At 51.4% G+C, this 66173-nt stretch overlaps 26 protein-coding genes and 1 non-coding gene across 27 annotated transcripts; 15 read left to right on the plus strand and 12 right to left on the minus strand.

The window, feature by feature from the left end:
* Nucleotides 1-421: 421 nt before the first annotated feature.
* tRNA-Met(CAT) lies at nucleotides 422-531 on the plus strand. The gene is made up of 2 exons: nucleotides 422-459; nucleotides 495-531. It is a non-coding gene; the product is annotated as a tRNA-Met (tRNA).
* A 1810-nt stretch (nucleotides 532-2341) lies between these two features.
* CPR3 (peptidylprolyl isomerase) lies at nucleotides 2342-2905 on the plus strand (the record flags this gene model as incomplete). Its single annotated transcript, XM_076684689.1, has 1 exon — nucleotides 2342-2905. The coding sequence occupies one exon, from the start codon at nucleotides 2342-2344 to the stop codon at nucleotides 2903-2905; it is 564 nt and encodes a 187-aa protein (XP_076540957.1).
* A 799-nt stretch (nucleotides 2906-3704) lies between these two features.
* TRVA0_018S00144 (uncharacterized protein) lies at nucleotides 3705-5078 on the plus strand (the record flags this gene model as incomplete). Its single annotated transcript, XM_076684690.1, has 1 exon — nucleotides 3705-5078. One exon carries the CDS (start codon nucleotides 3705-3707, stop codon nucleotides 5076-5078), a length of 1374 nt encoding a protein of 457 aa, XP_076540958.1.
* Nucleotides 5079-5236: 158 nt separating this feature from the next.
* MPO1 (2-hydroxy-palmitic acid dioxygenase MPO1) lies at nucleotides 5237-5764 on the plus strand (the record flags this gene model as incomplete). The annotated part of the gene is made up of 1 exon (XM_076684691.1): nucleotides 5237-5764. The coding sequence occupies one exon, from the start codon at nucleotides 5237-5239 to the stop codon at nucleotides 5762-5764; it is 528 nt and encodes a 175-aa protein (XP_076540959.1).
* Nucleotides 5765-7279: 1515 nt separating this feature from the next.
* ATP1 (F1F0 ATP synthase subunit alpha) lies at nucleotides 7280-9447 on the minus strand (the record flags this gene model as incomplete). The annotated part of the gene is made up of 3 exons (XM_076684692.1): nucleotides 7280-8705; nucleotides 9031-9167; nucleotides 9406-9447. 3 exons carry the CDS (start codon nucleotides 9445-9447, stop codon nucleotides 7280-7282), a joined length of 1605 nt encoding a protein of 534 aa, XP_076540960.1.
* Nucleotides 9448-9981: 534 nt separating this feature from the next.
* On the plus strand, nucleotides 9982-10482 carry COX13 (cytochrome c oxidase subunit VIa; the record flags this gene model as incomplete). Its single annotated transcript, XM_076684693.1, has 1 exon — nucleotides 9982-10482. One exon carries the CDS (start codon nucleotides 9982-9984, stop codon nucleotides 10480-10482), a length of 501 nt encoding a protein of 166 aa, XP_076540961.1.
* A 1496-nt stretch (nucleotides 10483-11978) lies between these two features.
* On the minus strand, nucleotides 11979-13343 carry CDC55 (protein phosphatase 2A regulatory subunit CDC55; the record flags this gene model as incomplete). The annotated part of the gene is made up of 1 exon (XM_076684694.1): nucleotides 11979-13343. The coding sequence occupies one exon, from the start codon at nucleotides 13341-13343 to the stop codon at nucleotides 11979-11981; it is 1365 nt and encodes a 454-aa protein (XP_076540962.1).
* Nucleotides 13344-15717: 2374 nt separating this feature from the next.
* RPC53 (DNA-directed RNA polymerase III subunit C53) lies at nucleotides 15718-16575 on the plus strand (the record flags this gene model as incomplete). Its single annotated transcript, XM_076684695.1, has 1 exon — nucleotides 15718-16575. The coding sequence occupies one exon, from the start codon at nucleotides 15718-15720 to the stop codon at nucleotides 16573-16575; it is 858 nt and encodes a 285-aa protein (XP_076540963.1).
* A 278-nt stretch (nucleotides 16576-16853) lies between these two features.
* Nucleotides 16854-18041, minus strand: TRVA0_018S00276 (leucine-rich repeat domain-containing protein; the record flags this gene model as incomplete). The annotated part of the gene is made up of 1 exon (XM_076684696.1): nucleotides 16854-18041. One exon carries the CDS (start codon nucleotides 18039-18041, stop codon nucleotides 16854-16856), a length of 1188 nt encoding a protein of 395 aa, XP_076540964.1.
* Nucleotides 18042-19522: 1481 nt separating this feature from the next.
* Nucleotides 19523-20530, plus strand: MRS3 (Fe(2+) transporter; the record flags this gene model as incomplete). Its single annotated transcript, XM_076684697.1, has 1 exon — nucleotides 19523-20530. One exon carries the CDS (start codon nucleotides 19523-19525, stop codon nucleotides 20528-20530), a length of 1008 nt encoding a protein of 335 aa, XP_076540965.1.
* An 883-nt stretch (nucleotides 20531-21413) lies between these two features.
* On the plus strand, nucleotides 21414-24509 carry TRVA0_018S00320 (uncharacterized protein; the record flags this gene model as incomplete). The annotated part of the gene is made up of 2 exons (XM_076684698.1): nucleotides 21414-22494; nucleotides 22540-24509. 2 exons carry the CDS (start codon nucleotides 21414-21416, stop codon nucleotides 24507-24509), a joined length of 3051 nt encoding a protein of 1016 aa, XP_076540966.1.
* A 2668-nt stretch (nucleotides 24510-27177) lies between these two features.
* Nucleotides 27178-28557, minus strand: TRVA0_018S00342 (uncharacterized protein; the record flags this gene model as incomplete). The annotated part of the gene is made up of 1 exon (XM_076684699.1): nucleotides 27178-28557. One exon carries the CDS (start codon nucleotides 28555-28557, stop codon nucleotides 27178-27180), a length of 1380 nt encoding a protein of 459 aa, XP_076540967.1.
* Nucleotides 28558-31647: 3090 nt separating this feature from the next.
* TRVA0_018S00364 (Zn(II)2Cys6 transcription factor) lies at nucleotides 31648-33072 on the plus strand (the record flags this gene model as incomplete). Its single annotated transcript, XM_076684700.1, has 1 exon — nucleotides 31648-33072. The coding sequence occupies one exon, from the start codon at nucleotides 31648-31650 to the stop codon at nucleotides 33070-33072; it is 1425 nt and encodes a 474-aa protein (XP_076540968.1).
* Nucleotides 33073-33288: 216 nt separating this feature from the next.
* Nucleotides 33289-34380, minus strand: ADH2 (alcohol dehydrogenase 2; the record flags this gene model as incomplete). The annotated part of the gene is made up of 1 exon (XM_076684701.1): nucleotides 33289-34380. One exon carries the CDS (start codon nucleotides 34378-34380, stop codon nucleotides 33289-33291), a length of 1092 nt encoding a protein of 363 aa, XP_076540969.1.
* A 663-nt stretch (nucleotides 34381-35043) lies between these two features.
* HXT13 (sugar porter family MFS transporter) lies at nucleotides 35044-36528 on the plus strand (the record flags this gene model as incomplete). Its single annotated transcript, XM_076684702.1, has 1 exon — nucleotides 35044-36528. One exon carries the CDS (start codon nucleotides 35044-35046, stop codon nucleotides 36526-36528), a length of 1485 nt encoding a protein of 494 aa, XP_076540970.1.
* Nucleotides 36529-36884: 356 nt separating this feature from the next.
* Nucleotides 36885-38963, minus strand: TRVA0_018S00430 (Zn(II)2Cys6 transcription factor; the record flags this gene model as incomplete). Its single annotated transcript, XM_076684703.1, has 1 exon — nucleotides 36885-38963. One exon carries the CDS (start codon nucleotides 38961-38963, stop codon nucleotides 36885-36887), a length of 2079 nt encoding a protein of 692 aa, XP_076540971.1.
* Nucleotides 38964-42343: 3380 nt separating this feature from the next.
* On the plus strand, nucleotides 42344-46219 carry SSD1 (mRNA-binding translational repressor SSD1; the record flags this gene model as incomplete). The annotated part of the gene is made up of 2 exons (XM_076684704.1): nucleotides 42344-42467; nucleotides 42534-46219. 2 exons carry the CDS (start codon nucleotides 42344-42346, stop codon nucleotides 46217-46219), a joined length of 3810 nt encoding a protein of 1269 aa, XP_076540972.1.
* Nucleotides 46220-48226: 2007 nt separating this feature from the next.
* Nucleotides 48227-49519, plus strand: TRVA0_018S00474 (uncharacterized protein; the record flags this gene model as incomplete). Its single annotated transcript, XM_076684705.1, has 2 exons — nucleotides 48227-48274; nucleotides 48356-49519. The coding sequence occupies 2 exons, from the start codon at nucleotides 48227-48229 to the stop codon at nucleotides 49517-49519; spliced, it is 1212 nt and encodes a 403-aa protein (XP_076540973.1).
* Nucleotides 49520-50048: 529 nt separating this feature from the next.
* Nucleotides 50049-51140, plus strand: TRVA0_018S00496 (uncharacterized protein; the record flags this gene model as incomplete). The annotated part of the gene is made up of 1 exon (XM_076684706.1): nucleotides 50049-51140. One exon carries the CDS (start codon nucleotides 50049-50051, stop codon nucleotides 51138-51140), a length of 1092 nt encoding a protein of 363 aa, XP_076540974.1.
* A 439-nt stretch (nucleotides 51141-51579) lies between these two features.
* Nucleotides 51580-53739, minus strand: HSP78 (chaperone ATPase HSP78; the record flags this gene model as incomplete). Its single annotated transcript, XM_076684707.1, has 1 exon — nucleotides 51580-53739. The coding sequence occupies one exon, from the start codon at nucleotides 53737-53739 to the stop codon at nucleotides 51580-51582; it is 2160 nt and encodes a 719-aa protein (XP_076540975.1).
* An 894-nt stretch (nucleotides 53740-54633) lies between these two features.
* VBA1 (vacuolar basic amino acid transporter 1) lies at nucleotides 54634-56241 on the minus strand (the record flags this gene model as incomplete). The annotated part of the gene is made up of 1 exon (XM_076684708.1): nucleotides 54634-56241. The coding sequence occupies one exon, from the start codon at nucleotides 56239-56241 to the stop codon at nucleotides 54634-54636; it is 1608 nt and encodes a 535-aa protein (XP_076540976.1).
* A 682-nt stretch (nucleotides 56242-56923) lies between these two features.
* TRVA0_018S00562 (PalH/RIM21 family protein) lies at nucleotides 56924-58624 on the minus strand (the record flags this gene model as incomplete). Its single annotated transcript, XM_076684709.1, has 1 exon — nucleotides 56924-58624. The coding sequence occupies one exon, from the start codon at nucleotides 58622-58624 to the stop codon at nucleotides 56924-56926; it is 1701 nt and encodes a 566-aa protein (XP_076540977.1).
* Nucleotides 58625-59199: 575 nt separating this feature from the next.
* CIA2 (iron-sulfur cluster assembly protein CIA2) lies at nucleotides 59200-59805 on the minus strand (the record flags this gene model as incomplete). The annotated part of the gene is made up of 1 exon (XM_076684710.1): nucleotides 59200-59805. One exon carries the CDS (start codon nucleotides 59803-59805, stop codon nucleotides 59200-59202), a length of 606 nt encoding a protein of 201 aa, XP_076540978.1.
* A 409-nt stretch (nucleotides 59806-60214) lies between these two features.
* NRK1 (ribosylnicotinamide kinase) lies at nucleotides 60215-60983 on the plus strand (the record flags this gene model as incomplete). Its single annotated transcript, XM_076684711.1, has 2 exons — nucleotides 60215-60274; nucleotides 60321-60983. The coding sequence occupies 2 exons, from the start codon at nucleotides 60215-60217 to the stop codon at nucleotides 60981-60983; spliced, it is 723 nt and encodes a 240-aa protein (XP_076540979.1).
* A 269-nt stretch (nucleotides 60984-61252) lies between these two features.
* Nucleotides 61253-62086, minus strand: SLC1 (1-acylglycerol-3-phosphate O-acyltransferase SLC1; the record flags this gene model as incomplete). Its single annotated transcript, XM_076684712.1, has 1 exon — nucleotides 61253-62086. One exon carries the CDS (start codon nucleotides 62084-62086, stop codon nucleotides 61253-61255), a length of 834 nt encoding a protein of 277 aa, XP_076540980.1.
* A 230-nt stretch (nucleotides 62087-62316) lies between these two features.
* KRE33 (ribosome biosynthesis protein KRE33) lies at nucleotides 62317-65409 on the minus strand (the record flags this gene model as incomplete). Its single annotated transcript, XM_076684713.1, has 1 exon — nucleotides 62317-65409. The coding sequence occupies one exon, from the start codon at nucleotides 65407-65409 to the stop codon at nucleotides 62317-62319; it is 3093 nt and encodes a 1030-aa protein (XP_076540981.1).
* Nucleotides 65410-65587: 178 nt separating this feature from the next.
* Nucleotides 65588-65973, plus strand: LSM6 (U4/U6-U5 snRNP complex subunit LSM6; the record flags this gene model as incomplete). The annotated part of the gene is made up of 3 exons (XM_076684714.1): nucleotides 65588-65738; nucleotides 65792-65905; nucleotides 65951-65973. 3 exons carry the CDS (start codon nucleotides 65588-65590, stop codon nucleotides 65971-65973), a joined length of 288 nt encoding a protein of 95 aa, XP_076540982.1.
* Between the last annotated feature and the right edge of the window lie 200 nt (nucleotides 65974-66173).

Consider the following 66173-nt stretch of genomic DNA (forward strand, 5'->3'; position numbering starts at 1 on the left):
GGGCAGACTTCAAAGTTGGCCACAGCGGGTTAGCACTTGGGCGGAGGTACGGCGTGTTGCCGTTAATCTCGCGGTAGTGCCGGCCTCTGTCATCGGAGGTAAAGGCTCTTTTCCATGCCTTACATGCAGAACGCTTGATGCGTCGACGTAGCTTGTTCGTTCTCCGCCAGAACCGGAGGTCAGTGTCTAAACATTCCGGCCTGTTACGGTCCTTTTTTCCATCCACTAAAATGGGTAAAAAAATCAATGAATGAATAAATGAAAATCAATTAGCGTCCTATAGGCGGCCTAGGGCCAGAGGACCCCGTTACACAATACATAATAGTAAAAAAATCAATGGCGCAGAGCCGCATTTGGTGCGGCTCAGATTGCAAATTTCAAGGGTTTTAAGAAACAGTGGAAACCGAGGTCAACAAGAAATGTTCCGTTGGCTCAGTCGGTAGAGCGTCAGTCTCATATGTAAAGTCGGTTTCGATTCAAGCATTATAGGACGATATCTGAAGGTCGGGAGTTCGAGCCTCCCACGGAGCAACTTTTTGCGCCGCGCGCGCCGGGCCCATATGCGTTATATATATATATATATATATATCGTACGTATACATATACCCGTGGCACGTGCACGCGGTTAACATGTGCAATATTGGAAAAATTAGCTAGTATGGCGAAAATCGATTTTTTGATTTTTGCACGGCGCCGGCGCGGTTGGAAAAATTAATTATAGTATGGCGAAAATCGATTTTTTGATTTTTGTCCTAATTTTTTATGGGGAATCCGTTAACAATTGGGAACTCTGCCCCCGCCCAAAATTTTTTCGAAGCCCATGCATCAAAGATTTGACCGTAACTCGCTCAGTTTATGGAATTTTGAAGAGATTTTTAGTGAGCCAGGCCCGCCAAAATCTGCTCTATCATTTAGTGCAATTCATTTTGAAATAGAAGATTTTTCAATTTTTGGCACGCTAGAAGTATACGGCTGTGAAGTAAAATTCGACTCTTATGTGCCAAAAGTTCGTCAACTGCGCGCGCGCGAGCTCGTATACGTGCAGCTCATGCGGCTCGCTCGAGCATTAATTAACTAATTAATTAATTAACTATGAATTCAATATATTATATGCATGCATATATGTATATAATAATAATTACTTAAGTTACTATGATATCACAGCCAATTGGCTAACCAATTAGAACTCGTAATCTCACTTCAACAGCAATGGAACCTACAGAACTGTGAGAACTGGCACCATTTTTTGTGATATTAGTTTATTATTATATATTGTACGGCGTATTTCAGTGTACCGGTATTAACATACCCGGTAAATGAAAATACTCAAAAAAAAATCTCACTTGATGAACTCATAGGTATATCAGCCCGAAAATCGGAACTTGTATTTATAAGCCATAATTGCAATTACTGTTGGAAGTCAAATATCAATTATAAAGTATATCTGACCCTAATTTATACGAAAGTACAAGGTTAGACACCGAAGTGTCTACATTAAAGACGGTGAGGAAAGGAAAAGAGCAAATAGAGGGAATCGTGGCTTTTATAATAGCGATTGACTTCGGGACGGAGTTAATGTGTTCCGAGGAGATAGCGCATTCCTAGGAGTCTACTTTTCTGACACCCAACAATTACCCTCTGTAGACCTATCCAAAGGTCAAGAGAGAGCCAAATTAAGGGCATTTGTCAAATGCACTCCAATACTGTACTACGTATCAATTCAAGCAGTATTGGACCCCAGTAAGAAGCTGATTACAATAAGGATTGCTGTAAACCTCTCATTGAATTTTTGGTACCACGTACGTTATAACTACGTACCCGTACGTAAATTTTACATCCAGTGCCCCCACATTTGTAGTCGAGCTTATTTTGATAGGCACAATTGACCTCATCAGTGCATTGATGGACATTGAACTTATTATAACATCATTCTATGCCATTAAATGATCAGTTGATGCAGTCGAAACTAATTTCGAGGTAAAAAACTAGTTCGTCACCACCTGATTATTGTTACCGGTACTGTATTGGTATGTACAATGCCTTTAGTGCTGCAACGGAGTGATGAGGACACAATTGTACTTATACCGGTACTTAAGTGAATGATTATGGGCTGACGGAAACACAGCCAGAACAACAGAACAATTTGTGATTTACATTTAGAGTTATAGCAAAAAGTGCAATACCAAGCCTTTTTTTAATTGTCCGTACGTACGCTGAGGTAAACCGATAAGTGATTGGACCGCAACCCTTGCGCGCGCCATCCGATGGCCGTTGTATGAATTCCCCAGAAAACTGAAAAATTCACTCATTGTTTAGCTCCACCAGCACTGTGTTACCAAAGATGATTCGATCCATTGCGCGACCAATTTTGACCAAGAGCTTTGTGCGAAACTTCTCCGGCTCCTCCGTTGCCTTTGGCAACAAGGTCTTCTTCGACATTGAATCTGACGGCAAGCCGCTCGGCAAGATCTCGTTCAAACTGTACGACGACGTTGTTCCAATGACCGCCGAGAACTTCCGAGCTCTTTGCACTGGTGAGAAGGGCTTCGGCTACAAGGGCTGCAGCTTCCACCGAGTTATTCCGCAGTTTATGCTGCAGGGCGGTGACTTCACTCGACACAATGGCACTGGCGGCAAGTCTATCTACGGCGAGCGATTCGCTGATGAGAACTTTAAGAAGCAGCACGACCGGCCAGGTCTTCTGTCTATGGCCAATGCCGGTCCACACACCAACGGTTCTCAGTTCTTCATCACCACTGTGCCGTGCCCATGGCTTGACGGCGCTCACGTCGTATTTGGCGAGGTTACTGAGGGCATGGATGTTGTCAAGAAGGTCGAGGCCTTGGGCACCAGCACCGGCGCCCCTAAGCAGAAGATCATCATCAAGGACTGCGGTGAGAACTAAAAACTCTTATTTTAAATGTATATATGGAATTTCAATGTACTTGTATGTCAATTGAGTTGGAACTCTCCCTACCGGTAGGAAATTTGCCGTATTAGAAAGCTCATTCTGCTTCATAGGTCACCTTAGGCTGGATGTGTGGCTATTGGATATCAATAGAATAGCTATTTTCGATTAGCAATAACAGGCATTTCATGGCACCTAACTCTTGATAATCTGTAAGGATACGTAACGGTATTCAATTAGCCAAGTTATAGGGGATAAGAAGACAATTTTTTACCTATTATTGGAGTACTCCGCGTAGCGGAGACCCAGGAGGGGTTTGGGGGGACTAATCCCCCCTCCTTAGTGATACCTTGCCAATTTACTACTACTACTACCCCTACCACTACTTCATTTGCTTTACTGTCCGTTTAATATGGTTGTTCATATTGGAGTCCCAGTCATGCACCTTATCTGAAGCATTGAAACAATTCTACCGCTCACTGTCAACCATGTTTAGCGGGAACTAAACTGAGAAATGCGTGTGAACTAGTAATAATATGGTACGGCTGCTGTCGTTTACTGTTTACCGACTAGCCATGCTAACTGAGGCCAAAATACATAGCGCACGGCTGTGCAGAAGTTGGTGATTTGTCGCCCGCGACAGATGAATATTATCGAACCCCATCAAACTGCCAAAGAAATATCTGCTACTCCCGTGGGTGGATAAAAAGGCCCTCAGCGATACCGAAGAGCCTGTAGATTTGATTCGGCTATTATCTGGAGTCATTATAAATATCTGAGGAAGTAATATTCGGAGATGCACTTCACGGGGATACAGAGCCTGGTCGGTCTGATCCTGTCGCGGCGCCCCGAGGAGCTGTTCCCTGCGCTTCACCAAGACGGGGCCATCGACGTGCGGCACTTTGTACGGGCCGTGTGCTACCTCTACGCCTTTGTCCCTAGCGGCCCGAGCCACGATGCGCTGATTGCGCTGCTGCCGAGCATCGTCGAGGAGGCAGCGCGGACTCCAGACGAGTCCCCGAGGGTCCTTATGCAATGGCATCTGGCGCTGTTTGCGGTCGTGCGGCAGAATCCCATTGACCGGCGCCTTTTCCGGACGGAGAAGTTTGTGTCCAATGGCGGGTTCGAGAACGCCGCCGTCGAGAGGAACTCGCTTAGCCGCCTGTGCACGCAGGACCAGACAGGACGCCTCCAACAGATTGCGCGGTCAATGGCCGACGAGGTATACCGTACCGATCCTGCTACGTACGCTACTTCGGCGAAGCTGCTCTACATAGTGACCAACAGCATCTTCCTCGACGTCAGCTACCGCGATGACCGAGACAGCCTGCTCAAGCTGTTACGGTCGATCTGGCACACGTATCGGTCGATGTGGGCGCACTTCAAGGCTCATCCAACCATCACGGAGCCCGTGCTCCTCGGCGCGCTTATTTACTCAGCCGTGACCAAAAAGACCTTCCCTGGGGGGCCAGTCAGGGACTCAGCCGACTTCAAGAAGCGGTTCCCGGCGCTACACGACGTCTACTACCTGGTAATGAGATGCGCCAGAGTCGACGCCGGGTCTGCCCCTCAATTGGACGTATTTCGGGACGTAGAAGACCTCACGCGAAATCGTGTTCCGAGGGAGGGGTCGCCGTCGCCGGACCTGGTCATTGCAGACTTCCGGCGCATCAATCCACAGCTGGCATTGAACAATGGCGAGATATCGCCGCGCAACCTGACGTGGAGCGTCAGCGACATCCAATGCCATGTGTGTTGCCACCGCAACTTCTTTGACAAGTTTACGACCGCTACGAAGCAGCTTTCGGTGAGCCTGTGGGGCCGGCGCCGCACTGTAACAGCCTTGGGCGTCGGCACAGTAAGGGCCGCTCTCTGGGACAAGGGATCGTCGACGACGGTGACTCTCATCCTGACAGACGTCTACTACGTGCCGCTGCCTGGAGTGAATGTCATATCGCTGCCACGCCTGGGGGCCTCGGTCTATTTCGATGCGGGGAGCATCAACCTCATGCTCGACGCTAAGACGGGTGTAGACCCTCCCATCCGCAACCTGACGCTGCCCGTGGCCCGCCAAGGACAGTACTGCCTGCTCGACCGCAGCCGCAAGGAAAAAAGCTACACCCTGCCGAGCAATGCCATGGTTCGGTTCATTTCGACCGTCACGGCGTGATCGATCGATCTTCGTTTGAGCCGCACAGACCCCACCTCCCATATCGGGACTCCTCCAAACAAACGGCTCCCAACCCGATCACTAACCCGACATTAAAAAGGGCGCCATTACCCGTCGCTTGCCGTAACCCAACCTATCAAACGGAAGCAATTAGCAATATGGGCGTATTCAACTTGAAGGAGCAGCTGGCGTTCTACCGGGCCCACCATAAGAATCCCGTAAACGTAGCCATCCACCTGGTGTTTGTGCCGACCATCCAGGCGACGTCGACCCTGCTGGGCGCGAACCTGGCGCTCGGCCCGCAGTATTCGCCATACCTCAATCTCGGCGTGGTCACGGCGGCCGGGTACGGAGTATTCTACTCGCTGCTGGACTGGAAGTTCGGCCTGCCGACCATCCCGTTTCTGGTCTGGGGGTCCATGAAGCTCACGGACCTGCTGCTCGAGCACGGAGCAGACGCCAACAAGGCGGCCGCCGCGCTGTGGTTCGCGGCCTGGCTCGCCCAGTTCGCCGGACACAAGTGGTTTGAGAAGAAGGCCCCCTCGCTGCTGGATAACCCGGCCCAGGCGCTCGTCCTGGCACCCTTCTTCGTCCTGTTTGAGATCGCTGGCTTCCTGGGCTTGCGAAAGGGCGTCATGAAGGAGGTTGACGCATACATCGCTGAGAAGAACGCCAAACAGGAGTAACTTGTGCCACCGAAATTGGAGGCTCTCAATTGCTTGTTATCTCAATTGACTCTTTAACTACGACTCGTAACATTGACTATTGGGGGCCAGCCCCCAAACCCCCGTGGCTCCGCTTCGCGGAGGGATTTGGACGCATTGGAGCTTCAATTGGCTGATAATACTAGTTCCATGGGGAGGTTCAGGTATAGCTTTTAGTCTTCAAGGTGATATTCTGTTACGATACTGGTCTTATAATCTATCAATGGCTACCTGGGACCGGCATTATGCACCATTATTGCCGGCAGAAGCAGATATATGTATATCCAACACGGGCGATAGGACTGGCGGCGATCAGCTCAATCCCATTGTTTGACTTAACAACTAACTTCCAATGGTACTGAGTACTACTACAGTGTGGTACAAATAAGGATTGGTTGAATATCAACGAACTACCAATGGTACTGTATAGTACAACCGTGTCGCATCTTCAAATACCGATGGGGAGACTGTCTTATACGTATGCAGTACGTACTACTGTGAGTTACTCTGGCGATTAAGGAAGGTGTTCGACCCTGGCATGTCGTGACTATCAATAGAATCGACCACAAAGAATATCTCTCGCCCTGATCTCTCCTATATGAACCCTTCACGCCAGTGAACTGTCTAACTACAGCAGTACGTATAATGCGTTGTGGAAATCCGCCTGTAGTCGGTGAATACATGCAGGTTCGTAAAAGAGGACACTATAGTTACAGCCGTGTGCGGCTTTTACCCCTGAATAGGTCAGTCAAGAAGACGACTACATGTACCTACCGCCTTAATGTGCTGAAAGATAGCAAGCGGGTCTAATTTTCTTCTGACCTTGCTTAAATTGGTCATTATTTATTGATACCAATACAGTAGCTAGAGTTCAATTGCTTTGAAAATATATATCATGCGCTATCCAATCCCTCTTCTAGTGTCTAGGGCTAGCGGCCCACTCAACGGAGCTGTTAGGATCTGGGGGCTGCTGAAGACTACAAAAATCTAAACAATCGAACATAATGTTTCTGAGTTCCATGGAGTATGTACCTAACTCTTAATCGACTGATATCAGTTCAGCTTTCAAAATGAAGCTTGTGGGCATTGTATATATCGTAGTCGTTGCAATTGATCACAAACATTGCCAAGCTGATTTCCAGAACCTGGGGCTGAGAAACCCCCGCATCTCCGGACCGATCGAGTGAGACTCAGCCTAGGGTCAATTCTAATTGTATAACTAAGTGTAGCAAGTGTAGCATCTGTCATAATGAAAGTGAAAAGGAAGCGCAAATTTTTTTTAGCTTATGGTAGAGCTACAAATAACGGAGAGATTAGATTATCTACAGCAGAGCCCGAGACCCCCGGTAGCTCCACTCCGCGGAGAAGACAGAGAAAGTTATGCCTACAATTTTTCTTACTAAAATATTTTAGCTCAATTTACATATGGAATGGTAATGTTAATCTCTATGTCTTCCTTCCGGGCTCAACTATTTTTTTTTGCTAGAGAGTATGAGTTTAGTTGAAAGCCTTGGAGAAAGCCTCGGTAACATTCTTCAATCGCTCGAGCAACTCCTTGGAGAGCTGGCCCTCGACTCGGATGACCTCCAAAAGGTCAGCCTCGTTGGACTTGAGGTGGGAGAGGAACTCAGCCTCGAATCGTGGGACCTCAGAGACTGGGATGTGGTCGAGGAAACCGTTGACACCGGCGAAGATGACTGGAACCTGCTCCTCGGCTGGCATTGGAGCGTACTGCTTCTGGCACAAGAGCTTGGTCAATCGCTCACCTCGGGCAAGGGTCTGCTTGGTGGAAGCATCCAAGTCAGAACCGAACTGGGCAAAGGCAGCAACCTCTCGGTACTGGGCCAAGAAGAGCTTGAGGGAACCGGCGACCTGCTTCATGGCCTTGACCTGGGCAGCGGAACCGACTCGGGAGACAGAAAGACCGACGTTGATGGCTGGTCGGATACCCTTGTAGAAGAGCTCGGCCTCCAAGAAGATCTGACCGTCAGTAATGGAAATGACGTTGGTTGGGATATAGGCAGAGACATCACCACCCTGGGTCTCAATGACTGGCAAGGCAGTCAGGGAACCACCGCCGTGCTTGTCGGACATCTTGGCGGCTCGCTCCAAGAGTCGAGAGTGGAGGTAGAAAACGTCACCTGGGTAGGCCTCTCGTCCTGGTGGTCGTCGCAGAAGCAAGGACATCTGTCGGTAGGCAACGGCCTGCTTGGACAAGTCGTCGTAGGTGATGAGGGCGTGCTTGCCGTTGTCTCGGAACCACTCACCCATGGCGCAGGCGGTGAATGGAGCAAGGTACTGCAATGGAGCGGCCTCAGAGGCGGTGGCAGCAACAATGATGGAGTACTTGAGGGCACCGGCCTTCTCCAAGGTCTGGGCGAGCTGGGCAACGGTGGATCGCTTCTGACCAACGGCGACGTAGACGGTGTAGAGCTTCTTCTTCTCGTCAGAGCCCTCGTTCCACTGCTTCTGGTTGAGCATGGCGTCAATGGCAAGGGCGGTCTTACCGGTCTGTCGGTCACCAATGATAAGCTCTCGCTGGCCTCGGCCAATTGGCACAAGGGCGTCGACTGGCTTCATACCAGTCTGCATTGGCTCGTAGACGGATCGTCGTGGCAGAATACCTGGGGCCTTAAGCTGGGCCTGGGCTCGGGCCTTGGCGTTGATTGGACCCTTGCCGTCAATTGGGTTACCCAAAGCGTCAACGACTCGGCCAAGAAGCTCTGGGCCGACTGGGACGTCGACGACGGTCTTGGTTCGCTTGACAAGGTCACCAGCCTTGACGGTCTGGTCGGAACCGAACAGCACAATACCGACAGAGTTGTCCTCCAAGTTCAGGGCCATACCCTTGACACCACTCTGGAGTTCCACCATCTCTTCGGACATGCAGTTGTTGAGGCCAGAGGCCTTGACGACACCGTCACTACACAGTTGTTAGTTTATCATCCATCACTCGAAGAATTGCCCGACATGGCTCAACATCTCCACATAACCCCCGCAAGCCTGACCTAGCAACACATCCGAAAGCTCCAGTGGATTCCACGTATTAATTGAGTCTCCGTTGGTTTCCGGGTATATATAATGCTGGAGGTTATGATAGCCCATAGAAGGTTGGAGGGGGTGGTGGAGGGTTATGATGGGTGGTGGGTGCGCGCGCCTCCGGACACCCCCGGACCATCCCAACAGCCAATCAGATGCCGGCATGGGGACCCGACGTAGCAAAGCGTAAAAAGCGTCAAAATACGTACCCGACAGACAGGACTCGGCCGGTCTCGTTGAGGTCAATCTCGGAAGAAACACCTCGGATTCGCTCCTCAAGGAGGGAGGAAACCTCAGTGGCGGAGGCCTTGGCAGCGTAGCCTCGCTGAGCAATTCGAGCGGAAACCTACCACGTTAGACCCAGTTCCTACAGCAAAAAAAGGGCAATCGAGAGAGATTGATTAGGGGTGGATAGCGCAGTTTGAATTAGACTCTCCTTCTATAGCTGAAGCACACAGTGAACAACAACTATAGTATGAAATTCTTGTAGTCAAAGTAGTCTGGAACAAATACTTGCTCCACTGAATGGTTCCCCGTCAACCAATCCTCCTCAATCATTCCCTATTTTAGCATATGGTACTTACGCTTGGAATGGCTCGCGTCTGACGAAGAGCGGTTCGGAACATTTCTAGTGTTTTGTAACCTTTACCTAGAAAGAAAGATGAAGAAGGAAAAAGGAGAAAGTTGGTGAAAAGGTCGCCTGAAAAATTGTGCTGCTGGGATCTCCCAACGAGGAACCAGTTTTTCACGCCAACCGACCAATAGGAGGCAATCCGGGGGTTGGGCCCGGTGAAAGTCGGCTCTAAGGCACGGCATGCGCTGTAACGGGAAGCTCCCGGGGACACTTCCGGGTAACTACACCCACCACCACAGCCATATTCATGAAATTGCGGCAAAGGTGTCAACAAATGGCAATTGGCCAATTGTATATATTCAATTGAGGGCCTACGTACTATTTTTAAGTTTTTTTGCCAAAATCTGCCCTGTCTCCCCCCCTTCAGCTGGCAGGGCTAATTGACAAAGAAATAACGAGGTTAAATTGTGGTGTGGTGGGAGTTGGGAGAAACACCGACCAGTCAGAGCGCATGGTTTTCGACCCGACGAGGTTTGGCAGAAAAAATCGTATCATCTCACAACCCACCGCACTAACCTAACAAATCATGATTTCCCGAGCTTTGATGCGGCCATCAATGGCCATGGCTGCGCGACGAGCCTACTCTGTGGCTGCCGCTCCAGCCAACGCTACCGCGCGATTGCAGGAACTGTCCCAGCAGGTCGCCAAGGAGATGCCTGTCGAGTCCGAGGCTGGCCAGGCCAAGCTGCGATTCCTGCTTGCTCAAGAGGGCATGACCCTCTACAAGACCAACGTCGAGGCCGGTAAGGCTCTGTTCGAGCGATACGAGCAGACCCGGGAGCACGGCGTGCACACCGCCGACCTCTGGCGAAAGATCTCCATCTACGTCTTCATCCCAGCCCTGCTGCTCGCTGGTCTCTCCACCTACTACGTCGAGGCTGAGCACGCCGAGCACCGAAAGCACCTCAACCTCGACGAGCAGAAGATCTACGACTTCCAGGCCCTCAAGATCAAGGACTACTTCTGGGGCGACGGTGCCACCACCATGTTCTTCAACCCAACCGTCAACAAGAAGCGAGAAGACTAAATATCTATACATACTTTAATCATTCATTCCGTACATTGGGGGGCCAGCCCCCCAACCCCCCCCCGTAGCTCCGCTTCGCGGAGTAATTGTGGAGCCAATTGAGCCAATTGAGCGTTCCTATGCGACAGCACTAAATCACATTGAAACACGATTACAGTACAGCAAGCATTGATAGCCACCAAAACTCCCCGCAGCTCCTGCGCCGTGTGGAGGAACCCTCAATTGGGCTCAATTGACTCCACAATTACTCCGCGAAGCGGAGCTATGGGGGGCGTGGGTCAAAAAACTACAATGAACTATTCAATTGCACATCATCTCTCTGACTTCTTAATTCGTAATTCTGAATGCAAATTGGGTCTTCCTGTTTCGTTGTCGCAAATATAGCTAACGTAATTGAATCTATACACATTAATACATTACTCCATATATTAGGAACTCTTGCATCTTCGGAGTGATTGACTTTCTTGTATGTAATGAGTGAGCCAAGGTTCCCTCCTCTCTGTCGATTCAATCCTTGAAGCGCCCTGCAGAATTGCCGTCACACTACAAGAATGCCAAGATCCGGATTCCGTGATAACGACATATCTAGGTCACAGATCAGATCCCGGGGTGCGATCCTCTGTGGGACTACCGAAGTAGTCGATCTGTGACTTTATCATTTCCTGCCGAGCTTGGGGACCTGTTACGTACATAGATGACCCTGGTATATACTCAATCAGAATGAGCTACTAGTCGAAATATAGTTTACTAGCTGCATGAGATCTTGGAGTGCGAGGTCCTACCGTATAGCACGTTTCCGATAATTCACTAAGCTACACACGACTAAACATGATGCTGGAAATTCACTATTTTGTTGTATTAGTCAATTTTCTTTCGACTTGGCTGCCTTCAACAATCCTATGCTGTGTATTGTCTGTTAATTATAAAGCCGTCTTTCAGCAGACGCTGCAACATCAAGCTGCAGAGATAGATCTGGCCGCAATTGATGACCACAGAACGAAGTAGAGGGGCCAGATAATGAGAAACTGGTGCTCAATTGAGCAAGAATTACTCTGCCCTCCCCCCCCCCCCAAGCAGTATATATCCCGAGATTTGCTGCTATGGGGTATTTGTGAGGCGTTGTTACGGGAATTTTGTTACAGACTGTAGCAGTGTAACGGAAGCTCTGTCTCGTTGTACCCCAGTTACGGGGGCCTGGGGGCTGGCCCCCAGCTAGGGGAGCTCGAGGGCTGGCCCTCGAATATCCTCTATACAGTACTAGGTTGAGAAGGGAGCGACGGTGGGGCGGGAAAGTTCAGGGGTCCCCCGCCCGCCCAAAAGCAGCCAATTGCGACGAGGATGGGCGGTGGGGCGGATTAGAATATATATTATTAAATAAAATAGACTAAAGAGATCTGCTCTAGCGGTCAATTCTCATTTTTGGTGGAGAGAGTCGAATAGGCAAAAATGGAGGAGGGGGAATGCTATATATATATAAGAGGAGGGGGAAGGGTAAGCTATAAGGTGGAGAACACAAAGAGGTTATTTGTGGCGGCGATGGCGATGGAGTTTTCTCTCGGGTGCCAGCTGAGGTGAAGAATGTTCTTCTTAAAGTCAATTGTATCAAAGTCGTCGCGCCGCATCATGGACCGGGCCGGGGAGCGGTTGCGGGCCTGCTGCTTCATGGAGGAGGGCACGCCGACCTTCTTGGCCTTGAACGCGCTCTTGTCTGCCTGCAGCAGGATCTCCGTCTCCTCGGCGTTGGGGTCGACGGCGTTGGGGTAGATCATGAAGTTGTTGTTGTAGCTGCCGGTCATGACGGACTTGCCGTCGCCGGAGAAGACCACCTCGAACTTGTCGAAGATGGCGTCGTTCTCGTACGTGTCGCACAGCTTGTCTCTAATATGCTCGTGGATGGAGATGGTCTTGACGGGCTCGCGCTCCATGTTGACGTCCCAGATCTTGACGCTCATGTAGTCGCGCGACACAATGTACCGCCCATCTTGCGAGAACCGCACGTCCGAGATGGAGGACGTGATCTCGGTGAAGAACGAGTGCTGCGCCGGGTCCATCCACTCCTCGTAGAGCTTGGCGTACCGGTCGCACAGCGCGTTCTCCCTCATGTCGGCGAGCTTGATGGTGCCCTTGCTCGACGAGTACATAAACAAGTTGCAGCTCGTGGGGTGGAACTCTGCCGCCGTGATGACCTCGGTCAGCTCCTCCATGTTGGCCGGCTTGATGTCGACGATGTTGAAGCTCTGGTCGGCAATCCCCAGGTTCCACAGGTTGATCCGCAGGTCGTCGGCCGAGATGAACGTCTCGTTGTCCGAGTTGATCGAGATCGAGTTGATGTGGTACGTGTGCGCGTTGGCATAGACACGCCGCGGGCTCGCCGCGATGATGTTGTCGTGCAGCGTCATCCGCGGCATTCGCAGCGCCGACACGTCCGACAGCATGCGCAGCCGCCCGTTGGTATCGCTCAGGTTGTTCTCGGCAACCACCTTGATCGCCTTGCCATACACCTTCCACAGCTTGATCGTCTTGTCGTTCGTAGACAGCAGGAAGTGTGCCTGGTTCTGCCGTCGGCACCACTTGATCTTGTTGATCTTCTCCTCGATCTCCAGCGACTTGAGGTAGTCAAACTCCGCGTCGTGGCTCTGGAACTCCGTGTGGAACCGGTACTCGCATCCCTTCTTCGTCTCGTTGCGCTCAAACAGCACGACGCGCCCGCCCTTGTCGCCCGTAGCCAGGTAGTCCCCCGTGTGGTCAAACTCCACCGTAGAGATCACGTCCGCCTCCGTGATGTTCTCAATGTCGCCCTTGTCCCCGAAGCACTGGGAGAACTTCCACGACTGGTTCGGGTCCGTGCTGTCGTTGTCCATGGCTCAATTCTTCGCTGCTCGTCTGCCCCGCCAAGTGGTTGGCCCGTGTCTTGTGTCGCCAGGGTGGTGCTCGCTGGCCTCGCTCTCGCTGAATTGCGTCTCGCTCTCTCTCGTGCTTCGTCTCGTTCAGGCAGTCCGCACTCGTCGCTTCGCTCCGCTGTGTCTGCCCTGTAGTCGTCCGCCCGATGGCCTTGTCAATGCGCTGATGGATAGAGGGGGCAGCTTCGCAAATTTGTGGGAAGTTTCGCTCCCAGGCGGTGTTGGGACGACAAAAGAACCACCACGCAACAAACGACACACCCTCCCAGCCCGGGTCCCAACCCACCCCCCCTGCCTCTCCGCGCAGCTACGGGAGTGAGAGAATTGGCCTACGAGTAATATCTAACTAGAGGGTAAGAATTGGGGGGACCAGTCCCCCCAAACCACCCCTGGGGCTCCGCTCCGCGGAGGTTGATTGACGAAGTGACGAGGGGGGGTGTTCTGGGGGCAGAGCCCCCAACTACGGGAGCTCGAGGGCTGGCCCTCGAATAAACTCCACTGCAACTGGGGGGCCCAGTCACCCCAAACCCCCACCCCGCCCTAAGGCTCCGCTTCGCGGAGGGGTTGACTGGGGCCAAAAAAACATTTGACAAGTGTGGAAGAGCCAATTAGACTGTCAATTTAGTTCTATCGGTTTAGTGTTTGTTGGATTGTAATTACGTGGTCGTTTTGCTGGCTATGCCCCCTTTCACGGGCCGTCTTGTTGATGTCGCATTGTCGTCACTAATTTACCGCGAGTACTGTGCTCGATCGATCGAGATCTTCATCACCAATCTTGAACCGCAATGCTACGTAGTACTCTATTATTTCGTAGGCTCTGATATGCAATTGCACCATATTTGATCGACATATACCGGTAGTCTGGATATTAAACTTATTCATTTAGCTAGTGGTGGAAACTGGGGCTTTTGGAGATTGTCTCGACAATTCCATTCAGGCATGCTTCACCAGTAATCCAGTTTCATACCATATTTGACACTAGCGGATTATTAATGCCAATGATATAATATGAAAGATTGATACAAGATTTAAAGACGAAAGCAGCCGCCGATTCTGGTGGTGACTCGGGTAGACGCTGCTTAACCCGGCAATCTCTTTGGCATCTAGGTCCGTGGCGAGAATTCAAAATAAAAGGCAGGGTAGATTGATAAATCAATAAGCATTCCTTAGGAATATACCAGGTAGTGCGAAAGTTGGTTTTGCACTCAGCCCAGTGAGGGCTAGCGGTTCCCCGTACGGTTTGAAGACATCCGCGTCTTCTACTGGTCGTTGCTGGATAATTATGGTATGGCCGTTACTTGTACTCCGCGGTAGTCTCCCTTAGTGTCTGCTCTATTCAAGTTGATGGTATGGAGCCACTTCACTACTGAACGTAAGAGATATAACCACTTATGACTTGCAATAGGATCGTGCCGCTTGGTGAGATGTAGGCAAATCACTCTGTACTACAAATAATGGAAGCTACAATGTAAATGAAACCTACAATAAATCTACAACCGCAGAAAAACAATGAACTAACTTGAGTGGCGAGTCTAATAGCTCGTTCAAATGAAGCTGCATTACAGCGTGGATGAATTTGACACGTACTTTTTTTGAGGTGAACTCTCACTGGAACTAATGGCTTGAACACTTTGCCGTTGAGCTAATGTAGATAGGTTCAATTTTGGACATTATACCCGTGAGGAGTAGATAAGATTTATCTCCTGGATGGTAGAGATCAATGGCATGGTTCCATTAATGAAAGGAGAAAATTCACGCGATGATGCACATACAAATACCGTACTAACAGATTCAGGGAGGCTACAGACAAGTTTACACTCGAAAATATTATCCGTAACAAATCAGAGTTATGGTCTTGTAAATTGATGAATTACCGATACACCTTATGGTTTCGCTTCTTCAACACTGCGAAGAATGGCATAAAACCTCCACACTGTACCTGGCTTGCAACATCCATGAATAGAGTGGGACTTGGAGCTTCTCTCTTGGTTTACATTTTGGAAATAATTGGCCCTGAAGGTGCACTCTATTGAATGCGTATATTGGACGAGTAAAACGCGGAGCCCCAGGGGGAAGGGGAGTTAGCCCCCCTCCCCCAATTGCATTTCTTGCGCCAAGCAAAGCTGCGTCTGATTTAATTCTTCCATACGATGATGAATCTACCATAACTCGCCCAGTTGATGCCTCATTGCCGGCTATAGAATTCGGATGATAACGTACGTACGTTCTGCTAATATTCGGCGAAATAAACGACGCACGGCTGTGGCGATCGACATCATAATTTTTCAAAACCTCCGATAACAAACCCAGCCTGTGAACGATATTCAACTAACCAATGTCGGACGCGAATAAACGATTAGACTCCTTGACGAGACCGGCGTCGTCTTCGCGGGCGCGGTTCATGCCCAAGTCCGTGGCGCGGCGAACCAAAGAGGAGCGGGACAAGTCTGCGCCCGTAAACAAGCCCGAGATCAAGGAGGAGAAACCAGCGCACCTGCAAGCCAGCGGGAGCGGCACCAGAGGCGGTCGTGGAGGGCGCGGCGGGGCCCGTGGAGGCAGAGGTCGTGGAGGCAAGTTCCAGATGGTAACGACTGCGGCGGCTGCCGGTCCACTGGCCGCCCCGACTACCGCAGGCGGTGACCGGCGGGCGTTCGCTCCAGCGATGGAGATCCGGAGCCAGTCGCCAGGGTACGATATGGCAGCGTTCCGAATCAAGTCAGAGACCCCCGAGGGTACACCAGAGAACGAGAACCGATACGACATGAACGAGAGCGCCGCGATGGAGGGCGAGCTGGGCCAGTATTTCCCCATCCGGCTCCAGAAGCTCGACCTGAATGCCGAGCAACCAGAAGAGGAGGAGAGGATAAGGCAAGACAAGCAGGAGCTCGTGGAGGAACTGTCGGGCAAGCTGGGCCACCGACTGTACTTTTTCCAGTTTCCTGTCATCATGCCGCAGTTTGAGCTCCCCGAGGGAGAGCTTGATCCCGAGGGCCTGGCAGGCAAATTGAGGGTGCACAAATCTGGGCGAGTGACCATGAAGATTGGAGACATCGTCATGGACGTGTCGCAAGGCGCGGATTGCAACTTTTTGCAAGACGTCGTCATCATGGACAAGGAGGAGAAGAAGGCATACCAGATTGGCCAGATCGCCAAGCGGCTCGTGGTTTCTCCAGACGTTAACAGCATTCTGTAAACACCGCAAACCCCAAAACCCCCAGTGTTCATAGGGGGACCAGTCCCCCCAAACCCCCCTCCGGGCTCCGCTACACGGAGATCCTCTAGCATTTCTAATCGCATCTAACATTTAATCAACTAATCATTGCAAAAGATACAAGTACAAAGTGATAATAATATATCGTGCCTAATCAATTGAAGCTACCTAGTGGGGCCCCCCAAGTCAATTGAAGCTACTTCATGGGGCTCCGCCTGTGAGAGTCATCTAATCAAATACATTCATTTATCATAAGCAAGTCATTCGTATCTCTGGAGACAATTGGGTGAGCAAAAGGGCCGCTTGAACACGACGCCCGACTGGCCGTGCACGTTGTCCCACCATTCGAGCGCGTACCCGGCGCCATTAATCATTCTACGTGAACACATGCCGCACCGCACGTCGTTCAATGCATACTCCTCGGCGGCTTCGACCAACTGCTTCACCCGCTCAGACCACAGCCGCCGGTCGCGGTTTGGAACGCTGCCTTCGGCAGCGAGGGCCCCTACCTTGACCTGGCACGCTTCTAAAAGGGTCTGGACAGATTTCCTGCTTGTACCCTCCTCATGCAATTCGTACACCACCCTGTGCGGCGTGTGCCTATCGTTCTCACAGTTCTCCTTCTTGCGCTCAGTGTACGCATCAGACTCGTAGAACTCATTGGGGAAGACCGAGAACACCTGTAGGCACGGCAGGTCAAGAATCTCGCACGGCAGGTACCGCAGGTTGTTCCGCGACAGCGACAGCTCCGCGAGCCGCGTTAATTTACGGATTGCGGGCGGAACACTCTCCAGTTGATTGTTGCGAAGAGTCAGCACCGAGATGTTAGTCACCTCGAACAGCTTGGGCTGGACCGTCGTCAGCCGATTCGTGTCAAGGTAGAGTTGGATGCGCGGTTCCAGGAATCCTTCGTCAGCGCACACGAGGTGCTTCAGGTCGGCGATGAGGTCCGGCACTGCCGTCAGCTCGAGCCCGCTGAGTCGCACCGTCGAGGTCCCCTCGCTGATGGCAGAGTCGATAATCCGCTTCGCCTGGGCCTCGCTCTCCGTCTCCGACACCGTAAAGCTCGCGCGGAGCGAGGTCTCAAAGTACCCCGAGTCATCGTGCCCCGGCGACGAAGGCGGGTCGCACCTCACCGGGGGCGACGACGGAATCAGCGCGGTGGGCCGCTGTTGGCTCGCGTAGTCAAAGTCGGACGTGCACTGCGACAGTACAAAGTCCGAGTCGATCTGGGTGCTCTCCGAGTCGCAGAACACGTGCGTCCTCTTGGAGTTGCTACCTTCATCCCAGTCGAATGCATCTGAGGACTCGAAGTCTCGCTTGAGGTCCTTGCGGTCGTAGTATTCCTTGTCCCGCTCGACCCTAGGCACCGTCGCGTACGGCAGCTCCTTGCCGGCCCGCGATGCATGGAAGAAAAAGGGGTCCACCTCTCTAAACGGGCCGGACATTTTCCTTCAAGTAGGAAATAAGAAAGAAGGAAAGAAGTGAACCCCTCCATCTTTTTTTCCGGGGTGGCCGGGCCCGACGCGTGTTAATTGCCGCAACGCGTCGCCGCACCCTCCGCGCGCAGTCCTACCGCGTAAATTACGCGTCGGTCACGTGCCGCCAACCCACAGGGCCTCTATCTCGTCAACTTCGTTGTTTCTCAGCCTTCACTTTTATGTGTGTTTCGAGGGCCAGCCCTCGTTTTTAGCTCCCATAGTTAAGGGCTCTGTCCCCAAACCCCCTTCGTCTCCGCGTAGTGGAGCCCAAGGAGTTGGGGGCCCCCCCCCCCCCCCCTTAACCCCCCCCGCCGCCCCCCCCCGCCCAACCCACCCCCCCTTCGTCTCGCCGTGGGGGACCCCAGGGGGTGGGGAGCCCCCCCCCCCCCCATTATCACCCCGCGGCAGCCTCAGCGTACGCAACGACAACGCTATACAGTACTGCAAATGATACTCGATAGGATATACTGTGTGGGTCATGACAGATCGCCCAGAGCCTTACAAATCATCCAGCAGGGCAAAAGCCATGTGATCCGGGTAATGAGAGTAGCTCGGACCGGGTACCCGAATTGTGCCGTGCGGCGGGCACCCGAGTCGTGCGGCTTGTCAATCAAACAGTTCCATGCACAGGTCATGGCACCGATAACTGATGCGGCTCTATCTTTTTTTACGCTGTGTTGCACGACTCATGTAATATGGTACGGATAACGATAACGGATAGAAAAGTCATTTTTTACTTAGTTCTATCATCAATTATCGCAAGTGTCTTGGGAGGCGGCTAGACCCGACGGGAGCTATTGCTACTCGACATAGAGCCGCGTGAAGAAGCACAGTGATAATACAGCAGCCAATACGATAGACCACCTACAGCCCGACTACGCTACAGCTGCAATGGACGCTCTGCTACTAAACCATGCGGTACGGTTGTACGCAGTTGTATGCACCTACGGGTAGGCGGGGCCGGTGGTGGGCCCGATGACGGCGCCGAGGGAGATCTCGTATCCCAATCGGGAAGGGTCGGGTAGGGGGTCTAGGCCCAAGCCGAGGGCGCCGATGCCTAATTTGAAATTTTTGGAATTTTTATCTGATGGAGATACAGCAACCAACCATTTTCCTTCCTCCCCAGAACTTTATTCTGACTGATACCGGTTGCCAGATATAAAAAGCGCGAAAGAGCACTGTTTTTTCGAGGAAATCGCCAGATCAGTAGACCTACGAGAGACCATTGACCTCTGCCAGCTACCTAGAAACTCCTTTTTGTTTTTGCTTGCCGATTTGTTGGTGAAAAATTTTCCTTTTGGTAACCTCGATTACCCTTGTTGGCGATAAAAAAAGACCACCACCCTTTAAATTTTGGCAAGATCGCTATATCGTCGTCTTGCTGATTTACTGAACTTGTATTTTTGCATTTTAATTGACACGACCCCCGAAGATTAGTACGGAGAAAGATGTCGAATTCCATTTCCTTGTCCGAGAAGCCCGATTTGTTTAAGATGACTCCGCCGAAGAACGAAGCTGTAGTAACTAGCAATGCTGTGGAAGAAGAAGACGACTACGAATACGAGGCTCTGCCAGAGAACACCTCGCTCACAGCTAATCTAATGGCTGGCGCCTTTGCCGGCATCATGGAGCACTCTGTCATGTTCCCAGTAGACGCCATCAAGACGCGGATGCAGGCCCAGTCCTCGATCAGCTACTCAGGCATTGCCAACGCTATGAGCAAGATCTCGGCCACCGAGGGTGCCCGAACGCTGTGGCGAGGTGTCACCTCTGTCATTGTCGGCGCGGGCCCGGCCCACGCCGTTTACTTTGCTGTCTACGAGTACGTCAAGAAGAGCTTAGGCGGCTCTGACGAGAGGCACCACCCGTTCGTCGCCTCGCTGGCGGGGGCCGCAGCCACGACCAGCAGCGACGCGCTCATGAACCCGTTCGATGTCATTAAGCAGCGAATGCAGGTCGCCGGGTCGCCGTACCGCAGCGTGCTCCAGTGCGCTCGGACCATCTATGCCAAGGAAGGGCTGTCTGCGTTCTATGTGTCATACCCTACTACACTGATCATGAATGTGCCCTTCACGGCGGTCAACTTCACGGTTTATGAGTCTGCGTCGCGGGTGCTCAACCCGAACCGCAAGCACGACCCAATCAGCCATATCATTTCCGGCGGTCTCGCCGGTGGCTGTGCTGCTGCCATCACGACCCCCCTGGACGTAGTCAAGACGCTTTTGCAGACTAAGGGGCACACGGGCCTGCAGTCGTCAACCGCGCTGACCGCTGTCAATTCCTTCATGTCGGGTGCTCGATATATCTACGCGACCTACGGAATGGCTGGGTTCATGCGGGGTTTGACTCCGCGAATCGTCGCCAACATGCCGTCCACGGCCATCTGCTGGACTTCTTACGAGATGGCCAAGTTCTACATTCACAAGCAACAGGAGCGATCCACCCCACGATTGTAACGAGCGAGCGACCATTTTCCTTATTTTTATTATTTTTATTTCCTTATCATCGATTGACCACACTAAAACCTAACGCTACTTGTATATAGAGAGATACCAGCCCGTCTTGCCTAATCTTTTCTACGCGATAGACGGAGACGATGATATAGTCTGCATTGGATATAACTGTTGTATACTAATACTATTAATCTTCCACACCGGGCCTATAATCGTGGTATATTACCTGGTTACATTACACCTACGCTATCATGTCAGTCCATCGGTATTAGTACCGCTATATTGCCTTTATTATTAGTCTACTCTGCCGTTGTGTTTACCTTGTAATATATGTATTATTGACCAACTATATACCGTTAGTGCTGTGTAGCCGTTAGTTTATTATTGGTGTGCGTGTAATGCCATTATCTGTTAACCTAGTGCTATTAGTCTCCCATGCTATCAGTATTGTATAACCGTTAGTATTGCATAACCGTTAGTACTGTAGAACCATTAGTACTGTAGAACCGTTAGTACTAATGCATAACCGTTAGTACTGTAATCGTTACTGCTGTACAACCTTAGACAAAAGTAACATTATTATGAGAGTTATTCACGTCGTGCTACAAGCATTGGACGCAAAAATCTAGATAAATAGAACTAGGCGGTGGGGCTGCATGATCCCCCCCTTCCTCCTGCCCTGTAATCTCTGGATGCAGCACTTCACACTTCCAAGCAAAAAATTGACAGCTTCAGGGGGCAACCCCCCAGAAGAAAAATCTAATCAAATAATACATACCAGTGCAATTTAGTGTGTAACTATTGATTAGAGCATTTATTTCAGGCAACTTGGTACATGTACTCTTGGATATACCCCTGAAAGTGTAATACTAACCCATGTGCTTCGATGTCGACCGATCACCGCCGCCATCGAAGGGTACTTTCATTCTCGCGGCGAAAGAGCCAGCTGCGGATCGAGGAGGTCCTCTCCAAGTTTTTGGCCCTTGAGCAGTCTGAAGCGTCCTTCACCACGGCCTATCTGGTGACGAAACAGGCGCTCGAGTCTGAGTCAATTGGCGATAAATTGAAATATTGCAAGACAGCTCAATATCTGTATGAATCCGGGATCAACAACTGCTTCGCATTGAAGCAATCCTCGTACTACAACTCAGCGCTGTTTAGTATCGGTGATAATGTGCCCCTGTCCCCTGGCCACGATTATTTCCCCGATGCCAGCCACGCAGGAGCCTCCTCACCGACCACCGTGGGGACCAGCATCTTGCTCGAGAAGCACCTGCCTGCGCTGCCGGTGGAAGTTGTTGTTGTTGCTTCGCCAGATTCGGCGGGCGGGTTCAAACCTTATTCCTCTCCAGAACCGCAGCCGTCAGGCCAATCAAACTTAAATCCTCAGCCAACACCGCCGGTCCGTATAAAGAGCTCCAATGGGCCCATGTCGTTGGACCTAACAGATTCAACAATGGTTGATCCAGACGGTCCTATCATCGGCACCAGTCTGCCTAATCTAGACGACAATGGCTCAAAGACCTTGCTGCCGAAACGGAACAGCTCCATCGACAGCATAGACATACGCAAAGTAAATCAGCACATTGAGTCCACTCGCAGGGAGACCGAGTACCTGAGAAGATTGTCAAATGAAGCTGGTGTCACTGGATTGGCCATCACATATGAAGGTCTGTCCCACCCTCCCCAGATACTTCCACCACCGCCTCCGCCTCCCCCTCATCACCATAATTATCATTATCCTCCTCCCCCCTCGCAGCAAATGTCTGCTGACCCATTAAATGACTCCCGTCCGTTTTACGGAGACGAAGATCGAGGACGGGGTGGTCAAGCTCCAGAAGAATTCCACAGTGCGTCCTCAAGAACCCTCTCGTCGTCCACCTTTAGCAGCGTGTTTAGCGACAGACCCCCTATCATTTCGCCGCGGGTCGACTCGAAGCCACCATACGTCAGCCGGCTTCGAAGTGGTGAGTATGGCGAGGCTGCAGTACCCGCCATTGCTGACCGGGTAGACCTTTCTAGCCCCTACCTCACCTCACCGGAGATGGCACCAGGACAACAGCACTCTTCGCCAAATCGCCACAGCGATCCACTAAGCATGGAAGGGGAGAGCAAGTCCTATTGCTCGGAGAACGCGGAGCTCGTACGCATGCGCCTCAGCAAGAAGCTCAACACCATTGCGGAGCTTGTAAATACAGAGGAATTGTTTGCGCGAGATATGACCGTTGTGCTCTACGTGTTCCTCAAGAAGCTGCTGCACGAGCCATTCTTTGGATACGTGTGCAAGCAGGACATTACTATTTTGGCGTCTAACATTGAAGAGATTGTCCAGCTCTCGAGCAAGTTTATCGATGACCTCAAGGCGGCAATCCCAGAGGTTGTGCTCGACCCTCACCGTGATTTGGCTTCAATGTCTCTAGACGAACAGGAAGCCTTGCTGGCACTGAAGACAAACATCGGTGAGGCCATCCTCAATTACCTGCCTAAGATGGAAAACGCTTTTACCATTTACTGCAACAACAATAGTCAGCAAATGGCCACCTATAATCGTATTGATAAGCTCGCCTGTCCCGCAATTGCCCGCTGGAAAGCCGAGAGCAAGGAGGAGTCATTTCACATGACAAAGGCGAGTACTATGGATATGCTTATTGTCAAGCCCGTCCAGCGTCTGCTCAAGTACCCTCTCTTCCTCGGTCGGCTTCTCAGCAACATGAGCGAGGATAATCCGGAGCATGAAAGCCTGAGGCTGGCTGCAGAACAGGTGCAGCTGTGCACGGACCGCATTAACAGCGCCAGCCATGAAGATTTCACCACGGCGACAATGGACACATTCCCCAACGTAGCCCTCGCCCGGCTGAACACCCAAATGGAAGGACTCATAACCGATTTGCATGCCGACTTTGTGCTGGAAGAGCTGCTTAGCGTATTTGACGACAAGAAAAGTCACGTCAAAGACCTTATCCGGTCAATCCAAGCGAACACTGTGCAGATTGAACGGCATTTTGACAACAATGGACGACTCGCCAAGTCATGGCTGAGCTGGGTCATGGCTACTGGTGACATGCCGCCGCCTCTACGGCCAGAGAGCGAAGGGTCGCTCCAGGACTTGCAGAAGAAAACGTCACGGATGAAACGATATAAGCACTACACGTTGTTTGCTTCACCTTTCACGTCGTCCTCGTCAAACCAGGTGTCTACTAGTCACCTGACGCAGACAATTGAGCGCGACGTGCTCGAACCTCTCGAAAGCGTGTGGGACACGTACCGTCGCACAGAAACGGTTATTCGAGACCGCCAAAAGTGCCATTCCTCGTTTGTTCGTTACGTAAAGTCCACTACGAGGGGCTCGTCTGGGACACATGTCAGCGGTAGCCCCGACTCGCAGACTAAGAATGAAGCGGACCTGTTTATTAAGTACCACAACTCGCTCAAGGACGGGCTCCCCGAACTGTTTAATCTCAGCGGCGAAGTAGTTGAACTCTGCATGCGTCGGTTCGTATCAATTCAGCAAGAATGGTTCCGAATGGCAGCCGACTCCCTTGCCAATGTCTTTCAGATTAAGGTCGACGACATTAAGGACCTGTCTGGAGACGATAAGGACCCAGTGCTTAATCGATTTCGCAAGACTTATGGCGCCCGCTACTATAACCTTGATGCTCTGTCGATAATCCAGGGAACTGAGATTGAGGAGGATCGAAAGCCATTGTTATTTGAAGATCCCCGATCGGGCCTTGAGGGTGACTATGACCGTAGTAGTAGCCCATCAAAGCGGTCATCGCATTCAAAACTCCCTTCCTCAGCATCTACCCCTGCACTAGCCTACGACGCCCTTCATGATAATTCTCCGGCGCCCCAGAGCTCTAAAAAGAGTGCAAAATCTTCATTAAGCGCTGCCTCTGACAGGGAGAAGGGGATCAAGTCCAAACCCAGCCTACTGAGCCTATCTGCATGGCAACGTTCTGCTAGCCCCAAAAAGAAGTAAACTAACCGCCTATTATAATTCTAATGATATTGCCTAATTACTAATCTAATAACATTGTCAATCAAAATGTTCAAATACTAACCACGGTCGGTTCTTATTGGTAGAATTCAGGTACCGCTGACGTATCTCTCGGGCTGCTTAGTGTTCCGGGATTGCCGAAGTTTCGTCTCTTCAAATCTCATATTGACGAATTCCTCACGCTCCGCAATGAACATTTTCAACCTTCCGTTGTGCTCCCTGTGCATTGCCTCCTGATCTGTGGTCAAGTCCGGTTGAGCATAGGCCAAATCAAAGTTGTTGTAGCCTACCTTTCTTGATATTCTCTTCAGGGCTGGCAAAATCGCCAACCCTGGGGAAGTGAGTTTCTGATACCAGCAAGCCGTGGATGGCGAGCCGTCGGCGAGACGGTTGGTATGTCCCTGTTTTTAAGAGATACTGGGATTTTTTGGTTGACGAGCACAGAGTCAGTCAAACGCCCCCGATAGCTCCCCTGATTGTTGGGCACATTTCGTGGATAATGGACCAGCAGAACGGATACGCATCATTAAGCATTTGGCATCCCTGGCCGAAGCAATCATCGCCTCCAGTGCCATGAATACTCGGAGGGCATTGGCCATCAAAGTCGTCGCCCTCACTCCACCAGGCGCTCTGAAAATGTGTGCTGCTGAGATTGCACCGAATCTAACTGCCTTGTCTCTCCGTTTCTAGCACCACATAGTTACTCTTGGCATCGAAATTGGCAATCCGAATGTTTTTGCTGTTAGTTTGCAAATATTATGACGAACTCGAAAAGGGGAGCATCTCTGATGCCAAAAAGAGTTCAACTACGGACTCTGCAGTGAAACAGATGGCAGCAGAGCACGAGATAACTCTGCTACAAGGGATACGCGGATATCTTTGGGCGGTGGTTTGGTCAATAGCTGTATCTCTGACTGTCGTCATGGATGGGTACGACAGCACTCTGGTTAATTCCTTTTTTGGGTTCCCTCCATTTATGGAAAAATATGGAACGCTTGTTGCCGGGAAAAAGGTCATCACTGCGTCCTGGCAAACGGGTTTGTCCTCTATCATTTGCGTCGGAAATATTACCAGGTATTGGCTTACTAGCTAGCGGTCAGCTTACCGACAAATGGGGCCATTTCCGGGTCATGCTCGGGGCAATGGTATTTCTTGTCGCCACAATCTTCATGTTCTTCTTTGCTCTACTTTGCTCCAGACTCTCCCTGGTGGCATGTGCGTCACAACAGACTGGACAGGGCTCGTGTAATGGTTAAGCGCCTGGGTAATCAGCTTATGGATGAGAATCATGTGGACCGTATGGTAGTTATGATGGTTCATACAAACGATCTACTTTTATATGCCAGTCAGCTTCTAAGGGCAATGTCATGGCATACAGTTCCTATTTCTTCCAAACGGCAGGACTGTCACCTGATTAGTCGTTCAACCTCAGTATTGCCCAGTACTGCATTGGCCTCGTTGGAGCAGTTACATCTTGGATTCTTATTTCACACCTAGGTCGCCGAATTATCTATATTTTTGGCCTTGCAGCGGTGGAACCCTCATTACGGGGTTCACTGGTCTTGCCATGGATTCAAACAAGGCTGCTCCATGGGCAGTCGCTGGAATGCTGCTATTTATTATTTTCGTGTATGACCTCACGGTTGGTCCTGTGTGCTTTTCTTTGGTTTCGGAGCTGAGTACAATCAGATTGCGGTCCAAGACTCTTTCTCTCTCTCTCTCTCGAGCCATGTTCCAAGTTTGGGCCATTGTCAATGGTGTCATTTATCCGCAAATGATGGATGAAGCTGCTGGTAACTTCCGTTAATTGGAAAGCTAAGATCGGATTTAATCAATTTGGCCTCTGTATTGCATGTACCGTCTGGGCTTATTTGCGACATTCGATAAAGTTGAAAAAAAATCCAGCCCAACTTACGATGAATAAGTTGAGGCGAGGGAGCGGTTGGCTAGCTATACAGAGTCTTCGACGGCTGTCGCGTCTTCCATGGAGGGGCTCGCATTTCGGAACTGCAGTTCCGAACTACGTACAAATTTCCTCCACGACACATACTCTCAGAGCATCGTCTCCTCCTGGCTGGTTATTGGAGGTAATGCTGAAGTTAAAAAAAAAGCTCAGCCCGTTGTACGCCGCGTAGAAAATGGTGGTACCCCAGATCTATTTCCCGAACCCGACAGCAGGGGTCCTCTCTACGATGTGTCCTGCGACGGCACATACGATCTGCAGGATTAACCTACATATGTCTCACATCATTTTCCGATTCTGGCATTTAATCTGCGCGGCAATTGATTTCCGCAGTTCAACTTTTGATTGTAAATACCGGTACATGTAATTATAAATACACTTTTTTGCTAGTATTTTTGTCAGTGCAGGAAGAATATAAACGAGTACCCGATTTGTGACAGTAAAAAAAAGTACATACATGAGGGGAGAAGGGACATGCTTCGACAACTTGACAGCTACACAGACCACTGGGGAGACAGGAAGCGGTCATGTAAGTGGTCATGTCGAGGCCGACTATTTCCCCGAACGGGGGTTAAGGGGTTTGGTTCGTAGTGATTGGCGCTTGGTGTGTAAAGACCATGACAATTGGTATGGTTAACTCGGCCCGGTTCCTGCAAGGATGGAGCACGGAGCACGAACTGAAGGGTATTACAGTAGTAAACCAAAAAAAACTGGCACGATTGCCAGCAAGTTTGGCAGAACCAAGTCAGCACCACCATTTACCTGAGCAATGGGGGTTCCGCTAGGCACAACTTCAGATAAAACACAGTCCACACCAGTAGAGGTACCAGCTGCAGTAGTAGTAGTGGCAGAAATGATGGTACTCGTCAAGGCGACAAGAGGAGTTCCTTCGCTTTTAGTTGTAGCAGGAGGAGCAACAGTGTCTGTGAACTCGGTTGGAGCAGGAGCAGCAGCGGTAATATCGGGCTCGGTTGGAGCAGAAGGGATAACAGTGTCCTCGAACTCTGTTGGAACAGGAACAGTTATAGCTTCGGACTCAGTTGGGGAAGGAGAAGCAACTTCAGACTCAGATAAAGCAGGAGGAGTAACAGTAGCCTCAGACTCGGTTGAAGCAGGCGAGATAACAATGTCCGTAAACTCAGTTGAAGTAGGAGAAGTAACGGTAGCTTTGGACTCAGTTGGAGTAGGAGCAGACATAGCTTCAGACTCAGTTAGAGCAGGAGGGGCAATAGTAGTCTCGGACTCTGTCGGACGAAAAGCAGAAGTAGCGCTAGAGTCGGGAGAGTATGTGGTATGAGTATTTGCCGTGCCAACAGCGCTATAAACAGTGGTAGAGACAGGCCGCGTCTCTTCACAAGTTGTGATAGTTTCTCGGACGGTACTAATCTTAGTTGTGATGGCTTCCTCAAAAGTGATAGAGGTGGGGTAGGCAGTTTCTGGACACTTGATGGTAGTGCTGACACTGGGTACGCGGACTGCTGAACAGGTAGTGGTCCGTCCCACAACGCTATACGAAGTGGCAGCAGCGGACTCAGTCGTGATCACATTCTTGCTCTTAGTTGGAATTGGGATAGAGGAGTTAGCACCAGGAGTTCTGGTCACAGGAGCGATACTAGAACCAGATGTACTACTAACATTCTTGCTGCGCACAAGAGATGAAGATCTAGTCATTGAAGGAGTTGACGGAGTGCTGGCTACTGGAGCACAACTATTGGATGACACAGCAGTCAAAGAAGTAATTGGGGTATTAACCTTACTGGTTAATGGAGCACTGCTAGAGGCGGGCGAAGAGCTGGTGGCCGGAACAGTTCTGTTGGTGCTATGGGCACTCGACGTGATGACCGGATCCGTGTCACTGGTGCTCGAGAAATTCGAAGTGATAGCTGGGTCAGTGTTGCTGGTACTAGGGGTACTTGAAGTGGTGGTCGGATTAGCGCTGCTGGTGCTAGAGGCACTCGAGTCGTTACAAGGGTTGAAACAATATCGAGGACTGCTGCTATCACTATTGCATCCCGTATCATAGTCATCGGAGTTGTACCCGCCAGCATTGTAATCGAATTGAACCATAGCATCGAGCAAACAGAAGTTGCTGCAACCGCCATCAGATGGACCATCAAATGCTAAATTGAAGGTAAAGTCAAACCAATTTGTAGACTCGTCGTAATCTCCTGGAATGTTCTCCGAGTAGAAGATTAACTGAGATGGCTTAACGAGTTTCACCTCCCTCACTACCTCATGTGGATCCAGGTTGTCAATGTTGTCAACCGCCACACGGTAGGCAGCCTGCCAGCCATCGCCGTCCTGGTATACATTGATTGCATCCAAGTGGCCTGGAGCAGAGCCAGATCTCTTGAAGAGCGATTTCTTAACATTTGTAGGACAATCTGAATATGGAGTGACTGCCGAAGCGAGAGCAGAAAGTCCCAGGAAGGACACTGTTGCAACTGCAAATTATCTTCATAATAGGATAGTGAGCTTGACTTTCTAGGAATACCTGAGAAGGAACATTCCTACGCGTTTATATATGCCATTATCACAATTGTTTTGTCAGAGAAAGAATCAACAGTACTGTCATTAAGAACATCACACCGCGATAATTGCTATTTTGAGGCCATTTTGAAGTTTTTTTTCGCTTCTTCATAGTGTTTTTGCCAAAGGCCAAAACCTCACTATCCCATTTAAGTGCCTGTCTTGGGCTAAGGTGCCAGCTCTTCCCTCAATGACATTGCTTCTACTGATGGAACAGCTAAAAGAAGAGTTTTCACAAACCATTGTCACCATTTCCGAAAGATCGCACACTATAGGCAATAGCATACACAGCCACAGGTCGAACTCCCAGCAATTTCGAAATCGAAGCTCCACCTCATACCTCGGAATCACCACTTTTGAACATTAGGTCTCACGCTGAATCGTTACGGGTAATACAACACCAGCCCTTGTCAATGTAGCAGAAAGTGCTGAATTTTTAAAGAACAAAATGCCATGAGGACCATTACGAATATAGGTGAATGCTACGCTATTAGGCTGAACCTCACAAGTAGAGGTACCGGTAATACCTGGTAAGGAACGCCATAACCCTACGCTGTCATAGATTAGTGACTAAAATATGAACCATACGCTGGATTCCTATGCCTGCCCTTGGCCTGGCCCTGACGACTTGATTATATCGGTGATGTGAAGTCGTTACGCTTTGATATGAGATTCACAATGAGTTGATGCCGGGATCGGCATGCATAACAGGAACGTGGTTCATTTCCGGTGGTATGTGGTACCGCCATTTGGCTCTTGAGGCTGTTCCGAGCTCGTTCACTATTATGCGATTAACTCTACGCCGACAGCAATTGCGTAGTAGTACGTTGTTGTATCTTCGTACACAATGTAAATGAAACCTTCTTGCTTTTCCGTGGTTTTGGATCTGAGTACAGACTAAGTCGCAATCCAAAACATGCTCGCTCTTTAAGTTGCATAATCCAAATAGGCTGTATACGGCAATTGGGCTCATGGTCCCCAGCCAAGACTGAAGGAGCTGGAAAATGAGGGAAACGTTACTACGCGTGGCTATTCACTACCCAGCTTTGAAAGTTCAGGCGAGAGTATGTAATTGATCAGAGATATGGATGATACGAAAAGGGCGTGATTCACGTACATGTGGTGACAAAGCGGAAAACTCTAAATCACCCCTGATGTGCCATAGCTAGACAACCGAGGGGCCCTCCATATCAAGGGCGGGAACGAGCCAAGACCGGTCGTTAAGTTTACTCCAAGTTAAAATTATGTGAAGTATTAAATGCCTGAAACAAGTTACCGTAATTGGAACGAAAAGATCGTGATTTGGACTGGCTAACGATGCTTGGATACAATAATATGTAGAGGGATCCAAAAAAAACTACTGAATTGCGGCATATAAAAACGCGTTAAAGAAAATTGACAAGATGTGACAGTGCCTTCTCTCTCCACGCGATCAGTGTGTATTCTGATCAATGGCAACTGTATGTTATTTTCGAAGTGTTAGATGAATGGATCCTTATCCATTCTTTCTGTCGCAGCTACTGGTTGTGGGTCAGAGACTTGGTCCCCGGTGAGTTCCTGCATTACTGTCTATTTGCTTGCTTCTCCAACCATGGGAACTTCCCTCAATTTATCTTTCATGCCACCGGTGTGGTTCTCCTTCGCTTCATCGCCGATGTTCCGATTCCGCAGCTCGGCTATTCTCCGAATCGTTTCACTTCGGTCACTCACCGAGCCTGTATACATCGGTCACTCGCCGAGCCTGTCCACACCGGTCACTCACCGAACCGCTATACCTCGACACGAAGCAACCCGGTTGAGCTTCCCGATCGGCTTACGGAAAAACCAGTCCAGTGAAGTGGGACACAGCCTGAAATAAGCCGCCCGAGATTGAGCAGGCATTATCACTCCCTTCAAACTGGTGGTAACAGAGAATACGAATCATTTGAGGGGTCAACCAGGCAGGTCTTTCTTCGAAATACTCATCAAGATGCGCAGTTCATTTCAATTTGAACAGACAAAAACTCCATGCATATAAGATTTACCTTGGCAATGACAATTGAGAGCACGAGCGGCAGTCGATAACGTCTACCTGCTGATAGCTATGGTAGCATGAGCATGAGCCTCCCTGCCAAAGTTGGGCCTATCAACTCATAAGGAGACGGCCACTAGTTTCATTGAGAATATCCGTAGGAATGCCCATAGCTCCGCTCGCCTATTAGAGTTACATACTGCCTTTAGCATAATTGTATACAGCGTATGCTCGTGATGGCACTGGGACATGTAAATTGACACCCGAAACCAATGCTATTCATATTCATTACGCTTATCTAAAGTGGCATTTCATCAAGGCGTTTTATGCACCCAGCTGCATAACCGTTATGAAACAATGAAACTTTGATGATCGCTATCTCCTACCCGGCTACAACTGAAGGATCGTCAGAATGCTGTTAGTTCAGTCATTTTTTTAACAGAAGTAAAATAGTTAGCGTACTCCTCTATATATAAACTGCTTTAATCTACACATATAGTTATTTCGTAGCTAGGCTGGATGGCGCATGCATTTAGATTTCACTTTATGTTATTCATGCGGACAGCTAAGACAAGGTAAGTGCACTGTACGTATGGAAAATCAGGGTAGGCCTATGCATGTCGCAGATCCCTTTCACTCCACCTGGGGAGGGGTCTCCTTCGAGAACCTTTCCTCATACACCTATGACTGAGCTTGCACCTCGGGCCTGCGACGCGTGTAGACGACGAAAAGTGAAATGTAGCAGAGCACGCCCGGAATGCCAACAATGCAAAAATCTGAATTTGCGCTGTGAGTACCGACAAATCGGTAGAATCTCTCGCCTGGGCATTGAAAGAGGGAAGGTCATAAGAGAATATGTAAAGAGCTCTGCGGACCAGTCTGCTGATGCCTCGCCATCGAATGAGTCCTTAGAAGTGGAGTTCTATAAGGGCTTTATGGATGAATATGCGGAGAGCATATATCCAGTGTTCCCAGTCATATCAAAGGAAGAGCTTTTGTCGCACATTTCAAAAATGGACAGCGGTACAGCTAGTGGTGCGGAGAGCTCCCTGGTATGTGCTGCCTGTGCCATGACCTTCTCGCGTATTCGAGCACCGTTTCAACCCGGAGAACAGGACTATGAAGAGATTGTTCGACAGCTTTTAGAGAAGGCGCTGGCCCTCCGTGGAACTCTTGGTTCCCGCGACTCACTTAACTTGGAAAACATTATGACTAGTGTCTTCCTCTCGAGTTGCTTTGTTTCTATACACGAAGTTGACCTGGCATGGTTTTATCTACGCGAGGCAATTACTATGGTAACGATACTCAAGTTGGAGTCCGACCGGGTTCCAAGATATGAGCGTTTATATTGGATGTTGTTTATTCATGAGAGATCGATGGCTATCAAGTACCACCAGGCGGCCCAATTGAATGTTTTGGAGCGTTATCCTGGTGAAGACTCATCGATCCCTGTTAATGCGCATGATGGATTTATACAGCTGATAAAACTATTTGCATTAATAGAAAAGTCTCTTATTGATGCATTCCAGAACCGCCGCAACACGTCTATCGATTGGGAAGCGATTGAAATGAAGCAGGGCGAGATTTCACTTCTCGAGGCCGAAGTTGAACGGCTACAACTAAGCCCAATGCAAAAGGCGGATTTACTAATCACCCAGCAGTGGCTGACGCTAGTTTTCTGGAAAGTGGCAATGGCACGATACCGCCTTAGTCTTGACGAGCGGGCAGGTTGTATGTCTTTATTTTATCCAATGAAGATAGCCCGAAAGCTGTACCGTGTAATTTGCACGGTGTCTCTGAGAGATATCGCTGTTCATGGCTGCGGTATCGTACGCAAGCTTTTGGAATTGACGATTTCTATCTCAGATGTTATAATGGCAATCCCTAGATATCAACTCAGCGAATCCCAGGATTGGATCGAATCCTACATCAACATTACCAAGTTTTTACTCACCCAGCCTACTGTCACATCCTACCAGAAGGAACTATTGTCGGATAAATTGACGTGTGTTATTAGCTTGCGATGTTACCGCGCTACTTGATGCTCTGTTGTTAATCCGATCAAGCTATTTGCATGACAATCTTGCTAGCCTTAAGAAGTAACTAATCTCGTCCAATTCAACAACGGTTGGTCCAAAATTACTGCTCTATTTTCTCTGGACTACCAGTAGATAGTGATGCTTTAGCACTATTTTAGTACTTTGTCAAAAGCTTATTGCTGGTTTTGGAAGATAAATAATTAAGATCTATATTCTAGGCTAGGTAGACTTTGCCTTCCATCGCGCTGCCTCTTCCTTGCTGACAATAACAACCTTGCCGGTCTGCCCCGAGTCAAACTTCTTATAAGCGTCCACAGCCTGATCGACAGTGTATACATCGGTAACCATCGATTCGGCGGAAAGTCCCCAGCGGACCAACTTCTCTACCAAATCCTCCATCTGCTGGATAGAAGAAACCCACGAACCATAGATAGCCAAACTCTTGTGGATGATAATGTCCGAAACAGACGGAATATGAAGGTCGTTGCCCTCGCCGACAAAGACAATTCTTGCCCACTCACGCGCAACTTTGAGCCCTGTGAGTCGCGCACCAGAGTTACCAGAGCAGTCAATAACTACTGATGGTCCAAGCGGCTCGCCAATCCGGGCCAGAATCTCCTCTTCGTTATCTGTCCAGAACGTAGTAATGCCTAAGCCCTGCGCAATCTCTCGTCGCTTGGCATCAATCTCAAGACCAAATACAGTGGCACCCTCCTTTTCAGCCAGCAGCGCCGCACCAATGCCTACTGGACCCATACCCGTGATGAGCACAACGTCGCGGCCGGAGATTTGGGCCCGCAGAGTCGCGGCATAGGCAGTACTGAGGCCACAGGCAATCATAGATCCGTCGATGTAAGTCAATGGCTCCTGAAGTTTGACGAGGTCAGCGACATCGGCGAGAATGTACTGGCCGTTTCCACCATCTCGTTGCCAGCCGTAGGCCCTTCGGTCCGTCTTTGATGAACACGAGATGTATTGTCCAGCACGGCAGTTTCGGCAATTGCCGCAGCCGTGAATATGGTAAACCACGACCCGGTCGTTGACCTTCCAGTCGTTTTCGTTAACGTTTGGGCCGAGCTTGACGATCTGGCCGCACGGCTCATGGCCGCCAATGACACCCTTGTAGCCATCTGGTCCAGTAGACTTGAGGGTGTCTACACGGTACATGCATCGGAGGTCAGATCCGCACAGTGAGCTGGCGTGCATCTTGAGCAGTACCTGGCCGACCTGTGGTTCAGGGACCGGGAACTCCTTAACCTCGACAGTCCTTTTACCGTGGAAAACGGCGCCTAGCATCTTATTAGCGGTCATACTTTTTTTGATGAGGCCAGTTCTGTGAGGAAAGCCATCCTTTTATCTCAGGGGTCCCAGGACCCATTTTCGTGACTGTGGGGTGGTGGTGGGGTTCCCCACGAAGACGAGAGCGGGGGGTATGTCGTATATCCCCCGGTAACTTCGGCGCATTAATACTCCCCTCTGCATACCGGAGCATTCTTCTCCTACTGGAGGTAGCTCATTTCCCTAGCTGCTTGACTTCTAGGCAAGCGAAGCATAGTCCATGACAGGCACCCCCGTTTAGGCCCCCATAGAAACTATCGTGGGGTACGGCTGTTCCCCCACAAGAAATATTTACACTACGAGCAGCCTTACCATCAATACGAGAATTCACAATGCAAGAGAATGGCCTATAGAATGTTGTTAAACTACGTATTGGTAGAGATGGATTATAGAATTAGAATTGCGATGATTGAACTAAGTAGTTGTAGATAACCTGAAGATTGGATTGGATAAAAAAACTCACACAACACGGCAGAAATAATGGTAGGTACACAGAGTGTAGCATCGACGGAGAAGCATGTGGGGTTACATTCATTAAAATTGTAGATCAAAGACTAATGGCAGCACGGGTACTAAATCCAGTAGGGCCAATGGACTATAAATGGACGGTTCGGAGACCATTGTTCCTAAAGCAAAATGTTGGCCTATCTAGCATCTAATAAGAAAGTCGATATCAGACACAGCGATGCCCCGAGGACCGGGAGCAAGATGCTCATGTATTCTCTGGCGGCGTTTACCTCAATTGGTGCTCTGCTCTTTGGATACGACCAGGGAGTAATGGGCCAGATTGTAGCCGACCAGCGGTTCCTCGAACAGTTCAAGCCAGCCAATTCGTGGGTCACCGGGGCAATTATCTCGCTCTACGACATTGGATGCCTGGCAGGAGCATTCTGCTCCGGGAACTTTTCTGACCGGCTCGGTCGAGAGCGTATTATGGCTTATGCGTCTATTATGTTTATAATTGGCGCTATAATCCAAGCTTCCGCGTTCAGTGTTGTTCAGATCACAATTGGCCGAGTTATCCTCGGCGTCGGGGTTGGAGCATGCTCTGCAGAGGTGCCACTCTATCTCGGTGAGATTGCTCCTGCTGAAATCCGAGGCCAGCTCATTGCCATCGAGCAAATGATCCTGTGCTTCGGAGAGCTAATAGCGTTCTGGGTCGATTATGGGTTCTACTATCTCGACTCTCAACACTGGTGGAGGATTCCTATTTCTGGGCAAGTTCTATTTGCCTTGGCACTGGGGGTAGGGTCGTACTTTTGGGTTCTTCCGTCTCCTCGCTGGCTGGCTATTAACGACCGGCGCGAGGAGGCGCTTGAAGTGCTCACTCGGCTCCACGGCACCAACAAGGCTATCATTGAATATGAAATGATCACGCAGGAGATCGATCTCGAGTCTTCGACGTCCAAGAGCAGCTGGGGTGAGATCTTCAGGATGCCTTACCTAAAGGTAGTATTCCAAGGGTGCATGTGCCAGGTATTCCAGCAGATCACCGGAACTAACTCCATCTTGTACTACGCTCCTAGTCTGTTTGAGAAAGGAGGCATCACCAATCCAAACACGGCCAACCTAGCGACAGGTGGGGTTGGAATTGTCCTGTTCGTGACCTCTTTCATCCCCGTTTACTGCTTTGACCGCCTGGGCCGAAAGACCTGGCTCCAGATTGCCACTGTAGGGATGATGTGTGCCATGATCGGTATCGCTGTAATGCAATGGCATGCCGAAAAGTTTCCAGGGGACCCGGGAAACTACGCAATCATTGTCTTCCCTTACATGTTCTACTGCTTTTTCAACATTGGCTGGGCGTGCGGCTCGTGGACCTATGCTTCTGAGATCTTCCCACTCAAGATGCGAGCCAAGGGCAATGCGCTGGCCACGGCGTCGCTGTGGCTTTCGGTCTACGTCGTTGGCCAGGTGTCGCCGGTCATTGCCGACGCCATCAGATGGGGGCTGTACATTATCTATGCCGTAATCTGTGTGTTTGCCTTTATTTTTGTGCGCTATGTAATGATCGAGACGAGAGGAGCCAGTTTGGAAGAGATGAGTGCAAAGTTCGGCATCTACTACGACGAGAGAACAAACGTCGACAATTTTTCAGTAAAATCTGCCCATTACGATTAGATGTTCAATTGACTATTCAGGTATACAGCAGCACTACACCGCCATAAACCTCTCTACCTAGTGTAATTGGGGGGACCAGCTCCCCCAAACCCCCCTGAGGCTCCGCTTCGTGGAGGAGCCGCACGAGCCGCATAGACAAGGGGGGCAGCTCCTATTACAATGGGTTCTGAGGCTACAGATGGAAGGGTTTGGAGGGCTAGTAGCAACAGCTGGAGTGTAGCTGGAAGGACCAGGGCCTGGGTTCCGCCGCGCGCAGGAGTGGTGAGACTGTGTTTGAGCCTTATCGAATCACATTATGTCAGATTAAGGGGCAAAAAATATATCATAATTAATCATTAGTAAGTCATTAAAAAGGTCTATGGCGTCCCAAGCTGGTTCGAGATGAGGTTGAGTATGTGGTAGGAACGGTCTCTCGGGCTAATGGCATGGGTATTGCGCGAGGCAACGACGTCGAGGAACTTGATACAGGTCTCGAAGTCGTGGTAGAGCACCTCGGGGCGGAGGGACGGGTCTCCCTGGTCGCCGGTGTACGCGCTTCTACTGTTATTACAATGCCTGATGATGCATTCCGACCCTAGGTAACTGAGGGCGTACTCTAGCGCTATGGCGTATAGGTCCGGCATGCGTATCCAGTGACGCATCGTGAGCTGGTCCTCGTCATCGCCATTGGGCGGCGCGTTGAGCAGGCGGCGCAGCCCGAGCGAGCCCCATACGCACAGCGAGTACGCTTGCCTTGTTGTCGCGTCGCTATTGTTGTGGAGCTCGATCTGGTGGTCAATGTTGCGCAGAGAGTAGTAAGTGCCCTTGCGGAAGGTGGGCTCCGGGTGACCGCCGTTGTTGGGCTCGAAGCAGATGAGCTGCTTGCACATTGGCGTGTGGAGCGTGATGGTGGCAAGGTAGATGAGGGTCCGCGCGACGATGCACCCGTTGTCGTCCATCTCGATCTCGCGCGGGATGATCTCGTCGAGGCGGCGGATGCGCCCTTCGAGCGAGTCACGCGTCGCCTGTGGGATGGGGTCCGGGTGGTAGTCGGTGTAGAGCTTGTACGCCGTAAGCAGCAGCTGCTGGGCGGCGATGGTGAAGTTGATGTCGTAGAAGGCGCTGTGCGCCTCGGCGGAGCCAGGGCCCTTGAGCATGGCGGTCTCGAAGTCGGACCACCGCAGCACGCGCAGGTCCCACCCGTCTAAAGCGTTGCGGTAGAGCCGGTTCGAGACGGGCAGCGCCATCTCCGAGTCGAAGGCGGGGAAGTGCTTCTCGTCCGACGAGTTCCACAGGCTCGTGTACAGGTCGGTGGTCCACACGTGCCACAGCGTGCGCACCAGGCTCTCGCGCTCCAGCTTCTGGGCCGTCGAGCCGCGCAGCGCCGCATTCTCTGCGGCAGGATCCCCCTTGCGGGCCGTGGCGGGGCGCTCGCCGAGGCGGTGCAGCTTGACGACCGACTTTGCGTCTTCGACGCACCGGTGGGCGTGCGCGAAGCTGTCGGGGGTATGCAGCGCGTGCGCCAATATGACGAGCGTCTTGACGTGCGTTGTCGCCGACAGCGTGTCCATGTGCCGCTCGGCGAGCGCGATCCAGTAGCTCTGGTCCTTGTAGTACGCCGGGAAGTGCACTCCCTGCCACTCGAACCCGTCGAGGAACTTGCAGCTGACGGAGAACATGGCGAACACTAAGGCGATGTCCGTGGGCAGGTTGAGGTAGCGGAAGAATTGCGTGCGCGGGTACAGAAAAGGATAGGTCAGATGGAACGTGTCAAAGTACAGGTCGACTAGTTTGGTCGCGATGCGGTGGTGCGGCAGGAACAGCGTGTCAAACGCCGACTCAGAGAGCCGCCATTCGGGCAGCCAAGGCTCGCTAAACACCTGGGGCGACTGCTTGGAGAGCCGCGCCACCACCGCCTCGAGGCTGGCGAGGCGCTCTTCCAGCGACATGTGCGGCGTGGGGCTCGCCATTAATTGGGTGTACTGGGGCGGTTTGGAGTCTACGAGGGGGCCAATGTCTACGACGGCCGGCATCTGGGAGGACACGGGTGGGGTATAGTGCTGAGGCTGCTGCTGGGGCTGCAGGTGGGCCTGGACAGCGCCTCCAGCCTCGTGGGAGACGACGGTGGCCGCCATTCGCGGCCCCCCCAGGCGGTGGTGGTGATGGTGGTGGTGCACTTCGGACAGGACACCACCACCACCCCCTGACAGCTGTGGAGGATGAGGCTGGTGATTATTCAGGGTCGGAGGAGGAGCAGGCTGAGCCTGGGACTTATTCTTGAGGGTCCGGCGCCCTCCTCTGTGGGACTTGACGAAGACACACTCGATCTTGAGCTGGGCGCAGTTGCGGCATACCTGGATGCCGTCGCACTTGATCTTCTTCTCGCGGCACGACAGACAAGCGCGCCGTGACACGGTCCGCGTTGGCTTCTTGCCCGTCTTGTCGTCGCTGCTCATTGTCGTAAAGGGGTCAAGTGAACAAGTAAGAAGGGGATTAATCTGCAGGTTTGGCGAAAAAAGAACAAAAACGGTTAATCTCGTCCCGAATGCAGCAGTTAGCCCTTTTGGTGCCCTACTGGGCCTACAGTACTAAAGAGCTGACGCGGGAAGGAGGCACCACTGTGCGTCTGGTTGTAAACCGCTTCGTGCTGCTTTTCGAAGTAAAAAAAAAAAAAAGTGTACCAGGCTGCTGCAGCAGAAATGCCGAAAAAGTGGCACTCCAGAGGAAGAGGAATCCCGGCAAAGCCCTGGAAAAGCAAACAACCCGGAAACCCACGAAGCTGACGAAAACCGAAAACCGAAAACCGGCGTGCTGGTTTAGCCAGGGAAATAAGAAAAAAAAGCCAAGGGTGCGTCCTGGAAGCACTGTAGCTTAGTGCTGTAGTGATGGATGGCAGTAAATTCCAGAGGCAAGGCGGGTTTTATGGCAGCTTCAACGGTTGGCCGGGGTCTTTATAATGTGCGCTCCCCGAAGGGCGGGGGGGGGGGGGGGGGTATAAACCTGGACAGGGGAATGAAACCGACAAGATAGCAGGCCTGGCCTTGGGGAAGAACAAAAACTGGCGGAGAGGAAAGCTGCCTGAATCAATTCAGATATACTTTAGCCCTGAGTCGCCTCTGTCACTTGTTAAGAGTTTTCAGGTACGCGTGCCAATAACGGCCCACCTCCGCATTCCCCCTCATGCTGCCACTACTTTAGTGGTTCGTCGTACATCGGGGTCTTGCTTGGCTGCCGCGCAGCCCCTCCACCACACCATATAATGTGCCGCAATACCTATAATAACTACAGTATAGTACAGTAGTGGTAGAAGCGGAAAGTACGTAGTATTGAAGTGGTAGTAGCAGTAGTAGCGTAGTAGATGCAACAGATATGGAGAGGCCGTTTTTGATTGACGACTGCATAGACGCAGTGGAACCCTCCCCTCCCCCTGAGCGTTATTCACAGCCTCGCTATGGGGAAACCTTAGTGCAATGGGTACCCCATTGTAGTGGTGAAATTAGCGACGGTCTCCTTGATACATGGGCTTTTAAGGTTCATGATGCCTCTCTGTGTTTAACACGGGGAGCTTTGTCAGTTGTACGAGACAGCGGGTACCTAAACACCGCCGAAACATACCGCGTCTTGTGCGGCCGTGGCTGCCTCCAACAAACAGCAGATGGGGGGGAACATTGCCGTTCGTGGAGCCGTTTTGCATACCAATTCCGGGGCGGTCTGATGCAGATCGAGTGGTTCTCAACGGGTACGATCCTTGGGGCGCCGTACCCGCGTATTGCACTCTTTTCGGGTAAAGCCGCTTCAGATGCGGCTCGCTATCCACCGTTTAACCTTAAAAACATGGCGCCATTTCAACCGTCCCTATTACTAATGGAGAATCATAAACTCGACAATGTGATATATCTCACGCGATACACTCCACGAGGAGCTATGAGATACCCACTCTCTTGTGTAATTGGGGGGACTGGTCCCCCCAAACCCCCCTGTGGCTCCGCTACGCGGAGAGTTTGTTGTACCCTCGAATACCTGTAACACAGTTTACTCAATACATCTGGACAGTGTGCCTAATAATAGGGACAACTCAGTTTGGACTGTGCGTTATCAATATCTCCTCTGCGACTATAGCAGGACTCCCCCAAATAACGGTAGGATTGTATTCCCCCTCTACTCAAAATGAGGGACCCTTCTTGCGTGACCCTTGCTTTAGGCATGCACTACAGTACCACGGAAAATCTAGAGCGGATCGACAATCACTGAGCCGCACTCGACAGGCCTATGTACATATACAGCACTTCTACCCTACGTATGTACAGTACACAATACACGTAGATCTACAAAGCCTACAGCACTTCTACACTACGCATGTACCATATGTATGTAGATTCCTGTGCATATTCCCCGTTAAACGGGATACGCCCCCCCCCCCCCCCCCTTCAGGTAGTACAGCTACAGCTGCTGGCACTGGCGGGGAGTGTCGGCTTCCGCGCCGAGAGCCCGGCACCGAACCCGGTTCCATGGAACAACTCGGGATCTGGGCCTCGCGTTCCTTCAGCTTTGCGTTGAAGTCGAGGTACGCCACGCGCGTTCCGCCAATCGCCAATTGTCGGCTTTTGCGATGCATCCTCCCCGATCGAGTACAAACTGGCCAATCGACCACTTACTTGGTCCACTTTGCCCAATCGGGAAATGCCACCTCTCCCCAAATACATTCCAAATACCCTCTCCACTGTACTACCTACCCCAGTGTAATTGGGGAGGGGGGGGAGGGACTAACCCCCTGGGGTTCGGCTGTGTGGAAATATCTGGCGATAGGGAACAATTGACTCCGCGAAATGAAGCTAGGGGAGCTCAGGCTCTCGAATTACCTCTCTAGTATAATTGGTCCCCCCCCAGGGTCCGCTACGCGGAGGGTTTGTTCGGCTGTATCATATAGGAATAACAGTGACCACGTAAAAGTCCTCCGCGCAGCGGAGCCACGGGGGGTTTGGGGGGCAAGCCCCCCAATTACACCAAGTAGATGGAGCGGAGAGTTCTATTCGAAACATACTACTAGTCTATATCATATGTCACCACAGCCATAGTTGTCTCCACTTATCTTAATGCCATCTACGTAGCGGAACTACGGGAGCTCTAAAGCTGACCCACGAATACCCACTCATTAGTGTAATTGGGGGTGCCACTACCCAACCCAACGCCCCCCCCCCCCCCCCTGGGGCTCCGCTACGCGGAGAGTATTATAGTACACTAAACGACAGCTACCAGAACTATAGCGTGACTTATATCAGTATTCCTCCGCGAAGCCACGGTGTGTTTGGAGAGCCAGCCTGCCAAGTAGACTAGGAGCTCTCTTACTCTCTGTGGCATCACAATATCGTATATTGCCCCTTCTCGTATTGTATGTATGTGCGATGTGCGATGTGGAGTGGTTGTGTGTGGTGCGCGGGACCCGCGGAGAGAGAAACACCCCTCTCTGTCTCCCCCCCCAAAATCGCTCCCTCCCTGCTTTTATCACACAGAAACAACGAACCACCACCGTATACCGCGTAGGCAACATTACATTGGCAACCAGCTAGGCATCGTTTAGGCAGGAACCGGAGAGAAAGAGCGCGAGAAGGAGTAATTGTGTACCGATCCTTTTGTGTTGTGTTTATTCGATCCTTTTTAAGGTTTTAAATCGTAATCCTCCTCTCCATTCCTTTGCGCATCTTTTTCGATACCTTCCTTTGTGATACGGTGAGATCGTAGCCGATTGGACCGAATGGCCATTGCATTGCTCTAATTCTTGCTGATATTTTGTTTATTTGCTTATCTTTTTTTTTAATTTCCGTTTGTTTGCTTTATCATGAATCCGTCCGGCTCCAAGAGCAACAAGAGTCCACCAACCACCGGTGGACAGAGAGGCAGGGGCACCCGCAACCTGCACATCGCACACAGGCGATCTCCGTCTGAATTGACTCCGTTGATGGGTAAGTTAAACTCCAGGGGGAGGGAGGAAGAAGTTAGAGCTTAAAAGGACTAACGTTATGGAACAGTTGAACAGCTGGCGCTACAGCAGCAGATTGAAATGCTTCAGGCCCAGCAGCAGCAGATCCTGGCGCAGCACCATCAATTCGCCCAGGCAGGGCTGTTGCCACCGCCCACGGCGGGACCTGGCGGATCCCTTATGCCGCCACCGACCTTGCAGCCGCCTTCCTACGCCGCAGCCGCCGCACCGCCCCCCGCGGGCGCCGCACCATTTGGCCAGTTTGGGCAAACCCCACCGCCGTCGCTCTACCACCACCGCCGGGCCCAGTCTTCCATGGCCGGCGCGGGCGCGGGTGTAGGCGGCGGAGGCGGTGTCGCGTACACCAACGCCGCCGCGTCGCCAGGCACGGGATCGGAGCGATCTGCCTACGGCCACACACGCCGCCACTCGCTGGCGCTCTCCGAGGCCAAAAAGGCCGCCGCGCTGGCGCAGGCCAAGCGCCAGGGAGACGCTACAACCACTACTGCTGCTGAGCCGCCGCATGCGGCGTCCGCTGCTGCCGCCGCACCCTCTGCGGCTGGGACTTCTACAACGCCGCAGCAGACCGCCAAAACTGGTGGCTCGCCGCCGCTAGGAAAGCAGATCCCTACTTTCAAGTTCCCACCCGATAGCCCCATCGCCAGCGGCTCGTCGACTTCGCCACGGTTCAAGGGCCACGGACGGTCCCAGTCGGTGCAGTACGGCTCGGGTAACAAATTCTACAACAACAACAGCAACAACAACAACAACCGCACCGGCTCGCCGCAGCGAAACTTCCAGTTTCCACCGGCCAGCGAGGCCCAGGAGCCTTTGGACAGGCGTCACTCGCTGGCGGGCCACCAGAGGACCGGCTCGCGCAACATGGAGGGCAATTGGCGCCAGCAGCAGGCATTTAACGCCGCGGCCGCCTCGCCAGGCAGCAGCGACCTGCTCTCAGCGTCGCCGTCGCAGCCATTCATCCCAGGACACCGGCCGAGAGGTTCGTACAATTCGTCCATCTCGAGCATGGCGGCGTTCTATCAGAACACTGCGGCCGGCCCCAATCAGGGCGGCGGCCAGGCGCGAAAGAGTCTGTTTGCGCCCTACTTACCGCAGGCATCACTTCCGGGGCTTCTCAATGAGGGCCGGCTCGTCGCCGGTGTGCTAAGAGTCAATCGAAAGAACCGATCCGATGCATACGTCTCGACCAACGGTCTCCTCGACGCCGACATCTTCATTTGCGGCTCCAAGGACCGAAATCGAGCGCTGGAGGGAGACCTTGTGGCCATCGAATTGCTCGAGGTCGACGAGGTGTGGGGCTCCAAGAAGGAGAAGGAGGAGAAGAAGAAGCGAAAGGACGCCGCCTACAGCCACCAGACGCCACAACAAAGCGGTTCTGCCAACATTGAGGAGGAAGGCAGCTCTGTTACTACGTCCAACGAGGCTCCAACAAGTGGTGGCGGCGCTGGAGACGGTCTGCGACGGAAGGGCTCGCTGAAACAGCGGCCAACCCAGAAGAAGAACGACGATGTCGAAGTTGAGGGCCAGACGCTTCTTCTGGTCGAAGAGGAGGAGCTCTCCGACGCAGCCAAGCCGCTCTATGCCGGCCACGTCGTCGCCGTCATTGAACGTGTGCCAGGACAGATGTTCAGCGGTACGCTTGGCCTCCTGCGACCGTCGTCCCAGGCGACGAAGGACAAGCAGGACGCCGAACGCCGGGAGAAGGGCGAGCCTGAGCGGCCGATTGACAGGCCCAAGATTGTGTGGTTCAAGCCAACCGACAAACGCGTGCCGCTCATTGCCATTCCTACCGAGCAGGCGCCTAAGGACTTTGTCGAGAACCACCAGAAGTACGCTGACAAAATTTTCATTGCATCCATCAAGCGATGGCCTATCACTTCCCTGCATCCGTTTGGTACCCTTGTCGAGGAGCTGGGTCCGAGCAACGACCTGGACGTTGAAATTGAGGCCATTCTGCGGGACAATAACTTCAACGCCGACGCGTTCCCCGAGTCGGTGCTGCGGACTATCCCCGATGAGAGCTCCCTGCTCACTGATGATGACAAGGCTATCCGAAGTGATTTCACCGTGCACAATGTCGTGGCGCTGACGCCTAACGATGTGCTTTTCGATGAAGCCGTGCACGTCCGTAAGCTCGATGAGACGACTTTTGAGCTTGGTGTCCACATTGCCGATGTTACCCAGTCAGTGGCTATGAACTCGCCGCTCGACCGGGAAGCCAAGAAGCGGGCATCGTCTGTATTCCTCATGCAGAAGGACATCAACATCTTTCCGGCCAGCTTCAACAAGCGCGTCGGGTTTGAGGCTGGCAAGACTTCGCCGACTGTGTCTGTTGTGTTTGAGATCGATGCTAAGACCTTTGAAGTTACCGATTGCACCTTCAAGCTCGGCTACATCAATCCATCTGCCGTGCTTCACTACAACGCCGTTGACCAGGCTCTCAGTGGCAAAGAATCTCTTTCTCCTGAGGTTGGTGACACTATTGAGACGTTGCAAAAGATTGCCAATAAGTTCCGGCAGCAGCGATTCCACTTGGACAGCGATTCTGTGACGCCCATTCTTGCTCTGCTGAACCAGGTTGACGACGAGAATGTCGCTGTAACCCCGAACATTTTCGATGGCAAGGCGGCCCAGCAGCTTGTCGACGAGATCAATATCAAGGTGAACAGCGCCGTTGCTCAGAAATTGCACGCCAAGCTGGGCGACGTTGCATTCCTGCGAAGACAAGCCGAGCCCATACTACAGCGGCTCGAGTCATTCTCGGACACCATCCGGGGACTCAACCTTGAGATTGACACCTCTTCGAGCGAGGCTATCCAGCGAAGCTTCTTCAAGATCAAGGACGATACCGTGCGAAAAGCGCTCGAGACGCTTTTCTGCAAGTGCCTGCTGCGGGCCAAGTACTTTGTTCCGGGCAAGGCTAGCTACGACCCTGACGCAAACTACGGGCATTACTACTTGAACACTCCCCTTTATACGCACTTCAACGCGCCGCTGCGACGATATGCTGATGTCATTGTCCAGCGACAGCTCAAGTCTATTATTACTGGTGCCGAGTACACCGAGGATATTGACTCGCTCTCCAGCGCTGCTGACTACTGTAACTTCAAGAAGGATGCGGCGAAGAACGCCCAGGAACAGTCTATGCACTTGTACTTATGCCAGGTGCTTAATAGGGCCGTTGGCGAGAGCCATATTCTGCGAAAGGCGGTCGTTATTCAGGTGTACGAGTCTGCGTTTGATGTGCTGATCCCCGAGCTTGGCATCGAGAAGCGAGTGCACGGCGATCAACTGCCGCTCGTCAAGGCCGAGTTCCACAAGAAAGAGAAGCTGCTGGAGTTGTTCTGGGAGCAGGGCAAAGACTCTGCCACGTTCGTTCCTGCAGATGAGAAGGGAGGCAGAGCACTCCAGGCTGCAGCCAACTCCAAGTACCAGAAGAGCACGGCCGAGCTCATTGCCATCCAGAATAAGGACAAGGCCATTGCCGAGGCAATTGAGAAGCTGAGCATGAACGCCTCGTCATGCGCTGTGTCTGATTCTCAGGGCGCCGCCACTCTTGAGTCGTATCTTGAGGGTCTCATTACGCGCACGGAAAAAGAGAACCGAGTCCAGGAGATACGGGTACTCCAGCATGTTCCAATTCTGCTCCGAGCCGAAGTGGGCAAGTCTATTCCGTGTCTAACTGTTCGAACGCTCAACCCGTTTGCCCGATAAACAGCGCATGCCATTCGTTTTTGGTTTTTTTTTTTTGATTATTTCTCACTTTTTTTATTGTTTTTTGCCCTGTTTACATTGTTTGGCATTTTTTTATTCAAAGCACAAATGATGAAAAAAAAGAACATGATATCCTACAATTCATAGTCCCTCGTTTTCATATAGCCAGTAATACTAATATGTTTGCCCCCCCTTGCCCTTACAAGTTTTTTAGCTCTTGGTGAATTTTCCCATGTGGTCAATTGACTAGGGGGCCAGCCCCCAAACCCCCGTAGCTCCGCTTCGCGGAGATTTTACCTCCATAGTTAAAGCCAATTGGGCCATCTCCGAAGCAGAGTCCTGGGAGTTTGGGGGGGATTGGTGCCCCCATTTGTACTAGGAATGGAGTGTATTCCCCTAGGCTCCTGTACCTTGGTTGATGGTAATAACACAACAGCGTTTTCGTTCAAACTTCCAACCTGTAACGTTAGGCTTGCTCAATGTGTACTCTTGGTGAATCAAGAACCAGGAGTATACTGTGTCTCAATGTTTTGAAATTTTTGGTGTAAACTGTGGTCAGAACTGTGCAAGAAGACGAGTGCTGCAGGTTATACAACATATGCTATATCTTCGCGTGGACATTACTAACAAGGAGGATAGAAGCGTACCGCCAGAAAGTGCTCAATGGCCCTGTTTATATTGGTGACTCAGGAATCTGCTAGCAATTGATGCGAGGGGAAGATCGCTTCATACCAACTATGTTTCTTTTATGTGTATTGATAGTGTCTTTTCCGCGAGGCTATATTATACTTGTAGGAGTAAAAACCTTCTTGCAGCTTAAAACAGTTTTCGAGAGTATAAATACAATGGATTGTTTGTCACATCAAATTTGGTATAACATATTAACGTCGGTATATCATGAGTTTGCAAGAGTTCGCGACCACCCAAGGCATGGCAAACGAGCTGAGCTCCAGTACAAGACAGCTGGCCCCGCATGACGCGAATTACAGCAGCATTGATTACTGTCATTACATCCCCGAAAACGCCCAATTTAGTTCCAGTGATGACGAAAGTCTCGGCGAGGAGGAGACAGCGGAGGGCAGCTCCACCAATTCCCCCTCCCCAGTAGCTTCTCCAGAGACTGAAGGCCAAGAGAGCCCAAGGTCATGCAAAAGCGATCATTGGCCCAACGAGCCACCCGGAGAAATTGGCCCCTCCAGCGGTTATGCAGGTGTTCTCAAGCCGAGCAGCCAAGGATATGCCTATTCGCCCGTGCCCGCCCAGTACTTCTACCACCATATCTGCCCATAACTACCCATAATTACCCACGATTACCATAGATGTAGCAACCCCGCTTAAGAATATTGTCGATATTACATGTACAAATACAGCTCCGGCGCAAAGCGTCGCTCTATATGCAACTCTCCACACTTGCAGTCTAGAAGGTGCCTTGACGAACAGCGTGTAGTTCCAACGGTTCGCAGCATCGAGGACTCATTCTCTGGGGCCCCGCTTTGACGTTCCGACGGCATAGCCGTGGATGCAGGTCGCCGATGGTGATGGGTGCCGCGCTAGAGACGGGTCGGACCTCTTCTTCCGACACTAGACCCAACCAACCGTTGGAAGAAGCTATAGGCTGTTGAATCCAATTATCCAGGACTCTAGTAGATCCAGAGGGGGGGGGGGGGGGAAGGTCAGTACTGGAGTATCATGTTCAGATCTAGGCTGGGTTATGGCCCATATTTTCTGCAAACGTGGTGCAATCTGCCCCCCGCACTAACACCCACGGTTTCTGCAGGGCTCGTCATCCACGGCTGTCTTGAAAGTTTCTCCGACGACCAGCAGTATCCCACACTTAATGGGCACCCATCTGTACTGAGGGGTTACAATCCATCTATAAAAGGTCACCATATTGTCTTCGAGGATTAAAGTATTCGGACTTGGTTCAACCATCCCCCTTTTATTTAACCTTCTACTCGTACTTACTCGAGTTAATACCGAAATTTTTCAAATCCCGGACCGATAAAAATGACTAAGGATACAACCGTCAAGCTCATCATCGACTCTGATCCAGGCGTAAGTTCATCAGAATCCGCTAGACTAGGAGGCACTAAACTAGTGAATCTAGGAAAGTGTATATCAGAACTAACAAAGTAGGTTGACGATGTGACTGCATTCCTGCTGGCGCTGAACACGCCAAACGTGGATCTCAAGCTCATCTCGCTGGTGTTTGGCAACTGCGATACCGTCAACTCGCTGCGAAACACTGTCTCCATGTTCCACGTACTGCGACACGAGCGGGAACATCGCGAAAGGACCGGGAAGCCCGTTCCCTGGGCCGGCCAGAAGCCCATCGTCAGCGTCGGTATGAGCACGGCGCTCAACGGGGATCAGCTCGATGCCACCGACTTCCACGGCGCCGACGGCCTGGGCAACGTGCACGAGCTCGCACCGCATTTCACTGCCGACAACAAGTATATCTCGCTGTTCAGGCGGGCCGACGAGACCGATCCGGTCCGGGTCGACGTACCCGATCTCGGGTTCATTGCGTCGCGGCAGCCAAGCTATCTCGACATCCTCGAGGTGCTCAGAGAAGAGGAACCAAACACTGTCACCATCGCAGCCATTGGTCCGCTCCAGAACATCGCCATGGCGGCGCAGACCGAACCGGAGACGTTTGCCCGGGTCAAGCAGGTGCTAGTCATGGGCGGTGCCCTCTTCGAGGCCGGCAACTGCACACCGACCGCCGAGTTCAACGTCTATGCAGACCCGACTGCATCGGCGCGAATCTACGCCCTGACGTGCCCACAGCCCAAGTACACCCTGCCGCCAGGGTCGCCTGAAGTGCTTTACAACTTCGCCAAGCCGCTGGACCTGACGCTTTTCCCGCTCGACGTCACCCACAAGGTGTGGCTCGCGCAGGAGGACTTCGATACCGCCCTCGCCGCTAGCTCCGACTCGCCTCTGGCGCAGTGGATGTGCGTGTGGCTCAAGAAGGCGTTCGCCAACAACGTCGCGTTCGCCGGTCTGCCTCTGCTGAACCCGCACGATGCACTCACTGTGTGGTACGCCTTTGGCTCTGAGAGCAAGGGCTGGACTGTGTCTCGAGGCAATGATATCAGAGTTGAGACCGCTGGTCATCTCACCAAGGGTACGACTATCATTGACCGTCGAGGCAGACCAAAAAGCGAGCTGCCGACGCATAATGACCACGACAACTGGCTGCTCAAGGGTGCTGGCAACTCGGTCTCCCATGTTGAGGAGGCGCCTCACATGGGCGCGGACTTTGGCAAGTTCCTCCTCAAGACCATTCTCTTGTAGTTTAATCAGCAATTACCATAACTTAACTAACCCTGTTTATCACCATCCACCGCAAAGCGGAGCTACGCCCCCCATTCCCCCTCCATGTTCTCTTCGCTACACGTCTTCGGCGTATTCTTTTTTTGGGGGGGCAGCCCCCAATCCCCCATAGAACCGCTTCGCGGTAGATATATATATTCAATCGTGTACCAGATATTCTCAAGGCGCCTCCGCAAAGCGGAGCTGCGGGGGGTTTGGGGGGCTAGCCCCCCATGTTTGTCTCATCGCAAGCCTTTATGGCTAGCCATGCTCACAGTGGTCCGTGTCGATAGCAGTGGTAGGTGAAGATAAGTTACCCGGCCGGGATCCCGGTATCCCGGGAAACTTATCGTGAAATTTCAGCATTGAACGAGACGGCGCAAAGCGACGAAGAGAGAGAAAGGTTAGCATGTTTCGACTCGCCTTTCCGAGGGCTACGCGCGTAGCTGGGCTGAGGCATTTTCATGCCAGCAGACCGTACTTCCTAGAATTTGGCGCCGAGCCGCTCGACATGACTTCGCTGAGGTCCCGAGTCGAACAGGAGATCGTCAACTCCGCCGAGCCGGTCGCCGAGAGCGACGTCAAGAGCGCGCTGTCGGCATGCGCAAAGCTGGAGAATGTGTATGAGCAGTCCTCCGATGCTTCGTCTCCGCTGCCCGAGACCCCGTCGGACGAAGTTCGCGGCGTGCTGAAGCAGATTCTCGAGTCGAAGAACGTAAAGCTGTCGCAGGACATTCTCAAGTCGTTCTTCGCGTCACACCCTCCGCCGAGCGCTGATTCGGCTCTTATGGCCATGAAGATCTTCCAGCGACGAACTGACTCGAGCATCCCCCGGGACGTCACCATGATCCCATTCCGAAGAGCAGTCTACAGCGCCGACTTTCCAAGCTCGTTCGCTCTGATGGACGCCGCGGTTAACTCTTCACAGTACAGGGCTATGGTGCGAAAACAGTGGCAAAAATATGCGGCATACTGGGCCGTTGGTACGGGTACTATTCTGAGCGGAGTTGAGTTGCTGCTGCAGTCGGGGCTCGTAGGCGTGTGGGAATCTACCGGGATGGTGCATATGATGGTCCTCACTTATCTGAGCAGTGTATCTCTCTACGCCGGTCTAGCTTTTGGTGGTCGGCTGTCGGGTAACGGTGAGATTCTCAAGTGGACGCAGGGTACAGTGACGACCCACTGGTTCTCGCATGCCGCGGAGATGCGAATGGCATCACTCATTGCTGATGTCAACCGGTCACTGCCTGAGAACCAGGATGAGTGTTCGTTCAAGCTGCGACAAGACCTCAAGAAGCGTAACATGGCCACTGTCGAGGTTGAACAGGAGTCGTTGTTGAAGGAGTACTGGGCCAAAGGTGGTGAAGGGTTTGAATGGATCGAGCCGGACCAGGACCCTGCGGAGATCCTGTGGAGACATAAGATGGACGCTACGCGAGCCAAACGACTGGGATCGCCTTATTCCAAGCAGCCTGATGCCAACAATGAGTGGGCTGATCAGGTGATCCAGCAGTCTCTGCCCCATGCTTCGTTGATTGATACTGGGGACAAGACTCTTCCAGAGAGGCCGGAGAACCCTGCAATTGGCCCTGGGGAGAAATAGAGGTTTCCTCCTAGATCTGTATTGTAAATAGTTACGATTTATGAACCATCCACTATCCAGGGAAATTACATCCTTATCTTCGTTTTATCCGTTTTCACGACATTATACTTAATGCGCTTATCCACTTCATCCCCAGGGGACTTCATCCGGCATAACTAGGGCATACCATGCCCGCCATTCGTAATTCATCTAATATGTAGGTGGATATTTCAAACGGTCTATCAATTATGCTCAACAACTTTCATATTTAATCGTACATCTCATTGGCTATCACTCCATCTATAACTCTCAGTTTTCATACCTGCAAAGAGCATACAACTCGTGGATATCACATCTCAAATAGTATTGACAGAAGAGTCTAACAAACAATAAATAATATTTACAACAGTTTTAAAACAAATCCCCGACTCATTCTGATCGTGGTTTAACCATAGAACAATTACTCCTCCGGCTCGTTCTCATCATGATTTGCTTCGACAATGAGCTTACCGCCCCTTGCCGTGACCTTGACAGTCTCATTCTGCCTAACCTGTCCTTTGATGAGCAAAATTGCCAGAGGGTTGAGCATCTCCTTCTGAATGAGCCTGTTCAACGGCCGAGCACCATACAATGGATCGTACCCGTGCTGGACAAGCCACTCCTTACCCTCAGCACCAACCTCCAGTTTGATGCGACGGTTGTCAAGCCGGTGTTGGACCTCCTTGAGCCTGATGTCAACAATCTCCCGCAGTGCCTCCTTGGAGAGCCGATTGAATACGATAATGTCATCGAGTCGATTAATAAACTCCGGCGGATAGTAGTTCTTCATCGCATCGATAACCTGCCGCTTGGTCTCCTTGCTCACCTTGCCGCTCTCATTCTCAAGCTCGGTATCCGAAATGAGAATCTCCTGGCCAATGTTGCTGGTCATGACAATGATCGAGTTCTTGAAGTCGACCTTTCGGCCCTGGCCGTCCGTGAGCTGACCTTCATCCAGCACCTGCAACAGCAGCTTCGACACATCGGGATGTGCCTTCTCCATTTCGTCAAACAACACTACGGCATACGGCTTTCGTCGCACTGCTTCAGTCAGCTCGCCAGACTCCTCGTACCCGACGTAGCCTGGTGGAGCGCCAATGAGACGAGACACGGAGTGCTTCTCTTGGAACTCGCTCATATCAAATCGAATGACGGCCCCTTCGTCATCAAACAAGAATTCGGCAAGCGCCTTGGTGAGTTCAGTCTTGCCGGTACCAGTCGGGCCCAAGAACATGAAACTTCCTACCGGCCGCTTCTCGTTAGTAAGACCCGCTCGCTGGAGGTGAACCGCGTCAGCAACCGCCTTAATTGCCTCGTCTTGGCCAACAACTCTGTGCTTAATAGCGTCCTCCATGTACAGCAGCCGATCCTTCTCGCCTCGCATGAGCGACTGCGTTGGGATACCAGTCATTCGCGAAACGACCCGCGCAATGTCGTCCGAAGTCACGGAATCGTGGAGCAGAGCACTGGCGTTTCGTGCCGAGCTCTCGTCGGGCAGCTTGCTCTGCAGCTCAGGGATCTTGGAGTACTGCAGCTCTGAAGCCCGGCCAAAGTCACCGTTTCGCTGAGCCTGCTCGAGCTCGAGCTTCGCCTGTTCCAGCTCCTGCTTGGCCTGCTTCACAGCGTCAATCTCCTTCTTCTCGTCCTCCCACACTTTGGTAAGCCTCGCCACTTCCTCCTGCTTGAGTCTGAGGTCGTTTTCAAGCTTCTCTCGCCGTTCAACAGAAATAGGGTCAGTTTCCTTCTTCAGCGATTCGAGCTCGATCTGGATCGTCATGATCTGCCGATCCAGTTCTTGGATAGCATCCGGCTTCGACTCGTGCTGGAGTCTCAACGCCGAACATGCCTCGTCCACCAAATCAATAGCCTTATCAGGCAGGTATCGGTCGGTAATATACCGGTTGGAGTAAACCGCGGCTGTCACCAGCGCCGCGTCGCTAATCCGAACTCCGTGGTGAACCTCGTATCTCTCCTTCAGTCCTCGCAGAATGCTGATTGCATCCTGCACAGTGGGCTCGTCGACCCTGACCGGCTGGAACCGTCGCGCCAGGGCCGCATCCTTCTCAATGTACTTCCGGTACTCGTCCAGAGTAGTCGCGCCACAGCACTGCAGCTGGCCCCGGGCCAATGCCGGCTTGATAAGGTTCGACGCATCTACGCTTCCTTCGCTCTTACCCAGCCCCAGCAGAATGTGCAATTCGTCAATGAACAAAATAACCTTGCCGTGCTGATCAGTGATCTCCTTGAGTACCGACTTGAGCCGCTCCTCGAACTCGCCCCGGAACTTGGCACCGGAAATAAGACTCCCCAAGTCGAGGGAGATAACCCGCTTGTCGCGCATGCTCTCCGGCACCTGGCCCCGGGCAATCCGCTGGGCCAAGCCTTCCATGATGGCAGTCTTACCGGTACCGGCCAGACCAATTAGCGCGGGGTTGTTCTTGGTACGCCTCGATAGGATCTGGATCGTCCGCTGAATCTCCTTATCCCGGCCAATGACTGGATCAAGCTTGCCGTCCTCGGCCAGCTTGCTCAGGTCAGTTCCGTAGGTCTCCAGCGCCGTCTTCTGGTCCTCTGGCTGCATGGGTGCACCCTGCTGGTTGAAGTTATAGGGCCCGCCTCGTCCATGTCCGTTTGAATAGGCCCGAGTGGTAGTCCGCGGGGATGAGATGCCGTGGGCGGCCAAAACTCTCGGCACTTGGCTCAGGACTGCCGCCGAAGGGGCTTGCTGCAATGCCCCGCGGGCAATGCCTCTAGCCAATGCTTTCCGTGCAAGTATCGTTGAACTTCGCTTCATCATCTCGCTCTTTCGACACTGTTGTACGATGGGCCCACAAAGGTCAGGTGCGTTATCTTATATAGATGGCCCGGCGGTCTGGGCCCGATCCGCCTAGAACCGTCTAGAAAGTTCGCACGGCTGAAACACCGATAAGCCGCACCATGGCTTCCAAGGCCGTGAATGGTTCAGGACAGAGGAGTTAATTGGATTGATTACAGTGGTCATGAGACGCTCATGTGGCAAATAAAACTGTATTGATTGATATTTGAGGGCCAGCCTTCGAGCTCCCGTGGCTCCGCTTCGCGGAGTAGCACTGCACCTCTAATCATTGTGTCTGGGCTCTGACAATTGGTTCATGTATGAGAGCTTAGCTATTGAAAAGTATCAGCTAATGTAGCAAGATATTCAATTGGTTTAACCCGTAAAGTCGGCTGCGTCTCAACTACATATCCCGTCATATCACCTCCCTAAACCGCTTATACCAGTGCCGGTACCAAACAAACCTTAATGTGCTACCGGTAATCTTGCAATAAATAGCCTAAGCCGATATAAATATGGACACAGATTAAAATTCGAGTGTATCAATAAAGATATCAATTCATAGTGGTGAACGTACCGCTATCGAACCCCCCTCGTGTGATTGAATTCCACGATGTGTAGTTAAAGTTAAAAGAATAATCATGCTGTTATTGAGGTTAGTTAATATCTCTCTATAGTGCTATGCAGCTTGTGCTCTTTCATAAGAAGCGCAAAAAAAAGCATGATAATGCCCTGAACAAAGCACGCGATCAAGACCATCCGTGTACTGTACTCATAGGACGCAATGACCGCCGACTGGTATTCGTCCGGCACACTTCGGATCGCCTCGACAGAGCTCATGACCCTGGAAATTACGTCGTTGGCTAATGGTCCATTTACCCGCGCGTGCAACTGCTCGCTCAGGTTGATCTGGAAAATGGAGCTGGCCACAGACACACCCAACGTGGATCCAATGCCGCGGAATGAAAACTGGATAGAAGTAGCCCCGGCCTGGAACTCGTGTGGTACAGCAGCAATGAGTGCCAGCAGCATAACTGTGAGCATGGCCGCATATCCAAACCCATTGAGCAAAAGACTCAGGTACTGCATGCTCTCCGGCATGGTCAAACGATAGTGGATGAGCATGAACACCCCCGTTAGGAGTATCACCGACGAGACGACGCCACACCAGTAGTATCGCCCAGTCCGGCTCATGTAGAACCCGGCAAAAAATGACCCCAAAGCGACGCCAATGAAGTTGCTGAACAGACGTTGGCCAACCTCGGTAGGGGACATGCCCATAACTGAGATGAACCGAACCGGCACGAAAAACAATACACCGTAAATGGCCATTACAATGAAGAAGTTGGCCAGAGAAGAAGCCATGACTGTTCTATCGGCGAAAAGCTGCACCGGAATTACCGGCTCCTTAGCAACGTAGAGCTCAACATATACAAAGAGACCAGCCACGACAGCGGCCCCACTAAGCAGCCCTAAAACAATTGGACTCGTCCATGGCAGCTGTCGCCCGCCTAAGGAAATGGCGAACATTAGCAAGAGGAGACTCGAAACGAGTGCAACGCATCCAAGAAAGTCAATTCGTCTAAGATGATTTTTGTTCAGCAATCCTTGAGCTTCTTTGGACGAATCAGTAGTACCGTAGGACACGGATTCCTCTCCAAGAAGGGGAGTCTGCCCCTGCTTTTTAACATTATCGTGAGTGAAACACACCATCAACAGTGCTGCCGAGACAAGGATGGACGGTACCTGGACATTGAAGGCACTCCGCCAGCCATATCGCTCGGACATGAAGCCGCCCACGACTCCACCGAGACCAGCTCCGATGCCAAAGCAGAGGCTAAAAACCCCCTGGAGTATACCCCGCGACCGCAAGGGGATCATGTCGCTTTGGGCAATAGTAGATACAGAGAGCACGCCTCCACCACCAATACCTGCGACGACCCGGCCAAGCACAAGCTGCTCGAGGTTTACGGCAACACCACAGAGCAGGCATCCGAGGCCAATCACTATGTTACAAAAGACGAGCACGTTCTTGCGCCCGTAGATGTCCGACAACTTGCCATAAACCGGCTGGACCGCAGCGCAGGCTACGAAGTAGCCCGTCGCGATCCACTCTACTCGCTGGAGCTCCTTAAGATCAGAGGCAATGTGAGATAGCAAGCTCGTCACCACGGTGCCGTCTAGAGCGACGAAGAACACTCCGACATACATCGTCGCCAGGATGACAACCACCCGGGTCGTATACACTTTCTGCTCGCCACCAGCCATACCAGGTTCTTATGATAGCAGATTATACAACCTGTTGAAGTCTACCAGAGGGGCCGAATATGGTCCCTCTAGGAGACTGCCGACAAGCGGCACCATACCGTCCTCCGAATATCCAAGCAGCTGAAGTGTATCAGTCGGGGGTCTAAACTTGTCTCTAGAGACTGCCGACAAGCGGCAGAACACCGCTCCCCGGCCATAATGTTCCAGGAAACCAGGCTTTGCATAGCTTTTCTATATTAATTATCTATCATAGACCATAGCCTTTGTATATTAATGGTTTATCATATCCTTTGTAGATTGATAGCTTACCATAGATTGGTGATAATACCGGTAGTACAATAGGCCTTTCAATAGAGAGCTGAAATATACAAGCAGACTTTAACTTCTGAGAACAAATCGGTAACATGTTATCATGCCGTTACATATGCGGAGAATGAAAATATTGAACGCTGGGATTGAGTTGTGGAGTAGACTTGAAGCCATGTGTTAGGGGCATGTATGAACCTTCTCCTTTCAAAGTTAAAGTCTCGCCTTCGATGGTGCAGTACATTAAAGCATAAGCAGCCTAGGCCAGGAGAATCCAGCTTTGGTGCACAATTAGGCGTCAGAAGTCCCTACCTTGCGATCAGAATCACTAGAATTACTGTCTATGCAAATAAATAAAATAAATAATAAATAAAGCTCACGACGACGACGACGAACCGTTATCGAATCGATGAGACGGCGGGGGCGCCTTGTCATCCCAGTAGTCACCAGGCTCGAACCCTCTATGCGGGAAGAACTCAGGTGGCGGCTCGCTACTAGTTGCAACCACTGTATACTCCTCCTCCTCATCATCATCTTCCCGCTCCCTCCTATTATCGGACATATTGACGCTGGATGCTCGGCTATGTGTCGAAGGAGTAGCTGAATGCGACGAATGAGTGGAACGGGCGGACGAGAGCGGTAGCTCCTCCTGAGGAGTCGTTCTAGTCCGTCGCGAATTCAGAGGATGTACATGCCGCTCAAGCGACTTCTCTTGCTTGCCAAATAGCTTCGCGACCTGAAGCGGATTAACCAACCGATGGTTATGGTTAAGACCGTCACCCAGCGAGCTAGACGTTGAATGCACTGACGGGCTTGACTGGGGAGCAAGTGGGCTAGCCGGAGCAGGAGGCGGTTGGGTGACCTGCTGCCGGATATTATTAGACTCTCCAATGGTAGTAGCGGCACTCGGAACTGGAGCCAAATACGTAGTCTGTCCACTATTCGCAGACCCACCTCTATCAATAATCCACTTTCGACGCTGGAAGAGAGGAAACACGTGGAACTTGGAGTTACAATTGTCGTTAGACCCGGAACCTCCACTACTAGTCCCTTCATTAGTGTCCTCCTCCAAATGCCGCGCTCCTGTCTTGGAGAGCTTCTTGCCCATAAAGGCCTTCTGCTGAGCCTCCTTTTGGCGGCGCTCAATGGCGTCCAGCCAGTCCCATACTACAACATTGGATGCCGCGCTGCACACCCGGCTGGCGAACCCTGTCCATGCCGCGAACCAGTAGCTGGCCATGCCCAAAATATTAAACACTAGCGGAGAGATCATGGCCGCCAGAGACAGGGTAGCCACCGGAAATGTGCTCCAAGAGTATGCATACTTGCGCTTCCGCACTGTGTACAGAATAACTGCGAGAGCATAAATGGTAACAATCACGAGCTCTACGACAAGGGTCGCAATGTATAAGCCATTGCTGAACCGCTCACTGTACGTGTCTACGGGGTGCACAAAGTCGCTGCAGCACTGGAGAACGGCATCGGTTATGACCAGCACTGCGCCTGTAGCATATATAATGTGCTTTTCTCTGGGTGTCTGGAACAGCTTGAGCGTCACCTGGATATGCGCCATCCATAATGCAACACTCGAAATGACCATCAGGATCTGGAACGCAATGCCCCCATATACGTACTGCCTCAACTCGTCGGCATCCTGGTACCCGCGATTGTACTGCTCCTCGAGGTTACTCGTGATGGCCGCCAGGGACGCAGTCAGCGTAACAGCAACCCCTAGAGTCGCAATCTTCTGAAGCCACGGCCGCTTCTTCTGCGACACGAACAGCAGTAGTAGTAACAGCCAGGACATGACGGTCGTCGCCGCCGAAGTGTATGCTATAGGGGCCACCGACCCGTAGAACGGGTCCCTCGTTTCAATCGCGGCAACCTGGGCCAGGTTTATGCCCTCAGTGCATCCGTTGACTATGAAAAGGCCCGAGTTTGTGATAGTCAGGGTCTGCTGGTCGCCGTTGCCGTCCACGTAGGTGATTACCCCAGGCGGGATCGCATAGCGCTCACACTGGCCGCTATCTAATGCAACGGTGTCGTCGTTCGCAGCCTCGGCTGCTAGTTCCGACATCTTTCCTCTGTCGTTGCTAAATGAAAGAGCGCTTTTGTGGTGGAGTCGGAGGAGGTTTCGAAAACTTGGGGTGGTCCGGCGAGCCGCATCAGCATCCTGTCGGCGGCTGCTGTTGACCAGCTCTGGAAGGTCCTTTCTAATAGACTGGCGGCATTCGAGGACCAGCCCCTCAAGCTCCTATAGCTGGGGAGACTCCCCAGGACCCTCCTTTTTGAAGAGAGCCTGTTGGATCGAGCGTCGAAAGCTTATCGTTAGTTAAAATTATCCGTAGACGACAGCTAATTTAGAATAATGAAGCTAGAGTTCTTACTATATGCTGGTTCTTGAATAGGTAGTCCATAGGATATTGAACAGAGTATTCTTCGGGTGATTGCACTATCTATTCATGGCCGTTATCTATCTGAATGAACCGGTATATAGCTTAATGAACCGGTATATAGCTTATTCAACCAAGGAAAAGACACTGAATGAAATGCATTTAAGTGAATGAAGTCATATACTAAATCATAAAGTACACCACGGTACATGCGTAAATCATTATATCACCAATAAGACAATACGGTGGTAACAAAAAACTATTTGCAGTTGGCGAACATTTCAGAAATGACCTTGAGCAGTTGCTCGTTCTCACACGCTGCTGCTACCCGCTCCTTATCATTCAGCTGCTTGTTGACCTGGGTTTCCGACTGGTGTGTACCCTTACGAACGTTGATAGTAATTCTGAACCTTGGCGGAAGGCACCTTTCAAGTCGAACTCGAATGCCTAACCCAATCAGCGTCGCCAGACTGCAGTGAGTAATTGTAGGAGTGATTTCTACCAAAACCTCAGCCATTTTTGTTTTGTCTCCGGAATCCTTGACATAAATGTGTGGCAGATTAACTACAGCCAATTGGCCCAGCGAAATTGGATGCTCTGGATCAGTGATAGTCGATATCAAATCATAAATCTCCTGTGCGTCAATAGGCTCCTCGTACTCTTCCTCTCCATCTGAAGACTCGCGGTCAGACTCTGGCGACTCGGCGCATTGGAAGAGCGAGTAGATGTACGATGGACTTGTTTTTAGGCTCGACAGCCCTGCGTCTTCCACTATTTCAGTCTTCTTGCGAGACGCTGCGTTAGCACGGGTCGGGAGGTCCGCCTCGCTGAGCACAACTGGGTTAGCGTTTATTGGATCTGACATGTTATCCTCGAACTGTTTCCTCAAATGTCCAGTTGAATTATAAATCCCCAGTGATCTCTGTATGCTTGGTATCGATCATACGGCTACTTAGCATGACTAAATGATTACGTTTTAACTGCGGCTCATGCGGCTGATTAACCCCAGCGCTGCTGCCATGGTAACGGACTAACATTAATAGTGGTAATTAAAAGAGATGCTATAGTTGACATAACAAGAGTTTTTGACAACTTGGTTCTTTTATAGTGTACTACGGCTTACAGATATCTATATGCCAGCAAACAGTTAGAAGCGCGTTCGAGTACAATACCGTGGTAATTGCATTGGTCATACGGCCCGATATCCTCCACTGGATTTAACTAGAGTCTATAGAACATAACCAGAGAGCATAGAACCTAACTACAGCATAGAAATGACAAAAGGGATAGACAAGATTATAGGCATAAGCGGGCCGTCCAGCTCAGGCAAGAGTGTAAGGATATTAACTATATCATTTTGGTTACAGACTAACTCAGCAGACGCTCACTAGGTTGCTTAAAAGAGTGTTCCCGAACGCGGTCATTCTGTATCAAGATGACTTCTACTATCCGGACAACCAAATCCCCGTGGACAGAAATGGCCTCCAGGACTGGGACTGCCCAGAGGCTTTCGATCTCGAGTACATGAGGGAAGTTCTCGCGCATGTCCACTCTTCCGGTACTCTCCCAGAGAAGTTCGTTTCCATTGAGGAACAGAATTCCGTGGGCCCCTCTCGAATAAATGAAGAGGACTTGAATGAAATAGTTGGTCGGGTCGCCCCTGAACTTAGAAAAGCAAAGCTGCTGTTAGTGGACGGCATCATGCTATACAATAAGGGTAGCCCGCTTGCCAACAGCTTTGATATGAAGCTCTTCATCCGAGGCAAGTACGAGGACCTCAAACGACGACGGGAAGCGCGAGACGGCTACGTAACTGTTGATTCGTTTTGGGTCGACCCTCCTGGCTATTTTGACGACATTGTCTGGCCCGCGTATATCAAGACCCACAAACATCTATTCGAGGATGAAGACGTGACGAAAGATCTCGGTCCCACTGCTGCAAAACTCCAGATACACTCGCCAGATGTGCCCAACCCGACGATTCCAGAGTTGCTCAAATGGTCCATTGATATGATTTCCCTCGTCGTTAGTGCTGGTCACTAGATCTCAAGCCACCTACTAATGATCCGCACACCCTTTTTTGGACCGGTATCTTTGCGTCCAGTACAGCTATTTGTGACAATGTAGTTGTCTATTAGTACCCAGAGATTACAGCTTGCGTTCATTTACATCACATTATCAAAAAGAGCCTTCAAGTCTGTTTTCGTCGTAGTGAATCGAGAATAGGATAATATTGCTTAGCTAGAGAAGGCGGTATTCTTATTGTATGGTAGATCAAGATCATTATTCTATTCGTTAGTCATATCTATAATTTAATTGTCCTTTTTGGCGTCGCCATATCCAAGTCTTTCTACAGCCTCTCCCATGACCTGCTGTGTCTTCTCGTAGAGCCCAGCAACGTCGTCCCGAGTCATCCCCTTCGTCTCAATGGGCTCCAGGACCTCAATCTCAATCACACCGCCCTCAAACTTCCGTTGCTTAAAGTTAACAAATCCAGAGTAGTTGCTGGCCACGTACGGCACGACTGGAACGCCCGCCTGGACGGCAAAGTGGAAGGCACCCTTCTTGAATGGCAGCAGCCCTGGCGTTTCGTAGTACGATCGGGTGCCCTCTGGGAACATGAACACGCTCTGCTTGTCCCGGTTGACCCTCTTGGATGCCCCTTCAAACGCTTTGAGGGCGTCATTTCGGTTGCCTCGGTCAATGAACACTGAGCCACTGAGCGCCATGAACCACCCAAGGAACGGGTAGTACTTCAACGCCTTCTTGGCAGTGACACTGCAATACTGGGGGAACGTGGCCCCGAGGATGAGGATGTCTAGCTCAGATTGGTGGTTGGAAAGGAACACCGCCGGCCGCGTCTGCAGCCGCTCTGGGTTCTTGATAACCACCTTGATTCCAAGGATCGTACCGGCCAGGCCGTAGAACAGCCGAGCGACCGCCCATTGAGACAGACCCTGTTTGCCAAGAAGCGTCAGGACGGCCGACATGACTGCTCCAGAGAGGCCGCACGCGGCAATCAAGAGCACGTACACGGTCAACCGCGCGTAAAACTGCAGTGGCTTGATGACGCCAAAGAAGCCGAGAACTAGGCTTGCAAGGAGGCCCTTGAGACCGTATTGCACAAGCTGAGAGAATACTGGCATTGCTGCACTTAATTTCGACACGAAAAACGAACCGAAGTGGTATGTTTCGAAAAATGTGTGCCAGGGGAGACCGGCGTTCCTGTAAACTCCGACCACCCCCAACATTCAGTCGAATCAAGCGTCCTACTCAGTTAGAGCCAGCAGTTCTTCAGTATTTGGGTAGCCAAATTAATAGGGTAGTCTTCGTAGGAATCGAATTAAGTCTAGTCATTAATAATGTACAAATCTATTTATTTTTTGGCCTTCTTCTGTTTCTTGCTTCGAGAACCGAGCTCCTGTTGCAGAATGTCGTCGACAGTCTCCTTGCGCTTTCGCTCCTTATTGCTCTTAATGCTGATCTTGCCCGACGTCTTGGCGGCCTTCTTAAGGCTGGCATCGTCAACGTTGTCCGTGGCAATGGCGTACTTGTCAAGGTCCAACGAGTTGATGAGCTCTTTCTGCTTCTCTTTGAGCTCCCGAGTCTTTTCGTTAACCTCTGCTTCTTCCTCTTCCTCTTCGCCATCCATCTCAACATCTTCTTCCTCTTCCTCGTCCCGGGTGAGCTTAACTCGGTTGTTCTCCATCTCCTCTACCTCAATGTCCCTCAGCTCTGGCATGGTCTCGCTGATCGCCTCAGACTCGACCGCTCGGAAGTACTTGCTCATTCGCTTGCAGATCTTAGTCAGTGCCGGGAGGGCCTGCTCGACCTTAACGCCAAGTTCACTAGCCATGGTCTCGAGAGACTTCTTCTGGAGAGACACACCCAATAGGAACGCGTCCTCAAATCGCTTCAGAGTGACATCGAGCTTACCCCCGAAGTAGAGAAGCGCAATAACTGGCAACAGATCCATTACCACGTGGTAATCAACCAAGTTGTTACCATACGATTCGAGCCGCTTGAGATCGAACGGAGAGAAGAACCGGTCGAGGTCCTGCTTGGTGAACTTGCTCTTCTTCATACCAGCCTGACGAGTGGCAGACTCGATAACGTTGTAGCACTGGACGGCAGGGAACTTGTTGAAGTCAAACGACAGGAGCTGGAGAAATCGTCGGTGGAAGTCGGTGGCAAACGCCCCGAGCCAGGCATCCTCGCGGCCCTCGAGCACCTTGAGCATGACACAGGTGTGCTCGCCAGTAAGGTCGTTAGCAGTCTGACGCAAGTACACCGGCGCAAACTTGCTTCGGTTCCAGAACTTGAACAACTCGTTAGTAAGACCGTACGACACACCAAGGTAGTGTAGGAACTCGGGTGGGCGCTGGCTGAGCCGCACAAGCAGAGGAGGCAGCTTTTCTCGCAGCTTGAGAACGTCTCTGTGCAAGTCAGCGTTCTCAAGGTCCTTATCCTTTACCCGGTTGATATCAAGCTTTGGCGCCTTGGCATCCTCAGACAGACTGGTAAATTTGCCCTCGTAGTAGTCTTGGAGCAGCTTCAGCGCTCGCGTACCATAGCCCATACCCATGTACTCTGGGCTGGTGGCAATTCGGACCACTCGCGCACCAGACAAGCCGGCAAACTCGCTGTCCTGGAACTGCTGGGAAACAACCCATGGGATAAGGTCGCCGCCAGCCCGCACGCCCCGGCCCAGACTGGACAGCACCGAGGCTTTGGAGATCTGACCTTCAAGGGCAACCTGGATGACACACAGCGGCTCTGGCATTCGGTTGTCCTTCGAACCGTCATTGTCCTTGAGCAGGACAAAAAGATGGTGCGCTGGAGCATCGCTCATAAGCTGCAGGTCGTTTGGAGAGTTCTTGTAGTGGGAAGCGACGTAAAGCGCCATGAGCTTATGCAGGAATCGCTCTGGCACGCTGTGGTAGGAGAACAGAGCATCGCGGTTGACATAGTACAGGCTGCACTGGGACGGGTCAGGCAGACCCTGGCTGATGAGCTTTGGCGAGTTGACAGTAGCGTCGAGACACAGTAAGCTGTTGAGCCACTGCTCCAGTGGATCGCCCGGCGCATATCGAATAGGCTCGTCCAGCGAGACCTCCTTGAGGCTGCGTCGCGCGATGCCCTCCTTGGATGGGGCGCCCGACTCGCTCTTAAGCTGCTGGATGAGCTTGAGCGAGAGGGAGCGACCGGTGCCCTCGTAACCGTTGATGGTGGAGGCCATGAACACGAGATACGGGCCAAGCAACTTCTTGACAAGAGGCAGCGGGATGGCTGCAGCCTCATCGATTACTACGAGCTCGGCCTGGCCCAACACGTGGGCATCAGAGGGCTGGATGTACTGAATCGTCTGTCGATGGGACTTGAAGACGTTGACTCGCACAATGGCGTCGTTGAAGGCCGGGTTGGTCGACTTGAGTATGTCATAGTCCATGTGGTCGACGTAACCAAGCGCATCGAAGCCCTTGAAAATGAACTCAAAGAGGGTATTCAAGTTCTCCGGGCTCGGTGACGTGATAAAGATGTTAGAGTACCCGTGGGCCACGGCAGCCGCAATGGCCAGACCCAGGGCCGCAGACTTACCTCGACCTCGGCCGGCAGTCAATGCAACGGTGTTACGCAGCGTTTTCTCGGCGATGGAGTCGATGAACTGAAGAATGGCCTTGGCCTGGTCGGTCGTCTTGGCAAGGTTAACCAGCGACTGAGCAGGTTCTACGCCTTCCAAAGCATCCTTAATGCCGCGTAGCTCCATCTGCTTAGCGGATTCCACGTCACTGTCCTCTGGCGGAGGCAATCGCTCGATATCTCGCTCTCCGAGGGCTGGCAAGACATTCATCTCATCGTCGATAATCAGCGAATTCTTATTGAGGCTCTGCAGAGACAACAAAAATCGCTCATTAAACCGAGCCACAACATCAGTATGCGCCTCAGTTCGGTACCGCGAGTATACATCCATAGACATAGTATACAGCTGCTTGAGGGAGGTCATCGACTTCAGCATGAGAACGACCAGACCACCGCCCTCTACAGTTTCGATTGTTCGCGCCAGGATATTCGGAGTGATCGCTTCAAAGTCCTGCAGAATAAGCATGCCGTACGTGTTACCTAGGATCTTCTCCGTCTCCTTGTAGTAGACGTATCGGATGTTCTGTGTGCCAATGAAGAGCTCAAACGGGTCCTGCTGGCCGACCTCCCGCTTGCCCTGCTTGATCTCCTTCCTCATCTTGGTCTCACGCTTCTTCCGGTGTGACGTAAACCCGACGAGCTTGTTCTTGTACGCCCATAGGATGTTCTTGTTGAGCTTGTTGGACGAGGCACTGTTGAGCAGCAGATGCAGGTTTGGCAGTTGGTTCTTCGCATTGTCGCCGACAACGATGAAGAACGACCGCTGGTTCGTCTGCACCCCGTTCTCAATCAGATTCCTGATCCGCGAATCAACCTTCTTCTTGACCATGATATCGCAGCTTTCAGGTTATATCACCGCTTTTCGAGTTGATTTTAATTTTTCACTGATAAACCAGGCCGATAAAAATTTCGCCGGGCCCGGCACCCGCGCACGCCGCGCGAGATTTTGGGAGGTGCGACAACCACACGAAGACGAGAGTAGCAGCATCGAGTTGAGTTCGACAATAATGGCGTCTGAGGAGGAGAAGAAAGCTGTAGAGTACCAGGATAAGCCGGAGGCTGCTGAGGCCACCAAGCCAGATGCCTCGTCCGAGTTTCTCAGTGAAATTATTGGCAATAGCGTAGTTGTGAAGCTAAATTCTGGCCTCGAGTACCATGGTAAGTGTGTCATACTGAAGAAGCAAGGTAAAATGCTAACCTGGATTTTGTAGGCAAGCTCCAGTCTGTGGACGGATATATGAACATTGCCCTAGAAAGCACCAAGGAGTACTTTGAGAAGCAGATGAAGAACGACTACGGAGATGTGTTTATCCGAGGCAACAATGGTAAGTTGACATGTCTGGCTATTTAGTACGTTGCTAATTGGTTAGTGTTGTATATCTCGGCGGCCTAAATTTAGAAGCTATTTATTTTATGGAGTTGGATAATAAACGAACGAATTAATAACTTGCATTTTCGTGCAATCTAGGGGTGCTTTTTAGTAGGAACTTGCCAATACTGTAGTTAATCAACAGTAACACTGGTAAAATTGTAGGCTATTCTCGTAACCATGGAATAGGGAGATCAATTGATCTATTCCACCCTCTAGACAGG

Source organism: Trichomonascus vanleenenianus (genome assembly GCF_965637985.1).
Source record: "Trichomonascus vanleenenianus strain CLIB 3782 genome assembly, contig: TRVA0_018S, whole genome shotgun sequence".
Lineage (NCBI taxonomy): Eukaryota > Fungi > Ascomycota > Dipodascomycetes > Dipodascales > Trichomonascaceae > Blastobotrys > Blastobotrys vanleenenianus.